Here is a 61247-nt window from a genome sequence, read left to right as displayed (position 1 = left end):
AACGTAACGTATGTGTGTATATAATGTGTGCGTGCACATTTGTGTTGTTAGTTTAATTTGTTTATTTCACTACTTCCCTTCTTTATACTTTCTTTTTGCTACCTTTGTCAATATTATTGTTTTATCCTTTTTTCATCTTGCTTTTACAGCGTAGCAAGCCGGCACAGAGCGCTGGCTGACCTCGCTGTTTCTTTCCAATAAACGCTCTATCTCTATTCTTTCTCTCTCTCTCTCTCTCTCTTAATCAATCAATCAATACACCATATTCTTTTCACTAATCAAGCCAATGTAAAGGATGAGTGTTGCCGCGCTCATATGGTCATGCAATGTCGGTGTTGCAGAATAGTGTCCACTTACTTTAAAACTGTAATTTCGTATCAAGGTTTAAGCATATAGAAGTTTTCTGTTTTCTCTAGTTCTCAGTCACGGCGGTTCCGGATATGGTATGCGGGACGAAAAAATAATTAAACATTTCAACCTAATATATGCGATAACATATATATGTGAGGCTAAACAAGAATTTGTGACTGTCACGCATTTGTCGTGAACACCTTCCAGTGGCGTGGAGAGGTCAAAACGATGTTTTACCGCATACCAGAAGTGGCGACATTTAAGATGGCTGCGCCTTTGTAGAAAGGGTGTATAATATCGATCGTCATTATCATTGCCTGGGCTGATTGAAAGCGACGACTGCCGTTCGAGTGTGTCGAGGGGCGGTATGTATAAGGAGTATTCACTGGGCGCCATATTTGTGGGTGCTGTCTAGAGCGCATGCTCAGAACGAGCCCACATTAATAGGCTGCTAAGACCAGCAATCTTGAGGGTGCGGAATGCACGTTACAAAAGAACTGTGGAAACTCGCCGTCAGCACGCGCTCAGCAGTCACGCCCACAGCTATGGCCGCCAGTGAATACTTCCTATACAAAAAGATTAGAAGAGCGATAAATATAGACTCTCACTAAAGCGACAAACAGAAACAAATGGCAGAGATAAGTCAAATATACGTGTAGCATGCACACGAGTGTATCTTTAACAGGCTTGCAATCAGTCGCGATTACTTCACAAGCAGCGCCAGGAGAACTCAAGCCTGCCAAAGGTATCATCGAGAGCATGGCGCACGTGGTTCAGGTGGTTTTGTCTCGTCGGTGTCAGTTAGTTCTGTATGTCACTGTAGTGGGACTCGGGAACGAAAGGGACTTGAAAAGAAACCTCCTGGGAGTTTCAAGGATGAAGGAGACGTTTCTCTTGTATGCTGAGTTTTAAGTGAAACGTCGGCTGCCTTTTGTGAAGCTTACAGGAATATATTTTCTAAAGTATCTGGATAATATTTCTAAACGACATACTGCCCCTGTTTCAGAGGTACAAAAACTCGCAAGTGCTTCATAGGCCTTCAAAACAAAGGCCTTTAAAAAGCCGGCGAAGCGGTGCAAGCCGAGAGGAATGCGCAGAGTATCGCAAGCTGACCTGCCGATTCGTTTTGAAGGCCTTTGAATTAACCTTAGGAGAATCGATTGTTCGACAAAATATTGTAATGTTCTACTAAAGCTATTTTTAATAACAAAATTAGAGAAATACTCAGAAGCATGTCGATTTTTACAACCTGCCAGGGTTTCTTGGAACAAAGCATCATTATCACGAGCAAGACATCCCCATAAAATATGCTATATTTATTGATATAAAATATTTTAGAAAGAATTTTGTCTCAGTAATATGCAATGATGACTAATAACTTTTAAAAACACACTTGCCGTGACAGCACATTATTGTAGAGCCATTTTGTTATACATTTATTATTAAAAAAACCTAACAAGTTTTTGAGCGAACCTAGAATAAATCAATATTGAACACAATGAAGGCTCTAAGTAAACGACATCTTGGAAGCTAAATTCCACAAAACCTATAACACGTACGATCAGCGATCTCCTTAGACAGTTTTCAACTGTGCACCAGCACAGAACACAAAACAAAGGCAAACCCCTACTAAATTTTTTTTTTGCGTTTATACACTACACTGCTCGTCCTTTCGACACCACCAATCACTTATTAAATGGGAGCGATATGGTCACGTGCTCCAATCGCCTTCGGTCTGAGTCGTGGCAAGAAGGGTACTGATGTCACTACGACTTTATACACTCAAGACGCTGTCACACCGCTAATACCTCATACAAAAGACCGTCTGCGTACAGATTCGAAGGCAAGTCAGCGCGAGATCCATGCTTCGAATGGCGCACGACAGAGAGTTTCAGGAGAAAACGTGGCACGCAACGGTCGAACCACTGTGGTGACCCGTGTTTGCAGACTGCCTGACCCCGGCTTTAATCCTACAAAAAAAAAAAAAAAAGAGAGAGAAGCGGTTTTTAGACACGTTCGTAACATACATACATATGAAAGGCAAATATGCCCCGAACATATATAGGGTGACTGAAATAACTAGGCTCGATCTAAAATGGGCCGTAAAAATTGGTGCCTGCACGTAGCAATCTAAACTTTTCGTTAAAGGTGTATTTCACATGTCGGATTTATCCTGTGAAATCACAAAGCGTAGCTCTCTTTCTGTAAAAAGTGAGGCCAAAAAAACTTACCAGGGTCAACGGCGTACGGCAACGCAAACGACAGAGTCGAGTGGCGGGGCGCGTTTGGCGCAAGTATACATCGATAGATGCCCTACCTACTTATCGAAACTGCTCGCGACGACTGTGGTCCATAAAAACCAACCCATTTTTTTATGTTATGTACCCTTGGTTTAAAAATAAATGCGGACAATCAAAGCAAAACTTAATTGAAGTAAACAAAATGCGGTTGAATAATACGATGGCGCTTTTGCTGCCGGCGCACTTCGTCTGCATGTCGTCTGCTTTCTTTCGCTGGTTGGCTACGCTTTCTGATGCTGCTCCCGACGCCATCTATCTATCACTACGTGCGCCAAACGCGCCTCACCACTCGACTTGGTCGTTTGCGTCGCCTTCCGCCGTTGAACCTGGCAAGTTTTTTGGCCTTATTTTTTGCAGACAGGGAGCTACGCTTTGTAATTTTACAGGATAAAACCGACTTCTGAAATAGACATTCGACAAAAAGTTTCGATTACTAAGTACAGACGCCGATTCTTACGGTCGATTTCAGATCGAGCATTTTGACTTCAGACACCCTATACTTGAGGCGTGTCCGCAGACAGTTCTGTCATCATGTCTGCAGCAAACGCCTTGTCTTTTGTATGATGTATGAGCAGTGTGACTGGGACTTCAGGTAATTTTTAAAGTGCACAGTTCCGCTCATCCACTCCAGAATCCGGGACTGTCAACCCTATAGCAGCGGCGGCGAGTTGAGCGACCGTTGACTGTGAAGAGTCTTCTAGGCGTCACGCACAAAGGGTATCAGACTCTCGTCTCACAGGTCGACGACTCCGACAAGTTCGTCGAAACACTGGACTTGGTCGACGCTGTCGAACCTTCGCCTTCGGAGACGCTGTCCAACGTCGAACCTTCACCCTCGGAAACACTGTCCACCGTCGGATCTTCGATGCCGGCGACGAAGTCTGGAAGAGGCTTACCCCGGGTCTCCATCCACGGCAGGACCGCCGCCGTGGCGAGGAAGAGAATGACCGCGTGGAAGGCGGCGTCCGCTGTCTGGTTTTCAAACTGAAATCGGAATAAAAAATGAAAAAAAAATGAAAAAAAAAACGTAAAAGCGGAAAGCATCCAGCGTCCCTTCACCAGATCACGCAAAGTAGCTAGCTATATACTCAGGCAGCTAGTAATTCCTTCGAGTGCATGCAGCCGAAGCTACGAGCCGATGGCACCAGTCAAGCGCATCAAAAGCGCAACGCTATGGCGTTGTCATCTTTCTCTACGTGTTACACTAAACAAACCAAGTGCAGTGAATGCCCGATGAATGCCCGACGACATAAACTAAAAATAATGACATTTTTAGTTTATGTGTTCGTATGTGATCGAGCCTTCGACGGCATTCTGACTACGATGACACGATATATTAAACGAACTTTCGCGCTAACCTCCGATTTTTTATTCGCCGATTACAGAAAAATACATATTCTAATTCTCGGCGTTTAATTTCAACAAATTCGACGCAAAGAAAAAAAATAAACTCAGCTTGTTTTTTTTTTTTTTTTTTTTTTTTTTTTTATAAACGTTTGTTGGTGTTTAATTTTGGAGACAATAATCCAGCACATTCTATCGGTAAAAAACGATAACGTAAGTAAGCGAGTAAGGGTGAATAAACAAGAGAGAACGTGCAGCTGAACGTCAAAACAAGAAGTGTTTCTTTGGAGACTCGGAAGCGCCTGTGCTTGCACTGCCGTGTCCGAGTGTCAAAACAAAGTGGATACTTTCTTGGCACTGAGACTGCGTTTGGCGTCCACAATACCTCTCGCCCTTCTCGTTCCTACGACCAAATAAAGAACGGTTAACCATACCAGAAACGTGAAACCCCAAATTGCAAATTTATAGAAGCGTTGCTATATGACGGCGCTTTGGGTCGCCGGCTACTCACAGCATTGCTGAGGAAAGGCTGAACGGCGCAGCCGATGCCGTACACCGTCTGGGCGGCGCCCGTGGCTAGGGCCCTGACGCTGGTAGGCACCATCTCGCTCAGGTAGATGATGTTGATGTTGAATGCGTTCCCGATGCACAGGCGGCACAGCAGCATCAGCAGTGTCTCGACCCAGAGGGACTCTGTTGTAGGCAGGATACATTTTGTACGATGTTGGTCCGGCACTCCCCCCCCCCCCCCCCCCCCCCCCCCGTGAAATCCCCCCGGTTACCTATTCTTCATTCCTACTCATGGTACAAAAGAAAGTGTTCGCTACAGACATGATGACTAAAGCATCGGTTGACATTCCTCGAGCAGCCTATTTGCTTCGTGTCTGCTTCGAGCGTGAATCCAGACAGTTTTTGTACGACCAGTGTGATAGCACTGGTCGTTTCGTGTCGGCGTGCTCACAGAAGAAAAACTACTTTCAACGATTGAAGCGAAAAGCGCATATCGGGCATACAACATACAGTACAGCATTCGTTTCAATAAAGAACAAGCACAAAACAAGGATCCGAACCACATATTTGATATTAAGGAGCGCCTGATAACAATGCGAAGCAGGTAGAGCTCAACGAATACGTTTACCTCTAAAGATTACTGTTCCGCAAGCTGCCGCGGCGACGGCAGCTTGCGACGTGGGTAGTGACAGAACTAGCCTTTCGTATATAAAAAGTATTAATACAGTGCATTTACTTTTCGTTCGTCAGTCATTTGGTATATACCATTTTGCTGTTCATAAACATGAGCTGCCACTTGCCTCCTAAGCGCCTTCCGGTCGCACCGTCTTTGCAAGCCTATTGAGCTTGCTTATGTAACCAGTGCTAGAAAGCATAAATGCTACACAAACAACAGTGTTGGAGATTTAATGAGGGCCTTCGGCGGTACAACATTTCATCTTGGAGGAGGCAAATCGGTTTACAAGAATACTCGAAACATTTTAATAGACCTCGCGCTCCTTCGTTCTTTTGACGTTCACTTGAAGAATTGGTGGTTAAACGTCTCATCTGCATTTCAAGCAGCGGTGTTAAGGTGGCCTTTGTTCATTATTTTTTATAAACCGGAAGTTCTCTGGGACGTCAAAAACGAGCACCACCTGGTGGCATTTGCCATAAAAAAGGTTTATAGTGCAATGGGCAATCGTTGCAGTTGATACCACAGCTACGCTGCGCAACCTTCTTTGGATGTTGTATTAGCAGTGTTATCGTGGCTTTAGTAGCGCGCCGCAAACAAAAGCTCCAGAAAGACTCCGCAACACTGCCGAATGGTGTCATCGCAATTTAATTTAATTCGAAGCAGCGAACTATATGCTTCTGATATCGACCAAGCAGCGCGGCATCCCTCCAGTAACGACGCGACGAAAGGAGAGTGTTCCTTTCGTCTGCTTAAAATACTTGTTTTCAAACATTACTCGCGTTACGCGAAATCCCACTTTGGCAGTATCCAGCTGCTACGCGTAATGTTGGATGGTTTTAAAAACATCCACTGCTCTTCCCCACTTACTTCAAAACTCACCGAGCACTGGTGGCGGTCGTCAGTTGCATCCACGACGCCAACCACGAAGGCTATGAGAATTAACCACGTCGCACCTTCGTCCTCGGGTACGCGACGGCACCATTTCGCCCGCATTGCGCGACCGTGGTACAGCTATATCGCTTTCGTTTCTTCGCACATTGTGGCCGAAAAATACGACTTTTTACTCCGGCGTTTCACCTTAACTGTTAATGCGATACATTATGGCGGGTAATGTGTGGTTTATTTTTGGTGTGCGAGTACCACGGCTCACTCTTGCTGTCTTACTCCACCTTGTACAACGGAGCATAGTGGCAAAGAATATACGTGCCCTTGTGGGCGCAGGCGAGCAGGACGTAGGAGACTGCGGTGAGGAGCAGGCAGGCGACGGTGGCCTTCTTGCGCGGGGCGTACAGCAGGATGAGCTGGCTGCTGCAGCCGCTCACCACCTCGATGGCCGCGCCGATGGTGTAGTTGAGGTAAGCGTCCACGGGAAACATATCCGTGCTCAGGGCCAGATTGTAGCGCACGATGGCCGCGCAGAACCTGCCAGAGGAGACCGTTGGCCACAGCAACGAGGGCATCCCACCATATATGAACCATCCTTGGAGAAAACATTAAGGAGCGCTAAACGTCTGACAGTCTATTTACTGACGGTTGTCACGTACAGCAAAGCAAGAAGTTAACTATTCCACCCTTAAAGTGCCTGGTCCAACTTCTCAGTTATTTTGTTAAGATGCGTTGTCGTCCGGTATATAAGCACTAGGTCTAATCAATGGCTCATTCATGTGCCTTTCGTACAGAACAGTGCCACTTTCACGAGTCAAAGACCTCTTGAAACGAGAAACGGTCACTTACGATGTGTAGTTATTAGGAACTTTTAGCAAACTGTTACCGTGTTCCGCGTACCGCACAACCGCAGTCTTTGAAGCACGCTTTTAACCGCGTGCCCGGGTGATACCGTGACCACGGGGCCAGCGCTTAAAAAACCATTATAAAAGAATAATTGTTTTATATATACAGTTTGGTTGGGACACGCGTGTCGAGAAATGAATTTTACGGGAAAGTAATTTTAGAGCAATATTGACAGTGCGAGATTTATATTAAGTTCTGCGCGCAAAGTTCATGACGTCACGGAATAGTTATACACTCTTTCCACCTCAACGAGGTGGTCATTCGTTCTTTCCACCTCAACGTGAAGGCGAAGCCGATCCACCTCTCCTCCACGCACCCGAAATGCCGAGAGAGAAAACAAGTGGAAAGGAGGTGACTACCGGCTTAATCATGCTTTGCGTCGTCAATATTGCTCCAAAACATTTTGTCGCGTCATATTTATACATATTTTTGTGGCACGCATGTTTTAGCCAGTTTGTTCTAATTTTTTTTTCTTTTCAGTGTTTTTTTTTTGTTTTTTTTTTTTTAAGAGCGTGCTCTAAATTCTCCGGTAATGCGGTACGCGGCACAGGGTAAAGTAGGACCGACGTAAAGAAGGACCAAGTAGGACCGGCTGATACAAGACAGGTTTTAAGCCTCTTGTGACGGCTTAGGACCTGCTCCACAGCAGCGCATCCGGTCTTACACCGTCGCAAGAGGCCTACAAACCGGTCTTGTCTCAATCGGTCCTACTCAGTTGCAACTGTGTGAACGGCCGGACCTTAACGGTTTGCTAAAAGTCACCATTAACTCATTACTCGGTTGTGTGTCGTCAGCGAGAGATGTGTGGTAAAGGAACGTGTCGTCTGTCAGCACGAGTGTCAAAACTTTTAGAAGTTACTTTAAAAGCCCGATCTCGGTGTTCTCTGATTGAAATGTCTGCCACGTACATTTCGCTCTCTCGTGGTCTGTGTCAATATGAAATGAACATGATAGAAGCTCTCTGCAAGCAAGCGCTACCACCTGGAAAGGCGTAAATTTCTAGACTACATACCAAGTTATTGTTCGATGTGAACACTTCGCATGCGCAGAAATCCGCGTTAGATGTGCGCAGCTTCCGCGCCTGCTCCGTTCCCCAGTCCCACCATTGGTGGGACTGGGGAACGGCTTATGACGTCCCTCATTGTTGGGACGTCATACGCATGAGCTGGTGACTCAGCCTGGTGCACAATGCTTTCCAATACATTTGTAACACCAATCAATGCTGCTGCTTTGGTCAATTCAACCAATGAGATGAGCGATCGGTAACATGCTTCAATGGTTATACGGTCTCACGAGAATTAGGGGATGGAACCTTCCTGACTCTACACGGTCAGTGAAGCGCAATGCGTTTGGCCCTTCTCAATGGTTGAACCGGTGAAATAGACCAAATATTGATGTTGCTGGGGAATCGCGGAGCAGTATCTGTGCAGAAGCTTCTTTCAGAGAGTGAATTAAGCAGAAATAAGGGTGAAACTTACTGGAACACAACGTTAGTCAGCGTGAACTTGATCATAGTCCGAGAATTGAACAGGACTAGCACGCCGGATCCCATGGTCTTTTTCTCTTTCTTGTGCTCCTGTAAAAGCGACATTGACCAAAAAGCTACTCTTGTTTTGTTTTTGCTGTTGTTGTTGTTTATTAAGCGATAGCTGACAGGCGACATTTTTTTAGCGATTTTGACCTCGCGGGTTTTCGTCTCCAGTACAGAAAAACCTTTCTCTCCGCTCTTGGCACAAGGACAGGGAAGTCGGGTTTTCCCGTCGACCGCTCACCGCCGAGATGGGGACCCCGGAATCTCGCCAGTAACGACGCGACGAAATAAGTTTTCCGTGTTGTCTGCTTGAAGGACTTGTTTTCATACATTCCTCGCGTTATGCGAAATCCCACTTTGGCTGTATCCAGTTGCTACGCGTAATGTTGGATGGTTTTAGAAACCTTCATCACGCTTACCCACTTACTTCACGGAACCTTGTCGCACCTCCGTCCTCAGGAACGTGACGGCACCATAGCACCAGCATTGCGCGACCGTGCTACACATACCGCTTTCGTTTCTCCGCACATTGTAAACAAAAAAAAAAAAATTTTTTTTTTTTTTTTAGTGTGCAGTTTTTAGGCGTTCGTTTTCGGATTGAGCGGAGTCGCCGCCGCCGTCGGCGTAACCATGAGTTGCATTATGGGACGTTTCCCATAATGACGTCACACGTAACGTCACGAGTGAAGCCACGTGTGACGTCACCCTCGTGACGTCCCCTCGTGACGTCCCACGGCGCCTAAATTTGGTGGGAAATTCTCCCACTAAATTTAGCGGGGAAATATTTTCGCTAAATTTAGCGGGGAAATATTTTCGCTAAATTTAGCTGGGAAATTTACCGGGAAATTGTCTCACAATTTCCCGGTAAGTTCTCCTCCGTACCTTTTCCTGCTCCTTCTCAGGAGCTGCGCTCTAATTCGGTATTAAAAAGAATCGTAAACGTCTTTCTCTCCTTCTCTTTTTTTTTATAGCGATCAGTAAGGGAGCAAGAGGAATATTATACAGAGCGTCATCACTATGCGGACATCCAACAAAAATAAACCATGGGCGCCTGCAGGGAGGGAGCTTAACTTTTCATCAAGGATTTATTGTAGTGCTCACTTTTACCTCGTGAAAGTCTAAAGCCCCGTTCACACTCCTGCAACCGAGTGCGACCGAGAGAGACCAGACGGGTTTTTAAGCTTCTTACGACGTCTTCCTGCGCGTGCGACAACCTCGCTGGAGCTCTGCGCGCACAATGCACGAGACCGCACAAATCGTCTCGAGCACTGCTGGCGCTAGCTACTAGCTGGCTCCAGAATTTAAAATAATGTCCCCGTGCGTAATCTTACTTCCGTATACACTACTAAAAACACACAGCGAGATTAAAGCTATGGGGAAAGCAAGTCGTCTGCTTTTCGCACAAGAGTTGCTGGGACGTGAGAAAGACGCCGAACTCCGATTGGCTCTGATTGAAGGATAGTGGGTAGACCTCGAAGCAAGCTGCTTTTAAATCTACCCAGGATCTTTTATTCAGAACCAATAAGAGCTTGGCGTCTTTCAGACGTAACCACGACCCCTGCCGAAGAAGCAGACGAACTTTCAGTCCGCATAGAAAACTTAATACAAGCGTGGTCCTGGAAACTTGCTGGCGACGCGTCGCTCACCAGTTACGCCCAATGTTCGTTTTAATATGACCTGTGGTGCTGCTTCTCGATAAGAAACACTGCCGGTCATCCGCGTCGGCGTCCAGCGTTATACTTTTCAGAGATTACACGGTCTCGTTGTTCGTAAGAAGGAAGCCGTAAAGCCGCAGTACGTCATCGTACATCATTCAGAAGGCACGGTGTTCTCTGCAGAGAATTATCTGCGGGTACGCCCAAGCACGTTTGCTCCATACATTGTACGCTTAATTATTACGTGTTTGCAGGCAGTTTTTGAATGACCAAAAAACAGCCTGATGTACAGGGTGTCCCAAAAGAAAATTTACACGCTCTTTTTTACCGCAAAAATAAACTATAGGCATCGCCGAACGCTCCTTCTCCGCCCAAAGGTAGCGCTAGAGGTCACAACCAGATGCCAAAGTTTCAGCCCGATCCGATAACTTAATCAAAAGTTATAAGTGATTTTTAAAAAATTTTAATGAGAAAATGGCGGCCGACGGAGTTTTCAAACACATGGGGCTCTATGGCATCAGAAACCGAAAACGGGCAAAAATCTGCTACGTTTTCCCATTGAAATTTTCAGAAAATCACTTATAACTTTTGATTAAGTTATCGGATCGGGCTGAAACTTTGGCATCTGGTTGTGACCTCCCTGGGCGGAGCATGAGCGTTCGGCGATGCCTATAGTTTATTTTTGCGGTAAAAAAGAGCGTGTAAATTTTCTTTTGTGACACCCTGTACTATAGCAGCGTGATCGCGGCTTTGTGGTGAAAATGTTATCTTTTTTACGTGCAAATGCCGGTGTGTCTGCCTTATTTAAGGGGTGCATTCAATTGTAATGGCACGCTATACTTTATGGATGTTCATTTCGCGTACCTTGGCGTACATCTCTTTCATCTTCAAAAAGGCGCGGCGGTCCACGTCCGGGCGACCATTGAGCCTCGCGATGTCCCATATGGCACGCTCCGCCTCCTGGTACCTTCCTGCTGTCATGAGCCACTTCGGGGACTCGATGATGTACCTGCACGACTCATGCACCGTCGTGGTCACTTTACGGCGAAGAACGGATATGCCGCACATCACCTCACCATGGCGCTACGCATATACTTAGCGCCAACACCCCCTCCCCCCCCCCCCCCCCCCCCCCCGCCCCCTCAAAACAAAATCCTGGATACGCCACTGTTTTTGAGAGAGGACATATGGATAAAGACTCAGGGTGCAATGTCGACGAGGGAACGTCAAAGGTAAAAAATCCCGTAGCGCAACGCAGGAACCCTCCAAGTCCAAACGTAACCTACGTTAAGAATGTAGCAGAATATTAAGTTAATTAAAGGAATGAGGTGCACAAGACGTCTCCAGAGACCTCCACAGCAGCAGCGGGGCGATGTACATGGAGGCGTAGATGACGATTTGATAGTCCCATCGAGGCACGACGGAAGAGATCCCCGCCAGCACGCCAACGCCGACGCCCCAGGAAACACCGTACGCGATCATGGACCTGCTCCGGTAGCCCGGGCCGATGGTCTCAATGTCTGGAGGAGAGAAAACAAACAGCCTATTGTCGAAACGATAGGATGCCCGAAACGCGTCTCCACCTAGTATGTGTAGCCTCCTATCGCCCAACTCATTGGGTGTACGCGAAATTGTAACGAAATACGTCGCAGACGCCAACGGAAAAATACTACAGATCGTGGCAATCCTGGCGGATAGGGTATTTTTGTCTTCTGGTACGTACTGAAAATCTGGCCCTAATGGCTCTCAAGACTTCGTTTCAGCTATTCGAGGCCAGGCATAGGGAGCAAGAAAGCCCCACTAGTAAAAGTTCATCAACTCACACAGAGTAAGGCTGCTGTTGACGGCAGCCAGGGAAGCTGCGCTGAGCAACCGCAGGAAACAGAAAAGCCAGAAGTACGGCACAAACGCCATGGCGTACTCCAGGATGACGTAACTGACAAGGCCGCAAAGAAGAACGGGCCTTCTGCCGTGTCTGAAGAGAGAAAGGTACAGTGACACATTGCCAAGTACGAACGTTGACCCAGGATTGTTCTGTGTTTAGTCCAGTACTATGTCTAGTCCAGCAAGTATGGAGTCCAATAGAGGTTTTTGCGTAGTTGCCATAATTCATGACGTTCAGTGAGAGCAAAATGCCAAGCTGATGGATGTTGCTCTCGCCCTTATAAGTTAAGTTTGTACTCTTTAGACGTAATACTTGAGCCTGTTTTTGGCTAAGGCAATCTTGAAAAACTGCTTACTTATTGAGAGGGCTGCAAGGCCTTGAGATGCCTTCTGAGAAGGTAAATTTAGTTTATATTCTGTTACCGCTCAGTTAATATATCTAAAGAGGAATAAGGCAGTTATCAATACGCTATAGATACCCGATAATATCTAAAACAAATATTATCTTCAAACGTCTTAAACTATTGGATCTGATGCACAGGATATATACAGTAATAAAGCAAGCGATGACTCACAAATCGGATAGCCGTCCCGTCAGCAGAAAGCCCACCGTCATGCCAGTCATGTACATGCTCTGAGGCAGCGAATTCTTCCAGGCATCTTCGCACACCAAACTCCACTGTTAAAATCAATATAAAAAAAAAAAACGCACGACAAAATTAAGGCAACTTGGCGTTCTGAGAGCGGGCAATGCCATCGCAAAAGGCCCGTAACGCTAGAATGAACTGCCCTTTTGCTTCAGCAAACATCATCGCGCCTGAACCCTGAGTGCGTTATTGGCCACTCCTCTCGACGAGCCCGCAGTTACTCAATCGTTGCATTATCTACAAAGTCACGCGAGACAATACGCTGATCGCCCCAGGTAGCGCGCCGGAGACACATTTAACTTGGAACAAGCTTGACGAACATACGAAAAAAAACTTGAACCTAATACTTTTTTTCTCCAATGCGTTACTTATGGCTTTTCTCTGGCCGGACTTGAGCCAAATGTGCCACGTATAGACCGAAGTTCCAGCTATAAAACCTAAACTGATTTTTTTTTGCAGTCTAGGCTTAATATTACCATATGAATAGCAAACAACTAGAAATGAAGCGTTACTATGGTACTTATTTGGCAATTTAGGTGCAAATACGCCAGATGATATCCAGAACTACCAGCGGTGAGGCCTTACTGCGGCACTTGTTTGGCAAGCTAGGGCGCATAGAAAGTTCCCAGACTCTGGCCAAAAAAGGTCATGTTTGGCTTTACCAAGGCTACTTCCGTCTTTTTAAAGCCCTGAATTCCCATTGCCCCAATTAATTATGCTATCTGAGCCAGTACCGTGGTCATTCACCTTTTCTGTGCCCGACGGCCAGAACTCGGAGTGGTCGTATTCCCACTCCTGGCAGCGCACAAGTGACTCGTTGACGACCGCGCCGTCGTCGGACATCGCATACATCCAACACGATTCGTATCCAGACATTCCCGAATAGCCTCTCGGAATGGCCAACTCCTTCCACTGCTGAATGGTCCTGTTGATGTGGGCGGGGTGTCTGGAGCACCAGTGGCCCACCGGGGGAAAGAGGAAGGACGCTCCCAGGTTGTTGATGGCAAGCATGACGCCCCGGTACATGGACACGACCAGCATCAAATTCTGGAAGGTACCGGTCTCGCCGATCAGATCCGTCACTTCCATGTTGGTTGGTCCTCTTGACCTCTAGGTTTGGGGTAGCTCCTTCGACAAAGCATAGTAGAATAAGAAAATTATAATTCAAAATGTAGGTGAATTACTGTCATTATTTGCAATATCAATGACCATCAGTAAGTGATTTTTTTGTACTTTAATATACACAATAAACCGTCTTCTCGCGAAGACGTTTTATTGTCCATAGTTACTTCGTTCCTTAATTTTATTGACTACATTCATAGCCTCCTCTATATTCACAAAGCCAGGCAGTTCGAAGACGAAGCCACAGGGTGCCCAGTCGCAGGTTTGGAGCGAGAGGATCTGGTAGCACAGAGCATTTAAGAGCCATTCCTGGGGGGACCTGGACGTCAACGCACAGCTTTTGCAGCGGCGAGGACCCGAACCACACTTGTTCGCTCGGGAGAAGTGTGTTTCGGCGTCTAGCCGCAGCGGGGCGCCAGTCACGTGGCTTTCCTCTCATCCATTTCGGCGGCCGCTTCTCGTGACTATCTGCCAGGCTTTGTCAGTATATAGGAGGCTATGTTACAGTTTATTTCTTCCTACATTTTAGTGAACACGTATCATATTTGGCTACACCTCGTATCACTTTATGTGCGAGCATAGCAGAAGCTACAAGAGCGAGCTCCGCGTCTCGAACAAACGCGCTCGAGCAGTTCAAGCTGCCTTTAGGGCAGCACGCACGCTCTTGCGACTTCGGCTCCACTCGTACTTACGATACGGTGCCTGGAACGCGTCTTCGTCTGGTTTGTTTAGCGTCCTAATCCGCCCGCGCATCGAAAGGGGTCCCGAAGCGGTAACAAATGACGTCATAAAAGCCGGAGTGTCGTGCTGCAGAGCCGTTCATACTGTGGCAGCAGCGTAGTGTGACGTCCGGGGTATGACTACTTTCGTCCGCCATCTTGGGGCTCTAACTCGCAGGAATTCTATGCGACTTCTCAGAAATAAAAAAAAATAAAAATAAATAAAGGTGGAACACCATTTTGTGTTCTCGCGATATCCGCTGGTTCTAGCGAGCAACATGCTCCTTCCATTGGCCAAACTCTCGGTATAAACGGCTCTGGTCTTGCTGTCGGATGTCGCAATCCTGGCGGTTGGTCGTAGAAATGCTGGCGAAAAGCACGAGAGTACGTGAGTATCGCTGTCGTCAAGGCGTCCCAACTCCTGGCTGTTGAATTTTCCGTAGACTGTCAAGCTGGAGAGCGACCTGCAGCATAACAGGGGTCTGCCACATCCACCATCGCTGATGTGACGCCGCCAGGATCGCGGCCGACGACAGCGTGACACTTCTATGACTTGTCAACACAGCAGCTCGGGCTAGTTGGTTTTCCATCTTACGACTTCACAGCGCTGTCAGACGTTCATGCGCTGTGAAGTCGTAATAACGTCTATGACGTCATCGAGTGGAAATCGAGTGACCACATTTTTGGAGACGGTTAACATACCAGTCCTAGGCGCATTCCAGGCACCATACCCATGGTGAAGCTTAGTATAGGCTTGTTTTTTCGGCCCCGGGGGGAAGGGGGGGGGGGGGGGGGGGGGGGGTCGTGAGCGCGCTTCTAAGATTAGAGTGCATTCATCCACACTAGAGCCACCGCTGCCATATCTAGTGGCTCTAATCCACACGCGTGCTTTTACTTGAGAGGTCACACCTCAGCAGGGCTGTGCAGTATCGCGATACAAATGTATCGCGATAGTATTTTAGAGATACTTTCGAGTATCTGGTCAATATACGTTTGAAAAATGTATTTGTACCTCAGTAGTGAAATGCATTTACAATGTATCGCTTCTATCGCGATACTTTGCCAGACTTAGGTATGTCGTTGTATTTGCTTACCGTTCTTGTGATAAATTTAAAAGATAAAAACAACTGTTTGGTGAAGATGCTTCAGAGTTTATATGAACCATCCCTATAACATGATCTGTCACAGTCACCAACAATTAAAAAAAATTGTAGTTTAAAGAAGGTTACTTGCTAGAATAACAAAATAGCCTCCTCTCACAAAGCTTTACACTTTCTCGAATTCAGCAGAACGACCGCTGTCAAAGAGTCGAATGGTGAAAAGGTACGGCTCTGTTGCCCATTCTCCCCACATTGTGGGTGACACAAAAGTATATAAGACTACAGTTTGAGATACGCCCTTACGGCAAGACAAGATACATTTTGTGCAGAAGCCTTTTGTCAAGCATGGCACGCAGTCTTTACCGTTCAGTAACTACGTGCTTCACAGGGAGTGACGTTCATTTAGCGGCATAGATAATAAATAAAAGTTCGAGGTAAGGAAAAGTCTAGAAAATGACAAAATGAGAAGCACAAACATAAATGGCCATTTGCATTCGCCACGAACTATATCCTCCCCGCGTAGCACCGTTAATGAACAAATGTATTTCTATAAGTGACTGTATCTGTATTCCAGAATACTTTTCCGCCGCTTTTGCGGAAGTATCTCAGGGATATCCCGTTGCATAAACAACAAATGTATCTCAGTATTTGTATTTCCGAATACTTTCAGGAGTATTTCTGCCCAGCCCAGCATCTCAGCCATTTTCTTATGTATTTTGAAGTGTGCGCAATCCGGTGTGACTCCGTAAGTGTGACGTCACTGCTCCAAACAAAACGTATCTAGGGGCATGCTATGGGCGGGTATATATGGGACGTAATTTCGCACCGAAAGAACTGTTATTCAAAAATCGGACGTGGAGTCTAAAGGTCTAAAAATAACAGATATAGGAAGCCTAGATTTCACACTTACCACGACAGAAATGAGCCAAATATAGGTTGTTTCTGAAATATTTGCGACGGCAACTTCCGATGCTAGAGACATCTCAAGATGCTTGCTGCAGACTACGAACGCATACGGATTGACTGATGCATGCGTCTGCAACGGCAGTAATCGTTTGCATAATGCTACGATTTTGGTCTTGTATTTATAAGTAACATGACAGGGTCTAAGCAAACTTATCAGGTATATAAAAGCGAACTGTATTTGCGTGCGATGCGTTTACTGGCTGAAGAAGATCATCCCACGGGTGGAGAATTGCTAAAAATACAGTGAGAGAAGCCTTCGTTTTGGATAGCAAAGCAGCGTTAGACCCCCTTTTTTTTTTTGGCGGGAAACATTACTTTGAATTTAACCATATTGGTTCAAGACCCCAAACTTCGTTTTTCATGCTCGCAATGTGGGTGTCTGTTCCTTACCTGCTTGTAAACATCACACTGAGCAGGGTTCCTGCTGATTCTTCGGTTTTCAGTAAGATATAGCGAATGAGTTGTATAAAAACATCAGGTAACTGATATATATATTACGGACAGACGGTTGGGTCCTAGAAATCTTCACTAAAGTAGCTGTACCGTTATTATATACCTCTTGAAACGTGTGCTGACCTCGCTGACTAACCTGCACTTCGACGTTGATACCAGCTGATAGACTTTACGTCGTCGTCATACGTGATTCGTCTTCGGTGTTTTCACCCTTCTCAAATACTGCGGAAGCCTCCACAAGCAGGCGTTCGCGCGCTCGCGCACCACGAGCGTCGACCAAAGCTGTGCACTTGGCCTTTTCGCTACCAAAATCTCACAAAAAGTTGACTCCGAGAATAGAAGATTCGTCTCTCGTTACCGACTTCATTTCACTAGTTGCGTACTCGCTAATATAGAACCAAACCACGGTGAACCAAACCCACGAAGCCATATTGTTTTCTGTTAACGAGGCAAAACCGTTTGGAAGCTTTATTCCGGGATTTTATCATTGCTTTATGGCACTAAGTCGCTATAGGAAAATTCTTCGTGATTAGATGTTGAGAAGACACAATGCTTACGAAAAATTATTCACGTTTCTATCAGAAAAACTCTAACCTAACGTCGAGCCCCCATGTGTTTATTCATAGCAACGACACCCTAGCAAATGTTTGTTGGGAGCACAACGCCATGTTGTGACGTCATCACTTACGGGCCAGTGCCGTTGGTCAATGCTTAGACGCCATCTTACCGCATAAGTCATGCACTGAGTGGGCCAGCGCGTAACGCGCTGGCCCATTTGGCGCACCAAAGGATGTCATCACTCTGTGACAGACAGACATGTAGACACCCTACGTAAGATGCTCCCATGTAATACTTGCCTTGAGCGCAAAGCAAAGCGCCACTGCAGCGTTCGATCATGCACAAGCCACAAACGTTTACAAGCGACCGTCAGTATATGTTAACAGTCAATAACAGAGCGCCTAAAAAAAATCAAATCAAGCTTAAATTTAAAAAAACAAATATGCAGCTAGCGCTGTCCTATTACAACAATGAGAATGCTTTCCTTGTAGCGTTATTGCTCCTGTTATCCTTTATTCCAAATTTGTTTTTTTATAATTCTGCCAGCTTAGTGTTTGCGAGCAACGTGAGAAAGCGCATTGACGCGCAATCGAAACGCGACCGAGAAATCTTTGATTTCGCTCGCCAGAGGCGCTGCCTATACAGGAGAGCTTTAGGCCTAGAGGATCGGCAGTTATACCCTAGTTACACGCATCCACTCTTAACCGCAGTTAAGTCTCCCTTAACTGGAATTACGCGAAGTCATAGTTGCTACATAATAATAATAATAATAATAATAATAATAAAAGGTGGGCTTGTCTGGATATTTATACAGCGTGTAGTTGGTCAGCCATTTTAAGGTTGCGACGAGTTCCTCGCTGTGGATGAGCAATTTAGCCTATACTTGCGGACAACGTTGCCCTGGTTGTGCAGTTTAAAGCTATGGGTACGTGTGCGCTTGCGCATCTTCAGTGCCCATCAGAGCTATGCACGCGCACTCTTCCTCTGAAATTGCTGTCCAAGAGTATAGTGTGGTAACTCTGGTAAAGCGTAACTGCAGTTAGGGGTGACTTAACTGCGGTTAAGGGTGCCCGTGTAACCAAGGTATTATAGAGTTATTTTTCGTATAACTGATAACAAACCGCCGTGAAGCAAAAAGAAACAAAAACATGTTCTATAGCTTATTCAGAACAAAATGTGCGCGTCTCAAACACACGTTTGTAAACTTCCGTACTCACCTGCAAGATAGCTTGTGTGAGCCAGCGGTGAGGCGAAGGACAAACCCACGGAAGTGAACGATAATCCTGAGGGCACACCGGCGTCGCTAGTTCATTCTGTGCCGCGGCTGAGTTGGGATCGTGTCGTGTGACCTTCCCAGTCAGACAGAGTGAAAAGGCAACGCCAGGGACGTTCCTACGACCTCACGTGGGCAGAGGCATCGACACACTCTCCCGGATTAGCCTCTTCCCCTCGTCCCTCACTTCCCCAAAAAAACTCCGGGATGGGGGCGGCGCTAACCTGTTCACAGCCAAGTCAGAAAGGCTTCAGAGTTCGTCGGCGACAAGAAGCCTTGGATGTTCACTGGCGAGTGCATTCGAAGGGCAGTGGCCCTGAACCTGCGAGCATTGTTGACCCGCAGATGGCCGGCTCGCCGGCGGCAGCAGCGACTTACCCTTTGTTCGATGATCCTCTCCGGCGAGACCAATTCCCCAAAACTTTTCCGTCTTCCTGATTCGCGCCCTTCCTCCTTCCGCTGCCCTCCCCCGCCCGCTCCCGTGGCAGTGTAATGGCTGTGCGGGTGTAGTTTGGATAACGAGTTCTCGGGCAAGGCCGTCTGGCTCAAGCACAATCCAACCCTTCCGCAAACTTTTCTGCGGAATGTTGGGGTCCCGTGGCGTCGTCTTTCCCAAGGACGTGGCAGTCTCTCGAGAAAACCGCAATGACTTTTTGGGGTCAGCAAAGTGTTGTAAAAGAATCAAGAGGCATTTGAATGTAATAAACGATGGACATTATAAAGAAAGAGGATCAGTTATCTATACTTACCTGGTCCTTATACCTAGAATGTAGAACAAAAGTGAAGATGATATAAGTAAGATGAGTTCTTCTATGATAATATAAGTCACATCGTTCCCGCAAAAATAATCCCGAAAATAGTTTTGATTTAGCGCTTGTCTATCATTTCATGCTTTCCATGTGCAATTGTTTTCTACGGAAAAACACAAAAACATCAAACAATAACTATTTGTATCAAGCTGAAAGGAGCTGAAAGCAGTGCTCTTCGGGGCGAACCGAAGCATTAAGTTTTCTTTCTACCTTACCTTTCGTTCGCCAGTAACGTAACGTCCGACTACAGGAAAATCAGAACGTGAAAGAAAAACAACTACAAATATCAGAAATCTCAAGTATTTTACACTTATATTAGATCATGGAACAATCGATTTAAATGTGTACAGAACTGTGGTGGTTATATATTTAGCGTCGAAAATGCGCAAACATGGCTCCTTTGACGTTTTGTCACTTGATCTGTGAGCCGTTATCCAAAACAACTTAACCGCTACAACATTAAAATGTATGTGATATATTCTCATTAAAACGTTCTCTCGAATGAAATTTCGATCTTTTTTTTTTTTTTAATTTGTATTGGTAGTTCTCCACCGTACACTTGGGCCTATTCATAAAAAGAAAAAAAAAAAAACATGTTGCATCATTTCCTTTTTTGCGCTGCAAAGTGTACCTTCCACGCCGGCATTTTCGCCCAATGCCACAGACGAGACTATATTTTGATTTGAAGGCCCTCGTGGAGTAAGTCCTACTCTGGCTCTCTGACTGCATTAGTCTAGGCACGTGTCAGCGAGCTCTTCTTGAGACAGGAGACAAAACTAAGCCTGAATTTATCCCGGCGAAACAGTCGATAATCACCTTGCCGGTATATTTAAATGATGGCGTTCTGCCGATGCGGAAGCTGTTTTTTCGCCTTGCATCGTTCGACGTGACAGATTGAAAAACAAAGCAGAGCCGCTAAGCCTAAAAACCCACACGACCACCCATGAAACCAATTTTAGAGTCACGCTCGAGGTTTGAAGGGCATACGTCGTAACCCTGTCTCCACGCGCACGCAGTTTGCAGTACCGATGCAATAATTATGTCAATATAGGAGCCAACGCCAGCGTCAAAAACAAAATGCCGCAAGCCTCAAAAGCGGCGCGTGTAATACTAGCAGCACCGTCCTAATCAGCGCTAAATCAAAAGGGCGGTGGCTCAGACAAGCAAACCCCACAAGCCTTACGGCGGTGGCCCCCCTCGAGAACAGAAAGAGGGGCTTTACGGGAACTAGATACTGTATGGACCGCAGAGCACACGGAATTACCGCCTGTTTTCTCCCTGTGCACTTTTTTCCTCGGAGGAACTGATTGTCACATGCTTAGACTTACTCTGTACGTTGCTTCATAGCAAAGTTAATAACGCTTTATCTGCCCCTCTTCCTCTCCCCTCTCATGATGTCTGGAGGTCGCGGAGTCTTGTGATCGTGAGACAGCACGAACGCTGCAGTCATAAACAAAAGAAGTTGTTGCCAGTCCCGCGTTCTTTACAGATTGTTTACAGCCATAGCTGAGACTTACACCGTCCGTAGAGTATTTTGTACTATCTTAGTAAACACAAAAAGAAGGTAGCGAAGCAGATAAGTTTTCGCAGTGTGCAAGATCTGGATGCCAATTCTCTGAAGGGGATCAAGCAAAATCCTTCAGTTCGTACATTCCCTATTTGTAGCCACATACAAAGTTGGCAGATTTTCTTACACTCGTTGAAATTATTGCAGCACAAGTGAGTGCTTCGCGGAACGTGTCACTCTCGTCTGAAGAGGGACAAAAGACGGACTTCTCAAGGCGCCCTTCTCCCAACGGGGGCGAGTAGGGCCGAAATTAATCCCTGGAGAAGGGGAACAAGAGGGACAAAGGACAAACACAAATCTCCAAACACAGCTAGGTGACTGGTGCGCAGCCGAAAAAATCCGCCTGGTACGGGTATCGAACCCGGGACCTCTCCATTACGGGTGGAGCGCTCTACCAACTGAGCTAACCAGGGGTTAGGCGTCAGTAGAGCAAACGGGTTTTATCAGCTGCCACCAGTCTAACACCAACAGGGGTGAAGCTTGCAATTTAATGTTATAATTATAATGCAACTAAATAAAAAGGTGCAAGCCAGCTCGCTTGCACCTTTGCGTTTAGTTGCATTATAATTATAGCAAGTAGTGCGCTCGATATTATTTCTTGTTTTTTTTTACTCCTTTTTTTATTTCATTTTTTTTTAAATTTTACTAGCATAAATAATTAAAAATGTGTTTAATCTTAATGAACGTCTTACTGAAAGTCTGCCAGTGAAGTCGCATGCTTATATTTGGTCAGCCGGACGTACAACCGTCATGAATAGCATTGTAACAAGTTTGGTGGCTCAAACGTTCCTACTTCATCGCGAATATAGGTAAAAATATTCGCACGTAATTTGCAACACTGTTCTTACATTTCTACTACTTTCTGTAAAAAATTCCAGCAGTAGCAATTACAAGTTTAAAAAAAAATGAGCTAAAGCTCCTAGAACGTGTACTATTAAAAGGCAAAACTGGTTTCTTGGTGAAATAAATACGAAGGACGAGCAACGGAGGTATTGTTTTAATTAGTAGAATAGTTCAACTCCAGCCCAATACTCGAATACATCAAAAAATATATCTAGTCATTAAATACACGGAATCAAAAGATCATCTCGTCTGTGGTCTTGGACAAACATGCCGGCGTGGAAGGTGCTTTTTGCCGCGCTGCAACTTTGTGCAAGCACTGTAAAAATGATGCAACATGTTTTTATGACTCAGCACAAGAGTATGGTGTAGAACTATCACTATGAATTTCAAGAAAATCAAAGATGACTTCTTCTTTCTTTTTTTTTTTAACATTGAATTTTAGTTTGAGTTTGGAATGACATAAAAAAATTGAAATGTTTGAGCTAAAGCAATGATTTATCTATTATTCGAGAAAGCTTTTGGGTAGGAATATGTGACTTAAGGGTTAATGTTTTAGATACTCAATTTCTTTAGATAACGGCTCGCAAATCTAGTGACAAAACGCTAAAGGAGCCAAGTTTGCGCATTTCTAACGATAAATATATAACCTCCACAATACCGTACATACTGAAATCAATAAATCCCATTATCTACTATGAGTGCTAAAAATTTTTAATTTTTTATATTTGCTGTTTGCGCAGTAGGTGCCACCAAATATGAGATAAACGAGAACTTCAAAATTCGATCATGCCGTTCTGGTGCAGTCAAATTTTTTACTTCAAATATTTAGTTTTTTGCCAAATCTTTTTTTATTACGTTTTCTACAGATGTTGAGGAGTAGCATATGAAAAAATGAACAAAAACAAAGAACACGTTCGAACGCGTGTGCATGACCTATATATCTGAACAGAGCAGTACTTCTTTCTTCCGTATTGTTATCACTGATCGGTCAGATTGATTAATCGATCTGCCATCTTTAAAAATACATGTAGTGATAAAGAGTCGCACTTTTCTAGCTACAGGGATATATATATATATATATATATATATATATATATATATATATATATATATATATTCACCTGACTTAAATCAAAGAAATTTATTTAGATCGAATAAAGTTGATATTTTCATTTTATTAAAATCATTGTTATTTTTTTGTTTCACATCGTTTCTACCCCACCGTTTTGCAGAGTTGTCTGGGTAGAGGCAATATTACGATTATATCACTAAAAACCTCCGTCATCTTGTACTCAACCGTCATGTACCGGAGCCGACACGAGAGCGCAGCATGTGGCATGTTCAGAAGGGTTTGCGTGCACGACCACAAAGCACACGTTCTAGAGTTTTCTTCCAAGGTGTCCTCAGCTCGACCTGGGGCCCCATGTTGCGCTTTTTGACTCCCACGGCGACTAGGGAGCAGGAAGTGACGTCAACAATGCAGCAAACGCAGATTGGATGGTGATTGGTGACAGTCGCTGATGACGAATTACCGCAGAAGAAAACAAAGAAAGACTAAGCTTTGTTTTCTTCTGCGGAAATTCGTCATCAGCGACTCTCACCAATCAACATCCAATCTGCGTTTGCGGCGTTGTTGAAGTCACTTCCTTCTCCTTAGTTGCCGTGAGAGTGCAAAAAGCGAAACATAGAGACCCTGGCCACATATGAGCGCCTGCAAGAACACGACGTCTCTAACGAGAATCCCCATGCATTGCAGTCGGAAGATGCGTATGATTCACTTAGCGAACATCGGGCGGCGGGGCGTCTCTAATTTAGCAGCGGGGCGAGTGTGGTTCCTGGCAAAGCGCTCCAGCTTCCCGGCGAAGGCCACCAGGTGTGGCCGGGCGTGACCGACGCCGTGGCAGATATCTCGGCCCGTGGCCAAGACCAGCGCGCGGTAAAGTTACGAAACATCGTCTCGTCTTGCGAGATAGCCTCACACGAGCAGGAGGAGCCGCTCTGCTCCGAGAGTTGGCTAGGAGTCGAGTCCCTAGTTACTGAAGCCCCACCCTTTATAAGTATATGACACCCAACTCGCACGACGATGGGAATTTCTACGGAAACAAGCATGGCATCCCTCATTTCGTTTTGTAGCAGTTTTACGTCGCCATCTTTTAGCTGGAACTTGCCCCGGCCATGCAAGCTTTTGGCTACTTGCAAATAATGTGCTATACCAAAAAAAAAAAAAAAAAATGGGCATTTTTAAGAACAAGACTCATTTCCTCCAGAGACTTTATAGGAGAAATTATGTACAGCCCTTTTCTTTTTTTATGGAAGGTACACTTGGACATTTCTGCTCGTTCATCACAGGAATGTGGGCTCTGGTGTTAATTTGGGCTACTTGGTATAGGTGCTTGCACTTACTGAAAGAACAGCGCTGTCAAGCCAAAGGACACGTTGAGACGTGTACTTGTTTGCTTCCGCAAATTTGTTTTCATTTCGACGTTGCTGCTGTTCCGTTTCTAATAATCTATTGTAGAAGGATTTGCGCGGTGTCATGACATCGCTCTTATTTGCGATGATGTTGATCTCGACTGGGATTCCCGTGTTGGGTTCCAAGTAAAAGGTAAAATTGATTTACCTACACGACACAGATGCTTAATACTCCATCACATAAAACATGGAATTCTTGCCATTACACGCTAGACTCCCTACAGAAACAAAGACAGCGCTAATGTAAACAATCAAGAGTAGAAACATCGGACTCATTCGGACGCCACATTTAAACGCACTATTCACAGCGCATGCTCAGAACAAGCTCAAACATTCATCCGACGACAAATCATGATGGTGCGAAATTCACGTTGTAGACCCGTTGTGGAAGCTCATCGCCAGCAGGCGCCCGGCTGCGACGCAATCAGCCACCATGCTGAATGCCACCTGAATTATAGTCTGTTGCAACTCAAGAAGGAAGGGCGAGGGTAAGACGGGCCGGGGAGGAGGACGCAGACGGAACGGTGGAGAAGAGAGGGTGAAACCTCCTCATCTCTTTACCGTTCCGTCTGTTTCCCTCTCCCCGGCCCCTCTTACCCTCGCCTTACCTTCTTCAGTTGGAACGGACTATAGGTGCTTGGATTTCAGCTTGGATTCCTGCAATATATTCACATATAAATAATTGGTTTTAAATTGACCATGAACACGATTTTAAAGTTCAGTTTAACGATTGAAATAGATGTCAAACGTATTCCGGGTAATGTTGACGAAGGTTTAGCCCAAAGTTGCGCTTGAGCGCCGCACAAATTAATTTAACAGATCCAGCACTAATCACCCCGGGACACACACACCCACACATATATATATATATATATATATATATATATATATATATATATATATATATATATATATATATATATATATATATATATATATATATATATATATATATATCCATGACCTCGTACGAGGTCCATGTTTGTTACGAGGTCCATTGCCTCGTAACAAAAGGAGGTAAACATGACGGATGCTGCCGCAATTCATAGACAACCAACAACAGTGGTTATGTAGCCCTTTTTGTGTATTGTAAACAAGATATATTTGTTTTTAGTTTTTTCCCAGCTACATTGCATCAGCTACATGTCAGTTACCTTATTTCATTATTATTGAGTTTCACTGCTACTTCCTTCGTTACTTGCACCCTATTTTACCTAGTTTCATAGCCCGCATAGAATCTTGTAACCGACATCATTGAGTGGGCATCGACATCTGGAAATGTGTAATGCTTTTTCTGTGCATCATAGCCCAAGCAATTCGCTGTTCATGAAAACGCGTAATGAAGAGATGTTGATGATGATTATCATGCCTTATTTAAGATGCTGACGGCGTGTACGAGTTCTGTCTCGAACCTTTACTACGTCTCAAAAAGTACAGAATCAGCACTCAGGTTAACACCCTCGCGTTTCAATAAATAACAAATCAGCTACTACACCTCTGAAAAGAAAAGATACCATAAACTGATAGTATGGCGCCTATGTAATACATTCAATTCCGCCATACCTACATAGCAGCCACACACAGGCTTGGAAAGTAATCCGTTACAAGTAAGAGATTACTTGCGATCCGTTACTTCTTCAAGTTTAATTTTGTATTGGCCACGTCACTTTTTTGCGGGAGTAATTTGTGATGTGATATCGTTACAAAATATTGGTAACTGATGTCTTTAACTTCTCTTACTTTTTTCTTTTTTTTTTTTTAATATCAACATAATGTAGAAACTATACTCTGTTTCACCTTATGATGTACCGCAGGAAAGGCTACAAGCGCGAGCTCCTTGCTCTAGGGCACATCTCGGCAGCACAAGCTCTCGTGACTTAAGAGCAGCTGCCAGCGCTATGAGCTCGCGCTTCTAGCCTTCGCTGCGGTACAACATAAGGTCACACGAAGTATAGAGCAATACGAGCAGGCAAATCAGAAACATAAAGATAGGTTCAACTAAACAGAAAACATCGCGAAGAGGGCAATAACCGAAAAGAAAACACGACATCTTTCTATAACCGGTCACTAGAACTACTAGAAAAAACGTGCAAGGCATATACAATTATGCGAAAAAAAAAAAAAAGATCAAAATAACAACGCCGAGTCTTCTTGATCTCATAGTGGAGGTAGACGCTGCTACTGAGCATGTGCACCGCTAGCTTTGCCTACGGAATTCTAGGGATCATTTTTTGGTCGCCGTAAGCTAGCGGGATGGCGGGTGTGGTTGCAGCTTTAGGGTACCTTGTCAGCTTGCAGGTGAACGGAGTGAACCTACCTTTTTTCTCTTAAATACAATACTTTATTTTTCCAAGGACTACCATAATGCGGACGTGTGAGAATGGAAAGTAGTGTTGCAGTAGATTTTTGAAAACGTCAAAACTGTTTCTATTGTTTTCTTAATAGGTGTAGGGAAAAAGTAACGTGGAAGTAATTTGTAACGTAACGAGTAAAGTAATCCGTTACTTTTAAGTGAAAGTAATTTGTAGCGTCAATCTATTACAGTTGAGGATCGGTCATTTGTATTTGTAATCCATTACATTTTTCAAAATCCGGCCACACAAAAGACACGGAATACTTACACGAGACATTTTTACACTAATTCGATCAATTAGTACTTGACGTCGTCTTCATTTCATGCATGACAAACTGTGTACAACTATTTACGCTATGTGCTGTTTGTGGACACAACAATATAAAGATAATTATTGTTATGTTTCTCTTCTTTTTTTAGTACCATTAATATGGGTCCTGGCCATATTGTACAACAAACTCTCTTTCGCTGTGAATCTTTATTTATTTATTCGACAATACTGCTACCCCAATACAGAAATATAGTAGGAGAGGGGAAAATCAGATATCATTGGTACAAAGGAACGCTTGCTATGAGACTGCCATCTGCGCAAAAGAGTAAGAAAGTAAGAAATTATATTTTCAATTATTCAGGGCAAAATTGTAACTAATTAGTTGCAATCTCCCTTCCATAAAAGTAAGTGACTGTTACCTAAAGAAAAAATTCTTTACTTTCAAGGGGTTACTTTCAACCTTCTGTCCTAGGATAAGACAGCAAACGCAACAGCGTTGGGGAAGCGTTTGTTGTTGCCGCCAGTCACACGTTTTGTTACCTTGATCAACAGCTGACTTTCCAACGTCTTGTGGGACATCTTGCCTCGTTTCTAAGTGAAGGCTTCGTCCGCCGCGCTAAACACCCTTTTCAATAAAGAGACTCAGGATTGCCTGACGCACTGCAATGCGTGCTTCTTGCGAATGAACGAACAGCTCTCTGCCCTGTTGAAAGCGCAAAGCTTCGTTGTTACAACTGGAGTTCGACACCTGTTAGAGTGGCAAAACTATAAAAGTTGTCATACAGGTAATTAAATCTGAATGACAACTAGGGATACGGGGTTCTAACCTCACCCCTGCCCGTATCGATCTTGATGAGTGTCGTACCAACGTGCGGTCGTATATCACTACTGCGTGATGCACGTTAAAGACGCCAGGCTAGCGGTTGTACTACGCTGGCTAAATTTCTAATATACAGCTGAGACAGCTGACGCCCATTGAGGCTGATTAACTTCCGGCTGACAGAAACACAACATTATTATTTGGAATAAAATCAATGATTGCAAATATGAACTTATTTCAGCCGGCAGATATTGCCAAACGGTAGTACAGGAAAATAGCAGGACACGGTAATTAGACATAACAATTCAATTAGATGTTGTGTTTTCATATTGATCGTTTATTAGCTCTGAGCTTTATGGGTATATTTATAACCAACAAAAACACGAGGGAATCCCTCAACAAACAAAACTAGAATGTCAATTAACACAAGCAGATATAGACTCACGTATGCCGTGCCTACCATTTCTTGATGCCGTCCAAAAATACATGAGCACGGATCGGCCGCACCACAACTCAGTGTTCCTTAGCTAGAGCTTAATTAAGCCAGGTGAGGCAACGGCAGCATTCCTCCAGATCGACAGTAATTCTAATTTTGCTAAATATAAGGGTCTTAAGTGTCATTACAACCAAGCGTAGCCTATGTAGTGGCTCTGTCCCAATAAGAGATTAGCCAATTTGGGCGAACCCCAGTGTTGCCGGGACAAGTGGAAGCAGTGTCAGCATCCGGTGCAGCGTCCGGGTGTCTAGTGACAGAAAAGCTGGACCGAGTCCCAAGTTCCGCGAAGAAGGTCGGGCCCGAAAGTCGAGAAGTCGGAGAACCGCGGTCGACCCTCAGTTTTTATTCGAAAACCCAAAATAACTTAGGAAAGGAAGCCAGGATTTGCATGAGCCTTGCACGGAAACCACGCGAACACGACGAGCCTGCCGTTTCCGGTTCCTCTGAATGACGCCACGGAAGGTCAACAATCAGTGAAACGAAAATATTTTGGTTGGGACAAGCTGTCGGTAGACGTTGGTACGCACGACTGGTCCCGGATCCTCCTTATGACGTCAGGGATGCGCCCGGAACGGAACTAAGAAAGTATCTGCAACCGCGTGTTTTGATTGGGCCATGATCGAGAAGCTGATGCTGCAGTCAGAACGCTGGCACGCGATGCAGAAAAACGCTTTGTTGATAAACAAGTGGCACGATTGCGGGCGATGAACACGTGCAGTGCTGACATTTCTTTTCTTTTGTCTGTTTTTCTTTTTTTTAAGAAGGGGGGAGGGAGGGCGAGTTTTTTTGGTTTTTTTTTAGCTGGTGGTATTTTTATTTTACTATGCTACATTATTCTTCAAATTCACCCTAGCGAATTAGAAGAGTCGTAATTATCAGGGTATACCGCCGACTTTCTTGTTCGGAGCAATTATAAAAAAAATAACGGGCTGCTGGGAAATTGCCAAGCTGTTCGTGCGGCTTGCCACCGCCCTTGCACACACATTGATTATTGGCAAATAAACAACTTACTCCCATTGCCTACTGCTATTCGTGTTATGCTACTAAGTTGACGCGCTCAGTGATAAAGGGCAGTCGTGACTTCTGTCTTTGTGGATGGCGCCGTCCACGGTTTGCCCTTTTGGCGCTTCTGTTGCTGGGCCCGCTGCTCGGAATGAGTAGCTAAATACCACCGATCGTTACTCAGTCGGAGTAACGTGCCCTGTTTGCTCCGGTATGCGAGAAGCAACCAGTTCGTTTAATTTAGTATTGAAAAAAAAAAAAAAAAAAAACTCGCAACTTTTTACATGCTAACCCGGACATTATAGAAGGGGTAATGAATGAATGAATAACTTTATTGCAAGTATGGGTTCCAGTACACCCAGTTGGAGCCCCTAGTCCGGGGCCCCATACGTGGCGGCCACCGACTCGGCACGGTCCACCAGCCATTGCTGGCGGGTGGCCGTGTCATCGGTCAGCCGCTCCTCCCAGGAGGTGGGGGAGGGGTTGGGAAGAGGCGAGACAGAGGGAATGGCTTGGCATTGCCAGACCATATGGAGAAGGGTAGGACGATCGCCGCAGTGCGGGCACTCAGGCGGACCGCGGGAGGGGTACACGTATGAGTAGAAAAGGGGCGTCGGGAAGATGTTGGTTTGGAGTTGACGCCATAGGACGCCCTGTCTGCGAGTAAGGGAAGTCTGAGGAGGAGGATAATGTTGTCCAGCAAGGCGTAGCTCAGCTAGGTAAGTCGAGAATGAAAAAGGGGCTGGTCGCGTGGTAGCAGAGTCTTCCCCAGGTGCCCGCTTTGAGAGCTCTCGGACGAGCGCATGTGCGCACTCATTACCAGGAATATCTGCGTGCCCAAACACCCAGACTAACCGGAAAGTGTGGGAGGTGGAGGATAGGAAAGAGTCGAGTAGGGACGCAGTGAAGGGATGTAGGGTGTTAAAAAGAAAGTGGCGACAGGCCATCTGGGAGTCAGTCAGAATGTGAGTTGGCGTGGAAGACGAAAGAGTGGAGGTGGAAAGGATCGCCCTGGCAACCGCACGCTCCTCCAGGAGGGACACGTCGGTGAGACCACGTTCCGTGGCGGCGTGGACCAGCCTGAGATCACTGTTCACGACGACTGTGATCCCCCCGCGTGCATCCTGCGGACTGGCGTCCGTAAAGAGGGCACGAACGGTATCGCAGCCTTCACTATACGCGCGTCGGAGGTAGCGCGAGCGATGGTCACGCCGGGCCGAGTGACGGGTATAGGATGCATATGGCGGGGAATAGGAGCCACAATGAGTTTGGCGCGAGCAGCGGGGGAGAGACCCGCAGCGCTAAGGGAAGCAGGACAGGGTGGGAAACCAAGGGTGGCAAGGAGACTCTGTCCTGGAGCCGTCGAGCGCAAGCGCATCAACTGGGCAGCCTCATGCGCTTCTATAAGTTCCTCCAGGGTGTTGGTCACACCAAGCCGCTCTAGGCAAACGGTGGCTGTGCGAACGGGGAGACCGAGCGCCAGTTTCTGCGCCTTCCGTAGTAGGGTAGACATACGTTTGTGTTGGGTCTGGGTGAGGTTGTGGTACGGTAGGTGGTAGAGTAGACGTGTATGAATCAAGGCCTGGACAAGGCGCAAGGCATCTGCCTCTTTAAGGCCATTTCGGCGGTTAGAGACGCGGCGTAGCATGTGCATGATTTGGTTGCACTGGGTAGTGAGTTGGTGAAGGGTTTGTGTTGCCTTAGCGTTGGACTGAAACGTGAAACTAAGCACCCGTATGGCCGATTTACGTGGGACGGGTTCGTCATCTAGTGCGATGGTGAAGGGAAGATCGGTTTGTCCGCGAGCGTGTTTTGTCACGACTAGTAACTCCGACTTAGTGGGGGAACATGTGAGGCCCCCACGCCGGGCATATTGCTCGATGGTAGTAGCGGCTTGTTGTAGCTGATTCTCTATTTGTCCGAGGGAGCCTCTCGTTACCCAGACAGTAATGTCATCTGCATAAATTGCATGTCTTACATCTGAGATCTCATCCAGAAGGGGAGGGAGACCACGCATAGCAAGGTTAAACAGGAGGGGAGAGAGTACAGAGCCTTGCGGAGTACCTCGGTTTGCCACCGGAGCGGAGGGGGAGTGAAGGTGACCAAGAACGAGGCTGGCAGACCTGTCGCGGAGGAAATTGCGGATGTAATTATACACCTTCGCTCCGCAGCCAGTGGCTGCCAACTGTTCAAGGGCCAGGTCGTGGGGCAGGTTGTCGAAGGCTCCTTTAAGATCTGCGGCAAGGACTGCGCGATATTGAGCAGTGCTTGGAGCGTTTGAGGCGGAGCAGTACATCCTGAGTAGAAATACCACTACGGTATCCATAGAGGGTGTGGGGAAGGGCGGAGGTGTCGGCAAAAAAATTGTGTAGGCGAAGCTGTAGGACCTTCTCGAGCAGTTTGCCCAGACATGAAGTAAGGGAAATCGGGCGCAGGTTCTCCAAGGAGAGGGGTTTGCCAGGCTTAGGAATTAGAACGACTGTGGCTTCCTTCCATTCCTTGGGAAGGGTACCTGACTCCCACACCTCATTCAAGTACGTAGTAGGTTGAGTGGTGTCGGAATCAGAGAGGTTGTACAGGAGAGAGTAGCGAATCTTGTCAGGACCAGGGGATGTGTTGCCACGAATGTCGGTGAGTGCAGCGCGAATCTCAATGTCCGTGATGGGCGCGTTAAGATAAGGAGGATTGTCGGGGGGACCCGTGTAGTCGGCGTAGCGTGGGGTGTCAGGAGGGGGAAGGTAACGCTGTCGTAGCTGTGTGAGGCATTCGGAGTCTGTTAGGTTAGTGGCCTGGAGAAGTTTGTAAATGCCCTTGGCCCTGTCCGATCTGGCTTGGCCTGGTTGTATTAAATGACGGAGTAGGGACCATGTTCGTGCAGTACCGAGCGTACCATTGAGCTTGTCGCACAACGTATTCCAGTTTTGACCAGTGACGTTGGCAGCATAGGTAACAGCATCTACAGTGAGTTGTGCAATGCGTAGTTTGAGCTTCCGGTTGTGTCGTTGGCGTCGCCACCATTTGGTTAGACCGCGGCGCGCTTCCCATAGGTGAAGAAGGTGGGAGTCTATATCCGGCGCATCGGGAGCGGTGGTAAGGGTGCGCGTGTGTCGGTCTAGCCGGGTTTGCAGTGTCTGCACCCAATCAGTCAGTGTGTCGGGCAAGGTAGAAGAGGAAGATGCGCGGAAGGCAGGCCAGTCCGCGATGCGGATTTTGCGTGCCTCACCCTCGAAGTTTTTGGTGTTGATATGGGTGACAAGAATGGAATGGTCACTGCCGAGCTGCTCCTCAAGGTTGTGCCAGGTGCAGGGGTTTGTGCCTCGGTGCAGGGTGAGGTCAGGACACATGTCCCGTGCAACGCTGGTGCCAAGACGTGTAGGTGTCGATGGATCAGTAAGTAGAGTGAGATTGTGCTGTTGGATCAAAGTGTGTAGCTTGCGCCCCTTAGGTGTGTCGCGAGGGTAGCCCCAAGTGGGATGAGGAGCGCTGAAGTCATCTGCAATGAATGTTGCGCAATCCTTGCGCCGTGCGGCTTCAAACAGCGTATCAAACCGTGCGTAGCGGTCTTGGGGGCGGCTATAGACATTGAGTAGGCGGAGAGGTTGGGTGTTACGCTTGCGTGGGGAGGCGGGAAGGAGTTCAAGTAGGACATGTGGAACGGCCTGGTTGTCTAAAGTAAAGTCTACCGCGGTGTGAACGCGTTTGACTAGGGTGACCACAAGGTGGTCCTGTTTGGGATCGTTATGTGCCACATGTGTCACATATCCAGAAAGATCGGGAAGGGTGCGAGGTTCTTGTAGAAAGATGATGTCGGGTGGGGGGAGCGTGCGATTGAAGATACTGTATGAGGCTGCCGCGCTTTCTTCGGAGCCTACGGCAATTCCACAGCCACACATTGAGTTCTGAAGAGGAATGTGGCGCGGCAGTTGCCATTTACAATGATCTAATAAGGGGAAGGGCCATTTGAAGAATTGTGAGTATGCTGCGGGCCCATACTGCGTCAATAGATTCCAAAAGCTTGCAGATTATGTTTGCTGCTGTTTGAAGCTTCGGAATCCACCCCTTGCTTGGAGCTGCGTCAGTTGAAACAGACGGAGTCTTACGCTTCGGTGTTCTTCGCTTTCTTGGATCGGCGGGTGTGTTTCCTGACGTTGTTGGATTTTCGAGTTGGATTAGGTTAGGTGAAATAGGCCCTTCCTTAATCGGAGGTGCCTCTATTTTGTTACTTTTTGGAACCTTAGTTAGTGCAGTGTATGTAGGTCTCTCTGGCACCTGGTTCTCAGTTATGGTAGCCAAAGTGTCCTGCGCAATTAAAGAAGGCCCTTCGCTTTTTCTAGGCAGCTCCGGCCATCCGGATTCATGAAGTGCAGTTCTGGCAGTGCGGAAATCGACTCCGTGTTGTCTGGAGTAATTTTTTGCCTCTTTTTCCTGCCGCCAGTTTGAACAGGATGGTGATGTAGCCGAGTGTGCGTCGCCGCAGTTAATGCACTTTTCTTGAGCAGAGCAGGAGTCTCTGTCCTCATGCGTGTCGCTGCAGCGTTTGCACACCGGGCTGCGCTTGCAGGTTGCCTCTCGATGTCCATAGCGGCAACACTTGCGGCATTGAAGTGGATTCTCTTGGAATTGTGGAACTGCATGCCGGACATGACCGAGGTAAACGTAGCTTGGCAACGTCGATCCACAGAAGGAGATCTTGATCGCTGAACTTTTGCCTAGTCGTCGAAGACGAGGAACTCTGTTTTCAGGGGACCTTAGGTTGCTGGCGATTTCTTCGTCAATCAGCGTGATGTCTACGTCCCTGATTACACCTGTGGCGCAATGTCTGGGGAGCGGCTCATACGCTCTGACTTTGATTCCACAGAGCATCGTGCATCGTAGCAGCCCACGTGTCGTCTGTCCATTCCTTACGTCAACGGCAATGAGATTCAGGCGGTTGTTGAACCTGATTTCCGAGATACATTCAGGGAACATCTTCTTATAGAGCAAGGGACAGTTTTAGGCTACTAAGTGACCTAATCACGCAGCCCTCCTCTAATGGCGTGAATACGACAGTAAGCCCTTTAGGCACTACTGCAGCACTGCAGACTGTCTCAGCACTTAGGCTCGAATTAAGGCTAGCCTTTTTTCGCTTTTTTCTTGTCTTGGCATCTTTCCATTCTGGTTTGTCAAAGTCAGAAAGCTCTATGTCACTGGTTGGTACAATGACACGACGCGAAGAGGTTGTCGCACATTGCTGACCTGGAGTGATGTCCTCAGCGGTATTCATGGGCAAGTCCTTGTCTTCTGATTCAGTGGCTGAGCTGCCACAGATGGAGGAAGACAAACTATACTGATCGGTGGAGACGTGATGACTCGAGTGTTGAGAGGGTGGCCCGGAAGACATAGCCAGGTCGATTACCGTGCACCGGGAAAAAGCCCGGTGCGGGAGACCACACCGTGGACAGGAGCAGTCAACTTACGAAGGTTATCTGGAGTTCCAACTATTCAGACCGACTGATAAGAGTAAAAATGTTAATTCAAGGGAGCGAGCTTGAAAAACGCAACCGTCTTCGAAACACTTCTTCTTCCTCCCCTAGGGGAGGAAGAATTCACACGACGCAATATGGGAGGGTGCATGCTCAGAACGAGCTCACATTAATTATTAGGCTACTAAGACCGACGACCTTGATGGTGTGGAATACACGTTGCCAAAGAACAGTGGAAGCACGCCGTCAGCACGCATGCAGTCGCGTACACAGCTATGGCCGCCAGTGAATGCCCCCTATATGCGTTTTCTGTTTCCTGCCGTTCTCAGTCACGTGGGTTCTATATCTGGTTTGCGGGACGAAAAAATGATCAAACATTTTAACCTGGAATCTGCGAGAAAATATAGGTGAGGCAAAACAAGAATCTGTGACAATCACGCATTTTTTCGTAAACTCCTTCCAGCGGCGCAGAGAGATTAAAATGATGTTTTACCGTATACCTACGTTATTAGATTACCTCAGTTGTGGAACTCCCGCCGAGGTGTTTAGACCTAAAAAGACAGATCTGCACTGTGGCACCGAGCACGGCGAAACGCAACGCTCGGTACACACAGCGCAAGACACACAGCATTGTCCTGTCGTGTTTGTTCCTCTTCGTAGCCCGTGTTTTTTTTAGCTGTTTTCCCCATCATGTATAACGTCAACCAACTGGCCCTGTTCACCACTTTATTACAGCGCAAGACTTATCTTTCTTGGATCTAAACGTATTTTCAGCATCGCCATTCGACCAGTTCCAGCTCCGTACAGATTACAGCGATTGGCTCTCAAAATTAATTAAGGGCCTTACGCGAAGGCATTCATATTTCTTAGGCCGCTGTCCCACCTCTAGTACATTGTACAAAAAGAAAAACACTTTCCTATGCGTCTTTCTTCTATGTGAAAATTCATGCCACATTGGTCATAAAAAAACTTCTATGCAGACGTATTCAAAGATGTAGGAAGCATATGCGTGCTTCGAAGATGCTTGGCGCGTGTCCGCAGTTACTCTTTTTTTTTTCTCATCATGTTTGCAGCGAAAACGGTGTCATTTTTACGATGTAGGAACTATAAGTGTGAGTGCCGCTTTAGTCTAAACGTGCAAGCTGCTGTGCTCCACCGGACCGGAGACACCTGGTACAAAACGCGTCTAATCTTGGTTGCCTGCCAGGGATTGCCGCATTGCCGCCCCCGAGTCGCTTCGAACAAAAGGAAGAGAGACGATGGAAGCGTCGGTCGGGCAGGCAGCGGCGACGTGAACCCCGCGCCCGAGAAGATTCAAGAACGAGGTCATCGTCACCGCCACCGTCGGCGCCGGCGATGAACCAGACAAGCAAAAAGCGCTGTCAGGAAAGAAGACGAGGGGAGCAAACAAAGAAAACGAAAAAAGGCCGTTCGGTATTCGGGTCCCGGGTCTAAAAACAAGATGAAAAAAAAAAAAAAAAAAGAGCTCCAGACCGCGGATAAACAAGCCGAGGGACCGTGCCCCGCTCCTGGCACTGTCAACCCGAAGACTCGTCCGCCACGCGCGGAACTTACTGCGAGGTCGGCGCGCTGCGAAGAAACAAACGGTGGCGCATGCAAACAACGGCATTTCAATTTATTTTATTTATTCTTATTATGTTTTATGCGTTTTCGTCAGTTCCTGCCTGGGCACGTCTTCGACGTTCGTGCCTCTGCCAGCTGGTACTTTGTGTTCGGAAAGGAGGGAGTCAATGTACCCTCTCGGAGAAGACAACTTTCGTGGGTTGCTCCCCCGCCGTCAAGAAAGTCAGCAAAAGAGTCGACCGACGTCTCGTACGTATACCGCTGGCACATGTCGGTTCCCGCTGCGCACTGTGAATCCCGTAACGACCGCTTGGCGTGGAAAAGTGCCACTTCTTTAATGCCCTTTAACCGTCACTCGTCGGCGTCACAACTTGCAAGGCTACGCCGAGATTAGGGCGACAAGTCACGCCAACAGGCGGGTTTTCTGTTGCCGTCTGTTAGGAACTGTAGAGTAACTGAATGTGCTCCGCTTGGGAAGCATTTTTAGTTGCTCTAAGTCACTGCAGGGAGCTGGGTAAGTCGCGCCGACAAAAGTGACGTTTTGTAACGACTCATGGCGGTCAGTCTAAAAGTAGACGCTGGATGATAAGTGTGATGGCTTGTAAGGCTAATGATGTGAAAAGCTCTCGACGTCAAACGTGAAGACACAAAGGGTTTTGCGAAGGCGTGGAAATCGTAGAACGTAACAGCTACTTGCAGGGGTACCCTCCTTCTGCTTGCCATTATAAATTGAAAATTATGCCTAATTCGGCTGTGCGCGTTGCATCAGCTGTTGTACAAAGCACTATAATGAGGTATATAGATAAAAATGAGTCGTACATTGCATCGCCCCGAATCAAGAAGCAAAGAAAAGAAAATGGTAGCAATAATATATAATAATAATAACAGTACGGCTAAAAAAAATAAAAAATAAATAAATAAAAATAAAAATAATAATAATAATAATAATAATAATAATAACAGTGCGGCTATTACTCGAATAAATACGATATATATATATATATATATATATATATATATATATATATATATATATATCGTATTTACTCGAGTAATAGCCGCACTGTTTATGAAGAAAACCTGAGGGTTCGTTTTTCCGTGGAGCACTCAGATTGCCAATCACCGCGATCAACACCATGACTCCAGCTGTTTACAGGACAGAGATAAAGTCTTCGTGCGAAGATCCCATATGTGAAGATTGCATTTGTAGGGAGAATCGTATTTCCGGCCTGGTTATTTGCTATGTTATTTATGCGCAACGCAATGATTGGCAGTATATCTGTTCTGTGGGAAGTAGACGCAATGGCCTTGTTCATAAATAGTGGGGCTATTACTTTCTCCCTCTCTATCTCTCTCTCTCTCTCTATTTATATATATATATATATATAACTGTGTGTGTGTGTACAGCGTGTACGTCCGTAATAAATAATATGACCGCTAATACGTTGAAGGTTCGTTTTGTTAAACGGTGACTTTGTAAATCTTCATTAACTGAACGGTGAACCTGTACTTTACTCTTCGAGAAAGGCATCGCATAATTCTCTTTTACAATTCAACATATACGCTGCCGCCGACTTTCCCCTTCACCCACTCACAACTGTGCACCGCGTTTCGCCTCTGGATGGACCGCACCAGATACCGCAAATTCATCGGAGCCAATGCAGCGCTTGGAACGTGCCACGTGGAATTCGGTCCGGCCGGAAGGTCCCTTCGCGTGATCCCAGCGCTGGATTCCCACCGCTGAACACGCTGCTTCCACTGCGGTCCAATTTTAGAACGAGACCATTTCGAAGTTTACAAATGTACAACCCAGCGTGTAATGTCCACAGCCCAACACGAGCGTGTTCGTCGCTCGATCAAAACACGGACCATACCCCGGAGGGTCAAAAATGGAACCAGCAAGGAACCCTTTATTAGCTAAGGGTCTATAGACTCTGCGTTATTTATGACTTTCCACCTGCATGTATATAGGCCACGGAGGTTTCGCATACGTTCCGCATCCCGAACTTGAAAAGGGGCGTACCCCCTTGAGACCTTAGAGCGGTCGCCGACGTTTCGCTATAGACTAAAGGGCCGCCCACACTAGCGAGAAAACGCGCCCGGCGCGCCGATAAATCGGTTAAGCGGGAAGATAAAGGGCGTGTCTCTGCACGCGCTCGTGGCGCTGACTGTGCTTCGGCGACATTTTTTACTTGCCGCGATCGGCGTGCCACGCGCGTTTTCTCGCTAGTGTGGGCGGCCCTTTAGCCTCCAAGGGATTAAAAAGCTAAACGAACCACGTTCGGCTGCAACTCTGAAAGCTCCTAGCTGGAGGTTCCTGTTCGAGTTCTTCCTTTTCTGCTATACTTTCATGATATTGTAGAGCCGATTCCAGAGTTGTCTTGGAAGACGTTCGAATGTTGGCGCAACGTAAATTAAATTACCTTTCTTTCTCGTCAGTAGACATTTCGGAGTTATTTAATCTGCAGCTTCCCAAACTTGGCACCACTACCACATACAGACGGACCAATGTGCGCAGTAAAGTAGCTTTAACGCGCAGGAGGCAAGTCAAAGGACACAGAAGTCAACTATATGAATCTCTTGCAAAGGTCGTATACGTCTGTCAGCAATGATGAGTATAACCAGGTCGTGGACCCGTTCTGTCAAACCAAATTCTCTTTCGCTTCCTCTCTCTCTCTCTCTCTCTCTTTTATGAACGACAACGTGTTGTTTTGCTTCACACTTCATTACTCATAGCCCCACATTCTGGCAGGTGAGAGACATTCCATCAATCTGTATACGCGGAGCGTTTCGACAGGGTTGACTCAAGCGAACACAGCATCCTCGGGGGAGAAGAACGGGTTTGCGCAATGCGGCAGATCTCCGTACGGACTCAGCTGAGCGTATCACGCACCGTTTGAGACGGTGGGCGACAGGAAGGCTACAAACGCGCCAAGACCGTTCCAACGAGATAACAAAACAAAGCAAAAGATACTTAGAATGCGCACCACCTGAACGTCTCGCGCGTCCCCCTCCCCCTGCGCGGCGCTAGTGGGCCAACGGCGCGGTTTATAAATAAACGACAACACCGAGCACGCGAGTCAAGCCAGCGGAGGTTTGCGGCGCGGCCAAGCAACTTGACTCCCTCATCGCGCATTTCCAGGAGAGGATGTCAAGAAGAGAGCGGGCTCTTCTCGTAAAGGGACGACACGGTTGTAGACCAGCGCCAGCCCCGAGAGCAGATGGCACAGGACACTAAGGCCACGTCCGAACTCATCGTGCCGGTCAACTTCGTCACGGAATGGCGCACCCCAGCTGGCCTGGACGTCAAAGTGGACACCGTCCAGACGCGCTTCGACACGTTCCGCATCGTGGATGACTGCGCCGACCTGGACCAGGAGTGGGTCGACTTCGCGAGGGATCATCCGGACTGCGCCGAGGCCGATGGCGATGGCCTGATGATGGCCTTCCTCGATCCGGAGTTTGAGGCGTTCCGGAAGCTACCAGAAGGCGGATTCGGAGTTCACCTAGATCTGGGGTGTTATAGGCCCGAAGGAGTGACCGTCAAGGTGCGCGAAGGGTCGGTGCTTGTGACGGCAAGTGACCAGGAGAGGACTTCTGTGGACGTGGACGGCGTGGCGTCGAAGAAGTGGAGGAAGTTTGAGCGGAGATTCAAGCTTCCCGAGGGCGTGATGCCCGAGTGGGTGGCGACCGAGCTCAGGCCGGACGGCTGGCTAAAGATATCGGCTCCCGTGCAGGAACTTGGAAGGAGGTCCAGTGCGCCCGGGAGGACAACCGGCAGGTCCTGGAGTGGCTCTGAAGGCACGGGGATCGAGACGGACGATTCAAAGAGTTCCATCGTGGATAGGTGATTAAGGTGACCATGACAGAGACGTTGTACGGTGGTGTACCAAAGTGTTTTTGAAGTGTTGTAGGTTGTACTCCTGTGCCGAGTTCGGTGTGACAGGGTTGGAGACAGACGCTTTCAACAATTGACGTTGTGGACAGTGGATATATACTATAAGTGTCTGAAATGCCGACGCTCGATCTATAATGGACTGTAAAAATTGGCGTCTGCACGTAGCGTACTGAACCTTTCTTCAAAGGTGTATTTCACAGGTGGGTTTTACGTTTTACCTTGTAAAATTACAAGGCGTAGCTCCCTTTCTGTAAATAAATAGGGACAAAAAAACTTGCCAGGGTCAACGACGGACGGCGACGCAGACGACCGAGTGGAGTTGCGTGGCGCGTTTAGCGCATGTATTGATAGATGGCGTCAGAAGCAGCGTCGTAACTTTACGTCGGAAGGTGTAGCCGACCAGCGAAAGAAAGCAGATGACACTCAGACGATATCTGTCGGCAACAAGAGCGCCGTCGTTAAGCGAACGCGTTGTTTTAACTTTAAGCTTTGATTTTTTTGTCCGCACTTATTTCTAAACCAAAGGTACATTACGAAAAGATTATGTTCAATTTAATCAACCAAAGTGTCTTCCGAACAGTCTCGATAAGGAAGTAGCGCCATCTATCAATACGTGCCACAAACGCACCCCGCCACTCGACTTGGTCGTCTGTGTTCCCGCCCACTGTTAACCCCGGCAAGTTTTTTTTTTTTTTTTTTTTTTTTTTTTTAGAGAAAGAAAACTACGCATTGTAATTTTGAAAAGGTAAAACCCACCTACGAAACACACCTTTGACGGAAGGTTTAGATTGCTACCGTGCAGGCGCCAATTTTTACGACTCATTTTAGATCTAGTCTCGTCATTTCAAACACCCTATTTATTATTAAGGTGACAGTGACAGAGACGCTGTAAGATCGTATATCAGGGTGTGGCACCTGTCCGGATGTTTCGAAAGGTTCCATTGTGGATAGGTGATGAAAATGACCGTAGCAAAGATGAAGTACGGTGTATACAGAAGTGCTGTGAATTTTTGTGCTTTGTATATCGTCTTGCTTACACAGGATGTTTCTTTTTAAGCTTAACAGATTTGTTTTTTAAGTAAAGATACATTAATGCGGTGATAATGTAGTGATTGCGCAGGCGAGCTGGTGGATGTTAACCATTTTGTTCTTAGCCCGAGACTGAGGCAGGAAAAGAGGGAACCTCGTTTCCTGCCTCAGTCTCGGGCTAAGAACAAAATGGTTAATACGGTGTATGCAGGTGAGTTATACGGCCAGAGGCACATTGATAGGGGCTAATCATTACGATCAGTCGGATAATGAACTAGAATAGGTTCATTAACTTTGGAATTAATGAAAATAAACACATAGTTCTAATCAGAACATTTCTGAGCGTCATCAAAATTACTGAATCAGTCAAAAGGGAGCTTTAGACTAGGAGGCCGCCACGCTCAGGGACCCCTAAGCCATAGGGAGACACGATCGCAGCGATACTCGCACTGCTGGCATATGCTTGTGCTTCTTGCTTGCAGCGCCAATACGGCTAACAAACAAAATTAATAGAGGGGCTGCTTTCGTCACAGGTAATGGGTAAGGTAAAACCAAATCTACCCGTCTTTTAAACAGTCATTGAACGTTTGTAGTCAAGGCCAAATCAACACAATTTCGTTCTTTTTTTCTTTTTTTACGAAGCCCTTTTTTTTTCTTTCTGAGTGCCGGATTAAGGTATTTTTGGGCCCTGTGCAAAGGCTGTTATGAGGCTCCTACTGATGGAGATAATAATGACCAAAGTGACGATGATGGTGGTGGAGGTAACGAGGACGATGCCAATATGTATATTTTACCATCTTGCGGAGTCGATATTTCTCAAATTATAATTTATTCAAGCCTTTTCTCGATTTATAGATTCAATGGAAATCAAGTTTTCTTTGCTGATAATGGGGCGGAGTTGATTGTTAATAATAAACTGCTTCGCAAATAATCACCCGCACTTTATAGTGTAATTATTTAGGTAGCAAACTCATTTCAATAACATATCAGGGAAATCATAGGCGTAGACACAACCCGTCTCGACGCGCGCGCGCGCGCGCGTCGAGACCGGCCGTGGCGTAGACTACGCGGGGGGGGGGGGGGGGGGGGGGGGGGGGGGCATTTGGGTTCGTGCCCCCCCTGGTGAGATCCGAAGGGGTAGAGCCCCTCCCCCCCGGACCGGGCCATATGATCCTTACCGAGACGCTGTTTACGTGCCATGTAACGAGTTTCTAGTAGTGACATATGTAAACAAAATAATGCCCACGTTGCTTTTATTGACAAAATACTTGGGAAATGGAATCCCAGCGTACTTTCGGGGGGGCTTTTTTGCTTGTGCGAAAAAGCCCCCCCCCCCCCCCCCCCCCCCTCCCCTCCTCCACCGGACAACTTCTCAGTCTGCCTCCCCTTGGGAAAATGGAAAGTCTACGCCGCTGGGGGAAATATTCAGATGTTTCATTCACATTTAGCAGCTTCATAAATATAACTAAAGAGCTTTCCTTCTCTGAATGGCTGGAAGTGGTTCAAATACCACTTTATCTAAATAATTACTGACGTGAACAGTGAAAGGAGCAACACAGGCAAGAAAGAAATGTCGGCGCTTTTATGGAACCGTGCACTTTGTCCGCGTTTTTCAAATAAGTGAATCCTCGGGCCACAATTAAACAAAGACTTCCACGTGTAAGACGCAAGAGAAACTGTATGTGATTGTAATACATTGACCACTATCGTTCGAGTACATTTACATGTAAAAAAAAAAAAATTATAAACAATCGACGATTTTTTTTTTCACGTTGTTTATTTGAAGGGGAAAAAGTTCGAACTGTTTAAGTCGTAAGCTTGTTCCTTCTATATGCAGTAATCTAAACCTTAGCGGTCATTTGGGTGTATGACACAAAGTTTAAGAATAAGAGGTCATACCTCAGAGGTTGATGAAACCATTGCAGTACTCGTATTAGTCGGAGAAAGGAAGAGTGATCACTCGCACTGGCGAACCCGACACCGAGTCCACACTGACTCCGCCGACACCGCCCCACAATGTTGTGGGGCATCTCAAGAACCGGATCCTTTAAACGACCCTTTGTGGTTGTGGATACGGGGTCCGAAATGTTTACCAGCATCTTTTCGCTTATTTTAAACAGTATCATTCTGCAATAAACTCCCCATGGACCACCAAGGGGGCCCCAGTACAAAAGGGAAAACCATGGCCGTCCCTCCATTGAGTTTCAATTAGTTGAGACATCAACGGGACCGCCAACGTCGACGGCTTCGCACCCTCCGTGACGAAGGACATGGAAGGCCGCGTTACATCTTGTGCTTTGGCACGCGCTTACAAACGCCAGTTTCTCTAGAGACCGGAACTTTACAACATTCCCATCTCCCCGCTGAAAAACAAAATGAAAGGAGACGAGAAGGCCAATGCGCCAACGACCCTTTTCAGTACTCCTTCTGATTTTGGTCAAAGATGTCTTATAAATGGAAAACGACTAACCTTTTTTCAAAAATTTCCAGGATCCAGCACGGGGTTCCCTGACAACACTGGGGCCCGGGGCTGCAGCCCCCTTAGCCCGTACCTTAATCCGGCCCTGCCCTCTCTGTTGTAGCTCGCTCCTTGTTCGACTTTTCGTGCTTTCGCTCAACTATGTCTAAGCAACCAGCTTTTTGCATTTCGATTTAAAGGGGCCCTGCAAGAACTTTTTACTGCTTTTTTTTTTTTTTTTTTGCACCGAACCTGAGCGCGCTGAAGTAGTAACTTAATGAAACTTTTCTTTTCTCGAATGTCGCTTTATTTTAAAAGTTATAGGCAAATTAAAATTACAAAAACAAGCGAAAAATAGCCTCCTTCATGACGTCCCATGGTTGCTTCAGTAGCCGTGAACTAGAGGAGGGGTAATGAGCTCAGCGAGCGCTCATGGCTGCCGCAGTCCGTGTCGACGGCTCGAGAGCGCGTCACTAAAGCACGTTCTGGATAGGCTGTATGAAGCGGGCAGCCAGGGCGGCTTGCATTGCATTTGCTGCGCGATTAAACATTAATTCGGCATGACACTTCATTGGCCACAAACGACAGCAAACACGGGGTAAAAATCAGTTCAGAACGGGAGCCACTTCGCGCTGCCATACCTCCAAACGGCCAAACCGCAAGCCAAAGCTGCTCGCCGAAGGCCTTCGGAACGCTCAGAACCGGTCGGATCCTCGACTGCAGCACCGCCGCGTACATCCGGGACCTTTCTGTGCTGCCCGCTCGTCGGTGCCTGATCCCACTACACCTTTCTAGTATGCACCGCCTTTTCCACCGCTTGGTGGTGCGTATGTCGACGGGTAATTTCTTGTTTCCGCACTCTATAAACTGCATTTGTTTTGTCTAAAGTACTGAACAAAAACTACTTTTATAAGTAATGGAAGCGGCTCGGCGCCACTTATATTTTGCATTTCGACTAAAAAGAACCTTTTAGCGGCTCTGACCAGTAGAAAGGCTACGACCTAAAACGTCACGATGTCGTCACATATTGCGCGCTTTCGGCACCGCGGTCGGGTCCGGTTAAAATATGACGCACTGATATTTAGTTACTCTCTCCGTGCCCGCAGGTTTGCTCGAACCCCAGGAGCCGTACCAACCCCAAAAACGTTAGACGCTTAAATACGATTGCAGAGCCCTTTTAAGTAAATTGCGAGTCAGCACTTTTTGTGTGTGTGCGTGTGCGTGTACGTGTGCGTGTGCGTGTGCGTGTGCGTGTGCGTGTGCGTGTGCGTGTGCGTGTGCGTGTGCCTGCGTGCGCGTGCCTACATGTGCGTGCGTGTGCGTGGGTGTGTTCTTTTGTTCGTTTGTTTACGAGTCTTAGCCAAGACAAGCCACTAGAATTAGACCCTTTTCAAACGTCCACGCCAACGCCGCAGTGTCCGCCATTGCTTGCTCAGACACTGATCATGTATTGGACACGAGGGCTGCGTCAGCGTTGGGCGACGACTCGGATCCAATCGCGCGCTTCGTGTCCAAGCAGTGGCGAGCATCAAAGTTGCTCGATGGACTTCTGAAAGGAATTGGTTACGTCGTCTCCTCAGGCTTAAAAACGGCCAGAATGAGAGGTCGATCTAGAAAACAGGGCGAGATCATCACTCATGCTTTGTTATTTAAGCGAGGTAAGGCAAGGCGAAGGCCTGCTGCACCATTTATTGCCGATGAACGTGCCTGATAGTGCAGAGACCATGACAGATTTCTTCCGAAGCGAGCGATTCTGGGCGCCGCATGTCTGCCTTAGGAGCCTGGACGTCGCTAAACGAAAACCTTTCAGCCTTTCCACTCTGGTGAAAAAGGGAGACCAGCGAAGCTGTACTGTGGTGGGAATGAAGCGATGGCCGGTCGCAAGTCGGCAAACCAGAGTAGAAAGGCTGGAAAGGTCTCCGCCATCTATGAACGACGGCGGCAACCAGACAACCGGCAAGCCGATTGTCTGGTTGCCACTGTCGCTCATAGATGGCGGTATCTGTCCAGAGTTCTGTGTAATCATTTGTTATGCTCATGGACACAATCCTGGGGAAACTAGCCCTTAACAGCTCCGCTGTAAAAAGCAGTTAAAGGGACACTGACAGGGTATTTATGCTCGCCGAGGTTTTTAGTTGTACGTGACATATGAGAGCTCAACTACCCAGAACAGAATTTGCGGCTCGAAATTCGGTTTCTTTCCGCCCGAAAACCGCCGATCAAGAACTGGCCGGTTCGAGTCTCGCTCACTCTCTTTTCCGCGGTCACGGGCCGTTTTCTAAGGTATCGATGCGACCACCAAATTTAATCAAAGTCGTGGGTCACTGAAGGCACACACTCAATATTAAAAATAGAAAAAAATATGAAACCCATTTTTTGTGGCTTCTAAAAAGCTGCAAATACGTTGATTGAAAAAAAAGTTCCACAGACAACCGGAAGCATTCTGTGCGTGCGTCGTTTCGCGTATCGTGGGACTTGCAGGGACGGCGATGGCAGCGGACGACGGGCGTGGGACCTCTATTTCAGAACTGTCGTTCGCGGTACCGTCGAATTTTGTCTGCCTTTAAAAGAGAAATTTGGGACTGGTCAAAAGAATTGGTATTCATGCCGTACGACACGCCCGACCACCAAGCCGATTTGCACGAAGACGTCGCCGAGCCGTCGCTCCCTTCTTGTGGCTGAAGACATCGCTCGCGCAAACGTCAAGCGCGACGTGTCTACTTCGAGTGGAATATGCACGCGTACGATTTCTTTACTAGGTGAGAATGTCGCCAATGCGTGGTGCATCCTGACTTCGACCCGGGAGTGCTTTTGCTAGAGGAAAATCGGCAGCAAACTTGCCAACTTACAGTTTATCGGCTGAATTATTACTAAGGAAAAAGATACCCCACTTTCGATATGCCCCAGTAGCTCAGTGGGAAAGACGTCCACTTCACACCCGGTGGAGCCGGGTTCAATCCCCCGTGAAACTTTTTTTTTTTTTTCTAAGTATTTTTTGATGTCTACATTTTTTTTTTTTTTTTACAATTATTACTGAAGAAACAAAAAAAAATAAACAAATGTTGTGGACGACACGTCGCTGAATTAGATGGTATGGGATATCCTTTTTGACACCTGCGAACTCAATGTAACCACTTTCCACAAAATGCAAGGAGCATATAAATCAGGTAGCGTCCGCTTTCCGAGGTGCCCGTAAATGGTCTACAGGAATTGCAGCCAGCCATTGGTCCCGATCCCGTTGATCTTTCGGAAACTCTGTCGCACAATGCCACTTCTGTTTCGGACGCGGGACATGTGAGCCAGCTCTTCACGCAACATCTTGGGTGTATTCTTTTCGGAGCCGATCAAAATTCACCACGGGCACTCACTACTCATCTCCAACTCCTCAATGTACAAAACCACTCATCTTGGAGTAGAGAACAACGAGCGGAACATACATAACTGCAAAAGAATCCCACGGCGAGCAGTTCCCATACGCCACATGTCGTCTGCTACCGGGAAGGAGAAAAAAAAAACGAAAAAAAACACGGTCGGGTGTAGCCACGTGACTTCCGCCACTCACTCTCTTCTCTCCACTTCTCCGACCTCCGTCGGGTTTCGGTTTCGGTTTCGAGCAGTTGCGTCTTTTGGTTTTATTAAAAAAATACGCTACTCTGTTGCAAAATATTAATTGGGTAGTCCTCCCACACCATAATGAAGCGCCTGGCAAAAAATTAAAAAAATTTTTTGGGGGGTGTCAGTGTCCCTTTAAGGTTCGGCGCATGCGCAGTGGTGAGCCCCTATTCCTTAGGGGCCCTCGAGCGCAAGGGTCCCCCATTCTAAAACTTCTTAACATCAGAAAGACTTCGAGCATGTAAGAAGCACGGTGGAGCGCTAAAGTTACCGCCCGTGGAGCAGGTGCAGGGCTACCGGTTCCATAACGCGCCCCCGCGGTATTTTTCGTCTCTCATGGTGGCCCCAGCCTTGTGCCTGTACCACGAGTGGTAACTTTAGTGCACTACTGCGCTTCCCACATAGTTGAAGTATTTCTGAAAGTTGCGGATTTAGTGGTTTTCGGTGACGCTCAGCAAGCTGCAAGCTTCTAATTGGAACAACATGTGTATGCTTGCTAATTAAAACGCTACTTAACAAATTTTAGTTCATTATTCGGCTTATTGCGACGATTAGCCCCCTATATTGTGTTCCCCTGATCGTACAACTCAGTTGCACAAACCGCATTAGTGTAGCTTTCATTGCTTTTTTTAACACGTCTGTTACGTTTAAGAAGAAACACCCTATAGTATACTATAAAGGAAGCTGTAAAAAAAATTCATTCTTTCTTCTTGCTTTTTTTTTCAAGGTTTTTTTTTGGACAGGTAGGAACAAGTGAACTCTCAATCATCAAAATCTTCAGGATGACTTAGGCATGACAGTGAACATTTTTTTCTGGGTGTTTGTAACTTCAGTGGCGGATCCAAAAGAGGGGGGGGGGGGGGGGGCTACGGGGGCGGCCCCCCTCCCCAAACCAAGTCGACCCCCCCCCCCCCCTCCCCCCTTCTCGGAGGGCAATTTGACATGGGTGGACCCCCCGGTGCACACGAAAGAAGGGGAGAATAGCATCCTTACAAATTTTCCGCCTTTCAAAAAAACGGAGTTCTGGATCCGCCCCGGCGTAACTTAGACATACTCAAGTGCTAAATGGGAAGATAAACAATAGTTCCAAAGTTAACGGGAAATATAAGTAAACGTGCCCCCCATTTATTTTATCGACAATGTTGGCTATTCCAGACTTCCTCGCCTACTAACCAGGAAAAAAAAATGGAAGACGTTTACGATTCTCTGTAACGTTGAACTGGAGCGCAGCTCTTGATGAGGAGGAGGGAGGGTACGGAGGGGAGGGCATGCCCCTCCTTCCCCTCTGTACCCTCTCCTCCTCTTTTCCTGCTCCCGTCCCATTTAGCGGAAAAAATGCAACCGCTAAATTTAGCAGAAAAACATCATCACTGATGACGTCATCAGTGACGTCATCGTCATCCGCATCGTCATCATCACTGATGACGTCATCAGTGACGTCACTGATGTCGTCACCGGCATCCGCATCGTCATCGTCATAATCGCTGATGACGTCATCAGTGACGTCACTGATGACGTCACCGGCATCCGCATCGTCATCGTCGTCATCACTGATGACGTCATTAGTGACGTCACTGATGACGTCACCGGCATCCGCATCGTCATCGTCATCATCACGAATGACGTCATCGGTGACGTCACTGATGACGTCACTGGCATCCGCATCGTCATCGTCGTTGATGACGTCATCGGAGTCCGCATCGTCATCGTCCCTGATGATGTCATCAGTGACGTCACTGATGACATCATCGGTATCGTCACGTGACCCCCAAGGTCACTTGACCCCCCCCCCCCCAGGTCACTTCACCTCCCCAGTACCCTTCCCTCCTCCTCCTCCTCAAGAGCTGCGCTCTAATTCGGTGTTACAGGGAGTTGTAAACGGCTTTCACTTTTTTTATGTATATTTCGGGTGTCTAAAGTATCATTTTCTAGCTAAATTTCTTGTTTCACTTTGCACCTCTTGTTTATTTCAGACCTTGATTTCAACCAGTGGGAGCTGCTCAAACTCCTTGTGCCACAACTTTTTTTTTTCAGAATTTATTTGATTTTGTTGCATAGGTCTTAGATGTTGGAAGTGCCGTCTTTTCCTAGTCAACTGTTTTGTTTCAACACTTCCAGGACATTTGTATTTCCTAAATCTTCCTAGTCGGTTGTATTGGTCAACTCCTCCTAATCCGTTGTACTGGTCAACTTTTCCTGGACTTGGGTACGTAGCATATAAGGCGTGTACGAAATAAACTTTGTAGTTGAGTTTGAGACGTTGCCTGTTCTTTTTATGTTCTCCTTTGTGGTTTCCTTTTCCTGTCCGTCTCAGGTTTGCTATCATGTTTAGACTAAAGTATTGGTTCAGCTCTTCCTAGTCAATTGTACTGTTTTAACTCCTTTTGGTTATTTGTATATTGTTTAAGTCTTCCTAATCGGTCTAATTGGTCAGTTCTTCCTAGTCAGTTGTACTGGTCAACTATTCCTAGTCTATAGTATTGGTTCAGTCCTTCCTAGTCAGCTGTATTGGTCAACCCTTCCTAGTCTATTGTATTGGTTCAACTTTTCCTAGTCATTTGTATTGTTTTAACTTGTCCTAGTTACTTTTGTTTTTACTCTGTCTAGTGAATATGTTAATATTGTTAATAAGTATTTCCTTCCGAAGCCTCAGCCTTTACGTATTTAGCTGCATCTTTTTTTTTTTTTAATAAACACTTCTCGAAAGTTTTTGAATTTGCAAAATTTTTGCTTACTGTGCAACTTAGCTCTGCCCCAGAAAAGTATGTGGTGTTAAAGGGATACAACAATAAAATTTTGGCGCTCATTTTTTGGTATATATGTGTTCAAAGGAGCAGTATCACATCGAACACACCAATATCTTGTTAAAAAAGTCACGAAAAGAAATTTTAAAACAAGTTAAACGATTAGCAAAGAGCACCTGGTAAATGTCGCTAACGCCTCGTTTGTAATGCTCGTCTAGCAACCTTGACAGGTAGTGACGATGCTTGTCTCGCCTCCGGCCACGACGAGAGAAGAGGGGAAGGAGGAACTCCCCTCTTCCCGAGAATTCCCTTTGTGTGTCCTAGAAGTCGCTATTGTCCCCCTACACGATTATAGAAGAATAACCCGCCACTCAAAATTCGTACAAAAGGAGCCGTTTCGGTGGCTGGAACGACTAGGCCATCCTCTCGACGTCAGCCTCTCTGTAGCTTTGCTCGTCCCGAGACGACCTACTTCACGATTGCGCCGGATATCACGTGCTCTAAGCTGGGCCTTCTCAGAGCGCTTGCCAGAATGGGCCGTTTATAACGAAAAATACAGCCACCAGGCTCAAACTACACACGTGCGATTGTCATTTACGGATATTGTGGATCATAACGCAAAAGACCTTCTAGTTGTCCTGTAAACATCGCTCGAGACGCCTCGTAGCATAAAAAAGAGGGAGCGTTATGACGTCTACAAGACGGCCAGAATATGTCTAAGATGCCTAGGGCTATATAAAGTTTTGCCAAGACATCTTCTAAGACATCTTGTTGTCTTGCAGACGCCCAACCGAGATTTTGCAAGAAAACACGTCGTGTTTTCGAAGTCGTCTACAAAGTGTCTTGCAAGATGTCTTGCAGCCCAAAAAAGAGGGAGCGTTATGAAGCATATATCGATAAGACATCTCAAAACATATTGCGCAATATTACGCCTTGTTAGCACATCTTCGAAGACTTCTTTTAGTTGTCTTAGAAACGTCCTAATTACATCTTGCAAGGCGTCTTGTAGCTGTCTCTAACATGTCTAGGAAGCACCTTGCAAGACGTCTTGTAGTCCAAACAAGAGGGAGCGTTATGAAGTCTAGAGGGCAGCTTCAAGGTGACTCAAGACGTCTTAGGCTATATCACGTCTTGCCAAGACAAGCGTCTTGCCAAGACGTCTTTCGACGTCTAATAGGCGACTTGGTGTTCAGTGGGCAAGCCGCGTTGCACAACCTGTAGCCGGTGTTCCGGGCGGGGCAATAATTACTCTTTTCTTTTGGGGGCACAGCTGCTCTTTCCTTGGCCGTAAAAGAGTATTGGCATGCAAATTCGAACTCAAGGTTGATTCACACACTTCCGATTGAGTGCGGCTGCAACGGCTTGCGACGTTAATCGTTGCTATGGCGACGAAATTTTAAGCCGCTTACAACCGCCCCGTTGCCCTAGCAATCAGTAAAAAGATTAACGTCGCAAGCCCTCTGCAGTCACATTTGGTCGAACTCGCGCAAATGTGCCGAGCAGCCTTTACGCTTACGTTCTTACGCGTAGCCCTAATAGCCTCCGTCGTACTCGAAAAAGATTTCGAAAAGTAGCGCTTTGGGGAATCAACCATATACCCAACTCATAAACCATGAAAGGTTCGCTAATTTTAAATACAACCCAATGCGCCCAGAGATAACTTAATTATTATTGTGCTAAAAATGAAGCAGGCAGTGAAACAACTTACAATACTAAGTGGCACTTTTTGTTTATAGCGCTGAACAGTGAAAATGCATATGTAGCACTTTCATTAAGATCCTTACATCCACAAAAAGCAAGTTTTTGCAAAAAACAAAAACGCACGTCCGTCGAGCCGGATTCGAACCAGCGACCTATGGATGACAGCAATCGTTTCCTCTACAGTCCACCGCTCTACCAACTGAGCTATCGACGGAACAAATTCTATGGGATTAAAGTCAGTATAGATTTCTTTTTACGTATTTTATTTTTTTTAGTTAATTCTTTTTTTTTTATGTAGCGTTTTATTTTATTTTTATTTTACTAATACTTTTTATACTTTCAAAGCTGAATGTTCATTTCTCGCTGTGGAAATGAACAGATTGTAACGTTGTGAAAAATTCTAGCCCTCTGAACAAAAGGCGCGACTTGAGTCATGTTCAATGATTCGTTGCATTCGATGCTCTAGACACAAGGAAAAAAGCTAAATAATAGCCTTGATTTGAATTCTCTAAAGGACGCCCAAGTTGTCAAAAGCCCAGGTGAGCGCGACTTCGGGAACCGTGGCTTGCTTTTTGTTAACGGGGGAGTGCCGCCCTCTGGTGTCCATATGCAGAAACGTTTCCTCTTAGATTCTTGGCGCGTATCCCACACGTTTGAACCATTTGAACTCTGGGTGGTTTATGGACCAACGTTCGTTTGGGCAGTTTGAAGCTTTTATACATCCGGATCAATCCGAATCCTTCTTTCGGAAAACAAGAAAGCATTTTAAACTGCTAAAACCTAATAGTGGAGGCGGTCAGAAATTACTTTGTTGCTTGCGTTGAGAGCGCGCCGTCGATTTTCATCCCTCGATGACAGCGTTCCAAAGATCGCAAAATATCACGGCCCACACGAGCCGCCACAGCTGAGTGTGTTCCTTTTGAGCACCTACTGACAGCGAGCTTTCACCAGATTCCTTTCGCACCGTCAAAATTCTTGTTCATAGTAGAGCTGCTTGAGCTGGTGGCTACGTTTTATCGAAGCGGAGACCAGGGGTGGATTTACGACTCCGGCCTGGGAGGAAGGGGGGAGGCGCAATATTTTCATTAAAAAAATGTTGACCTTGAGAGGGCTATGGGGGTTGAAATCAAATATGGAAGCTGCTAAAATCTAGCGCGCGGTACCCTCTAAACCACTGCAATCTGAGCCCCGGACGATCCCGGCTTGCATTGGCGCCACTGGGCTGCGTTGACCTCGATTTAGCTCTTGGAGCCCCGCTTTTGTGTCCACTGTGGATTACCCCCCCCCCCCCCCCCCTCCCACACATTCTTCCCCCTTTTTTTTTCTCTTTTTAAGTAATTTTCATAACATGAATTAGGGAGCTAGCTGGAAGAGACAGACGTAGGCCTGTGACGATCTTCAATTGATCAACTGCCTAACTATTCTGAAAAAGAATCAAACAGTCTTTTTCTCTTCTTTGGAGGGAATGTCTTGGTTCTGGGTGCAAGTGCAAGTTTGCGCATTGGGTTGTGCGGTGTGGAGAAATGTTTTATTTGTGTATTTCTCTTTAATTTGACGTTTTCTTCTTCAGGAGTGTTTGGGTGATTTTTTCCCGTTTCTTTGCTTTATATAACGATGTCCCCCTCCCCACCTCTTTTTGTGTAATGACCCTAAGGGCCTTGAGGGTTGGCAACTCCTTGTCAAAAAAATGTAATTGTGTGTTTCTAGAACCCCAATGAATGTCTGATGTCTCCCCTGTAGACAAGAAATGTAGCCAGTGCAGTACCACTGCTGGCCAGAGACCTCAGTTTGCTTCTCTTACAAACAACAAGAATAGTCACCAGCATGGGGCAATTGTCAAGTGCAAGGTGTGTACTGGAGGCATCCTTGATTCAGGTAACCGAGCTTTGTACCTGATTGCAATGTGCAGGCTGCCCATAAAACACTTTTCTCCTGTTTATGTCTCGTTTTCAGAATTTCTCCACTTGCACCTGGATACCAGTTTCCAAACATTGTCAGCTAGACAGCAGCCTGCAACATGGAAAAGCACCTAAGGCTAAATAAGGAGCATTGTTTTTTTTTTGTTTTTTTTATTACAACTGTTGTATACATTCAGCCTACCTCTTACCAAGATGTAGCACCCTTAAATATTTAGTAGAAAAATAGAAGCGATTGCAGGAAACTTGTTGCGGCAAGCACCCAGTCGAGGCGGCGTTCAGTCCATGGTTGTTCGGAGGTAGTTCTTGCCAGACGGAACTTCATACTGCTTGATGCCCGTCGGGAACAGCTTGGGAATCTCTTCCTCGGTCACCGAAGGCAGGACCATGCACGGGGTGCCCTTCTGCAGCATGCCAGAAAACAAAAAAATTGGCATAACTAAAAATTCTTTTTTACAAACTGGCCCTCTATTATATTTTAATTAGATTTAGTGGGAGCATGGGAGCGCGTGGCATTGGGTACCATCAGAGGACTCCAACAACATCGGCACTCAACTTCAGCGCCTGACCATTAGAATGCTCCATAGTACCCGATACTACCGTGTGCTCCCGTGTTCCCGTTAACTCTGATTAAGGAAGTACTACTAGGTGCAGTCCTGAACGTGTTTTAACTGGAACAGATGCTGAGCCTACTCTTGGCATATTTTGGTCTGTTCCTATGTGTCCATAAATGCTTTTGCACTACTGTCATTATATATGTCTTTTTTATGCTCTATTTACCCTAACAGGGGTCCTCAAACTGGGTTCCGCGAGCTGGTCTCATGGGTTAGGCGAGCACCCAAATCACAGTGCCCACTCCTTCCCTTTTAATATAACCATACTCAGCGGCGTAGGCTTTCCATTTTCCCGGGGGGAGGGCAGGCTGAGAAGTTGTTCCGGAGGGAGGGGGGTGCTGCGCGTTACCTTTTCGCCAGAACTGGAGATTGAAGGTAACAAAAGCATTGCTGGGATTCCATTTCCCATGCATTTTGTCAATAAAGGCAACGTGGGCATTAATTAGTTTACACGCCACTACTATAGAAGCTCGTTGCATGGCACGTAAATGGCGTCTCGGTAAGGATCATGGCCCGGGCCCGGGGTGGGCTCTGCCCCCCTGGATCGCACCAGGGGGGGCACGAGCCCCGATGCCCCCCCGAAGTCTATGCTTTTGCCCATACTTACTAGGTATGACATCACATTGCTAGCAAACATGTGAGCAGAGTCGTAGCACAAGCATTTGTCAGCAGAGACCCGCATTCCAAAAACGAATGGCAGTTGAGCATTTAGCATCATGTTGGGCACTGCACACAAATAAATCCAAAAAGTAAAAAAAAATCAATAGGGGGCACGGCGGCACCCTCTATAAATGGCGCCCTCTAAGATCACCCAGGTCGCCCACCCCCAAGACCGGTACTGGTCAGTTAAAGGTTAAGAAAAGTTTTCGAGGGGAAGGACGTCTGGGGAGGAGAAAGCAGACGGAACGCTGGAGAGAGGAGGGGTGTTTCCCCCTCCCCCCCATCTCCAGCATTCTGTTTGCTTTCTCCTCCCTAGCCCTCCTTTCCCTCCAAAACTTTTCTTAACCTGTAACCAACTATAGCATTCATTTATTTGTCTGCACATTTGGTCCTCGTGTTCTCCAAAACCTTTCAAAAATTAAAGGGGAAATATGTCCTAGCTAGGCTGTAAAGATAAGACAAGGGGAAGCTTGAGCAACCCAAATGAAAAATGGTACTTTCAGAAAAATTATAAACTGTGGGAGAAATTTTAGATTTGATACTCAGACTGGCCTAAGTGTTAAAGAACGTAAAGGCAATACCTCTCACCAGATGGCAAAGGAACATATCATCCAGATTTCAGTAAAGCCAGACTAAGGTGGACTATACTCGAGGACAACTTTTCTTAGCATATCTGAAGAGATGAGGTGAGCGTGCACACAGCTTTGATCAGCGCTCAAAATGAGAGGGCACAGATGCCCATACCTAGGACTGTAAACAAAGTGTCTAAATTTTGTCTTGTTTGCTCTGACAATATGATGTTTACTCAAGCTGGTCAGCTTACTTTTCAAGCATTTTCATCCCTAGTTAACATTTCTTTAGAGATGTGAAAAAAACCAAAAAAAACACTGACCTGCCAACCAGCAGGCGTCGCCACCTTCCTGGTCTCTGTCACCAGCAGGGAATCGGTGGCACGCAGGACCTCGCTGCAAATAAGGTGTTTGCAGATGAAAAAAAAAACCAGATATGTGTGCCTTAAAAATAACTTTGAGCAGGTAGAATTCCCAGAAGAGGCTTGCATTGGTTTGCTCTTTATGTTTATACAGCCTTGATGGAGATGCGCCTCAACGGGTAATCGGTCTCTTAGCTGGAGATTAGAAATTTAGCCAGTGCAGTACAACCGCCAACCTGGGGTTTTTAACGTGCAGCACGCAGTAGTGATCACACGAACGCGTGCCGGTACGAAACTCATCCAGATCGAAACGGGCGGGGGCGGCGGGGATCAAACCCAGGAGGTTCCCAGTGCAAGCTTTCGCTCCACGCTCCGAACTGAAACGAGTTACCCCACTCGGCCACTTCCACCCCAAGAGGCTTGCATTCTACAGCTCTTGTCAGCTAACAGGAAGGTATGTGATAGGTGAACAATAAGCATAACATTGGGGAGCTTGCATCATTTAAGGCCCGTTCACACAATGCATTTTTCTCGCGCATCTAGCGTCGCGAAACAAATGGTTGCGCCGTCTGAACAAGTCCGAAAAGGACACGCGCATCTAAAAAAAGTTGCGCGCACACCTCGCTTCTGGAGCGAGCTTTTGCTGAAACTTTGCAGAGTCCTGTCAATCACTCTGAGGGCGCCGCCAATGGCTGCTCAGAAACGCTCTCACGTGGCCTTTGAGGGGGGAGCGAGCCGTTTGAAAAGACCACTTCACTGCCGGTGTTGTAGCCGAGCCAAATCCGAAAAAAACCGAAACCATGAACAATGAATACTGCCGGCGCTTCCACAAGCACGTCAAGCAGCACTGAAGGAAAAGTGAGTAGCATATCGGAAAAAATCCAGCGATGGACGAAGACGTAATTGGTGATGATGATAATTCGCGTCTATTTTTAGTCATAATTAAGAAATAAAACCTTGAGACAAGGAAACATAAAGGGACGTACACGGTACCGTCACAAAACCAGCACAGTGCACAGCTCTCATTTACTTCCACAACAGTCTTCTTCTTTGTCAACCTCCATCCAAATTATACATATTCAACACTAAATAAAGTAAATGACAATTCAACAATTGGTAATTGACAATTTAAGAGTAAATTAAGTAAATGGAAGTAAATGACAGCTGTATGCTGTGCTGGTTTTAAGATGGTGGTGTGTATGTCCCTTTTTGTTTCCTTGTCTTAAGGTTTTATTTCTTAATTATGATTGTTCACCAGCTCGCCTGCGTTTTGACTCTTAGAAAATTTAGCGGGGAAACTGAGTTGACGTATAAGTCATGTGATGCAACTTTCCCAGCTAAATTTAGTGGAAAATACACAAACAAAACAGACGGAAAAAATTTTGGGAGTGGGTTTAGCGTTAAAAAGAATTTCATGCCTTAAAAGCGCCAACAGAGCGGATCACAGAAGGTCTCGTGACAATTCTGAGACTGTCTCGCTGTCGGGTTTATCTTTTACGCTCAGCCTTGCAATCTTGAACACCAAACTGGCTTGTTTGCATACTTTTAAACGCTGCTTTTTTTAAGACTACTTTTGGTTCAGTAAAATCTTAGCTCGTCCTTTTTTAAAACCTCTTTCTCTTTCAGTACAAACTCGCAGTAAAATTTGCCTCCCAGCCATGTACTAACTCGAAGTTCCTTCCAGTCGTGGCGGGATACAGCATGGAGAGCTTCATTTTCTTGTCGGGACCAATGATGAACACCTGCAAAACAATGATTCAAGGTATGAGGTCAGAATTGCCAGAACTACTTTTAAAACTGAGTCAATGCAATGCATGTATCCTTGAGCACCATGGATGCCCGAACTGTGGCAACATAAACTCCGGGCTCATGAAACAGCACAGTTTATAAGTGTCAACTCTAGAACAAGAGCTGTTAACTAAATGCGACACAACTCACTGAAAGCTAAAATAAAGTGAAAGTCCCTGACCACTGTAGAGGCGGCGAAATATACAAGACTTTTAAAACACAAGGCATTGAGCACTGTGAGGATCCTTTTGCATTGGCTTAATCCAACTTGCATATTGTGAAATATTCGGGCACGTCCAGTCCGGATTAAACAAGCACCTTCTTGCCGTCGACATTGTGAGTGAACAGGCCACTACCGGAAGCACAATGAAAACACACACATCAATAACCGAATGACAGCATGGCCGCCAGATGCACACTTTCGGATACTTTCAGCTTCAGGCTTTGATTAGATTGGGGTCTGCAGCTTTTGCATTTGTTACTAAATGTAGCAGCTCTAACTGAATCTAGCCCAGTGTCGCGCCTTCTATCCAATCCAATCCAAGGCTTGGACTGGATTTGTCAGCTGTTCCCTTTGCATCGGGTAGCCGTAGCACACTCTACATCGGGTGAGCAGAACCGGCGCTCCGCTCTAAACCGAATTCATTGACTATACTTCTGCCCCCAAGTCCTCACATCTTTCCTCAGGGCACTCGATGGCCTTTCCGGCTCATTTTCCCTGACTGGGCTCGCTTTTTGACAATATCCCTGACAATACCCTGAATTTTCCCAGTAATTAAAATTTCCCTGACAAATCCCGGTTTTCCTGGTCACTAGACACCCTGCATTATTGAACATTATGATGTTTTCCCAGTGGCCACACTAGCGTCTTACCACATATATCTACGAGCACTTCGCTGCGATGAACCGCCTTTGCTTTCCCGCGTTTTTATTGTTTGATCTAAATAAGATAACACAATGTCATTAGTCTAATCCTTATCAATTGTTATGGTTAGAAAATATGTGTCTGCTTAAAGTGTGTGTTAAAAGGAAAAGAAAAATAATAGCAATTTTATTTTTTATAGCATTTTTTGGGCAGAGTGTTGCAGATTTCCTGGACGATCTCATAACTGCGATCGTCTTCCCAGTGACATGAAGTATCTTTGTAAGTATAATTGCTTATAATTATGATAAAACAGAATATGAGAAAATTACTATCACCCTACTTCTACACAAAGAGTTCTTTCTACAAAGATAAGCTAATGGCTCATAAGGTACCATCCAGATGCTTCTTTCTTTATTCATTCACACTAGATTTTATGATGTACAATGAATGCATGTATTGCAGGCTAGATACGGTTATGAATTTTGCAGATGTGGTTCGGATGCACATACGAAGTATGCGGATGCGGATCCGATGCAGATACGGTTCGGATGTGCATGCAGATACCAAGTCTGCCCATGCAGATCGAATTCAGATGATCAAACTATAACCCATGCAGGGCTCTAAGCATCACACTACAAAACCTACTCACAAAAGCGGCCTTTTTGAAGCCTCAGAGTGACAGCTAGTGCCTCACCAGGAAACTGAATCTACCTTAAATTCTGGAGAAATCGAGACAGCTACGATCGGGGATGGATTGCCTGCTTTTCCACTTAGAAAGACAATAGACAAAGAGGAGAGCGGGGCGCATGGGCGAGCAGCAGCCACTGGAAAGTATGCATACTGACCGCCCTGCAGGTGAGGGGCAGCCCTTCCTTGTCCTTCTCCACAGGGTCCAGCATGCCCAGCTTGACGGCAATGTCGCGCTTCTCATCGGCGATGATGGGGTACGGGAAGGGCCCGTCCGGCAGCTCCCCAAAGGCGTTGATGTCCTGGAAGCAGAAACAAGACCAGTGAGAAATTAGGAGACTGTGGCTGCAGCCATGCACGCACGGCTGACACACTCAGTGCACGAACCCTTTTAAGTGTAAGATATTCATTCCGTGCTGGCATAAGAGAGTGGGCAGCAGAGTAGTCAATTAGAAGACTGCGGCAGTGGGTCCAGAATTTCCCTCTGATCATAAGACTACCCTATCTTCGGGACCATAGTCCACAGATTATACACGTATAAAAGCTGAAATTTTATGTGGTGCACACTATACACAAGGATTTGCTTATTCTAGATTGTCAGGCAACATTTTGAGAATGATAGATTATGATACAAGCTTCTTAGCGAGCTAATAAAGCAGGCATTGGTCAGGGTATGCCATGTATGAAAATTTTTGTGTGCAGATTATGCATAGGATGGAGACTATATAAGGAAAAACTTTTTTTCAAACAAAATGTGCTTCCCTACTGACTACACAGGGTGTTAGGAGAGAGGCATAATGGTAAACCTCCTGGAAGAATGATTGTCACTTCCCGCAATGCTTGGATAGAAAGTGGCGTGCCATCGCAATTCACACGATCATAGGCAAAAAGAAGTCCCCAAGGGGAGGCGGCACAAACCCGCTTTAGCCTTTTCCCACCCCTTTCCCCATGCACTCAGAGGTCCCCGAAAAGCCACGGGGGGAAAGGGGGGAGAGCTTTTCTTGAGTTTTCGGGTTCTTCCCCTTCCCTTCCCCCCTACCTCTCTCCTCTGCCCTCCCCTCTCGCCACCTATGCACACGATTACCAGTGATCTTTGCCCTTTCTCGTACCCCTGTTCGGCAGTGCCACGAGTTGCACTGTAAATTTTAAACCAGTGTGAAATGCTGGGCAATTTTGAAGATTTTGTCATGTTTTGCGGGACAGTCCCACAAGTCGCAGGATGGGTGGTCACCCTTGCTGGACGGCTGAACGAAGGAAACTAAGCGATGGCGGCAAACGACAAGCATGGCACCTCTACCTCAGAGCTGTTGTTCGCGATGCCTGAGAATCTGTCTAGCTTCGAAAAATAAATCGTTTATCGATCAAAACATTAGGATTTATTCTGTACGACATGCCCAACCACCAAGCTAATTCGCACGAAGACTACGCCGAGTCATCATCCCTTCCCCTGACTCAAGACATAGCTCGTCTTGCAAACACCGATTGGTAGGAGCTTGAAAAGCGCGCAGACGTCAAGCACGAAGTGCCAGACTTTTTCGTGCGCTCTCAAGCGCGAGCGCAACATACGAATATTTCATCTGTTTCGCGCAGCCCCCCCCCCCCCCAAAAAAGAAAAAATGTGGTTGGGTGTAGCTACATGACTTTCGGCAACTCTTTCTCCTTTCCCTTTCTTCCACTTACCCAGTTTCAGTTTCCGTTTTGAGCAGTTGAGCTTTATCACTTTATTAAAAATACATGTGATGCTGTAACAAAATATTGACTGGATAGTGTTAAGTCGTCAATGAG

The 61247-nt window shown here is 46.4% G+C and overlaps 3 protein-coding genes and 2 non-coding genes across 5 annotated transcripts in view; 1 reads left to right on the top strand and 4 right to left on the bottom strand.

Moving 5' to 3' along the window:
• Positions 1–3371: 3371 nt before the first annotated feature.
• On the bottom strand, positions 3372–13778 carry LOC8033618 (solute carrier family 22 member 6-like). Its single transcript, XM_029993200.3, has 9 exons — positions 13437–13778; positions 12618–12721; positions 11982–12133; positions 11510–11678; positions 11023–11167; positions 8451–8548; positions 6389–6603; positions 4507–4688; positions 3372–3635 (listed from the first exon to the last, which is right to left on the bottom strand). The coding sequence occupies exons 1-9, from the start codon at positions 13776–13778 to the stop codon at positions 3372–3374; spliced, it is 1671 nt and encodes a 556-aa protein (XP_029849060.3).
• A 7818-nt stretch (positions 13779–21596) lies between these two features.
• Trnat-cgu lies at positions 21597–21669 on the bottom strand. Its single transcript has one exon. It is a non-coding gene; the product is annotated as a tRNA-Thr (tRNA).
• Positions 21670–39642: 17973 nt separating this feature from the next.
• LOC121837022 lies at positions 39643–40852 on the top strand. The gene has a single exon (XM_042292215.1). It carries the CDS (start codon positions 39781–39783, stop codon positions 40408–40410), a length of 630 nt encoding a protein of 209 aa, XP_042148149.1. The 5' UTR covers positions 39643–39780; the 3' UTR covers positions 40411–40852.
• Positions 40853–52125: 11273 nt separating this feature from the next.
• On the bottom strand, positions 52126–52215 carry Trnay-gua. Its single transcript is given in 2 exon segments — positions 52126–52161; positions 52179–52215. It is a non-coding gene; the product is annotated as a tRNA-Tyr (tRNA).
• A 1908-nt stretch (positions 52216–54123) lies between these two features.
• LOC115331138 (peroxiredoxin-6) overlaps positions 54124–61247 on the bottom strand; it is a 13343-nt gene continuing 6219 nt past the window's right edge. Inside the window, exons 3-6 of the mRNA XM_029993182.4 lie at positions 59621–59764; positions 57791–57864; positions 56084–56156; positions 54124–54321 (exon numbers count right to left, since the gene is read on the bottom strand). Coding sequence (XP_029849042.1) covers positions 54196–54321; positions 56084–56156; positions 57791–57864; positions 59621–59764 — 417 coding nt within the window. The 3' untranslated portion in view covers positions 54124–54195. The remainder of the gene's footprint in view (positions 54322–56083; positions 56157–57790; positions 57865–59620; positions 59765–61247) is intronic.

Source organism: Ixodes scapularis, unplaced genomic scaffold (assembly GCF_016920785.2).
Source record: "Ixodes scapularis isolate PalLabHiFi unplaced genomic scaffold, ASM1692078v2 PGA_scaffold3__209_contigs__length_174095766, whole genome shotgun sequence".
Classification (NCBI taxonomy): domain Eukaryota; kingdom Metazoa; phylum Arthropoda; class Arachnida; order Ixodida; family Ixodidae; genus Ixodes; species Ixodes scapularis.
Note: the sequence above shows the minus strand (reverse complement) of the source record. Positions and strands in the feature narration are given on the sequence as shown.

What these genes read in the sequence shown, in the direction of transcription:
- LOC8033618 (XM_029993200.3), bottom strand. Translation starts at nt 13,778, where the DNA reads ATGGAAGTGACGGATCTGATCGGCGAGACCGGTACCTTCCAGAATTTG. An exon ending in CAACAGCAGCCTTACTCTGT is followed by an intron (nt 11,679 to 11,981) that starts GTGAGTTGATGA and finishes TCTCTCCTCCAG; the next exon opens with ACATTGAGACCATCGGCCCG. An exon ending in TGAAAGAGATGTACGCCAAG is followed by an intron (nt 8,549 to 11,022) that starts GTACGCGAAATG and finishes TCGCTTTTACAG; the next exon opens with GAGCACAAGAAAGAGAAAAA.
- LOC121837022 (XM_042292215.1), top strand. Translation starts at nt 39,781, where the DNA reads ATGGCACAGGACACTAAGGCCACGTCCGAACTCATCGTGCCGGTCAAC.